At 40.1% G+C, this 72,089-nt stretch overlaps 1 protein-coding gene across 1 annotated transcript; it reads left to right on the top strand.

The window, feature by feature from the left end:
* Positions 1-22,054: 22,054 nt before the first annotated feature.
* Positions 22,055-62,037, top strand: LOC149273211 (sodium/hydrogen exchanger 3-like). The gene is made up of 16 exons (XM_089506589.1): positions 22,055-22,211; positions 33,358-33,660; positions 37,902-38,062; positions 40,563-40,641; positions 40,989-41,166; positions 41,670-41,890; positions 43,234-43,436; positions 45,464-45,553; positions 45,918-45,988; positions 46,334-46,463; positions 48,586-48,701; positions 49,518-49,647; positions 50,741-50,914; positions 57,820-57,909; positions 59,485-59,590; positions 61,805-62,037. The coding sequence occupies exons 1-16, from the start codon at positions 22,055-22,057 to the stop codon at positions 62,035-62,037; spliced, it is 2,442 nt and encodes an 813-aa protein (XP_089362715.1).
* Positions 62,038-72,089: the final 10,052 nt, after the last annotated feature.

Below are 72,089 nucleotides of genomic sequence, written 5' to 3'. Positions count from 1 at the left end.
TCCTGTTCTCCTGCTGCTAATAGCTGAGACGCTGCTCGCGACCAAAGCCCGGTAAGCAGCCTGGCCCCAGCAGAATGAGGTCTGATTAGAAGACGACCTCGATTATAAAACGAGGGGTATTTTTTCTGGAAAAAACCTCGTCTTATAATTGAGAAAATACGGTATATAATGTTAGGATGTGTGAGTTTGAATAATACAAAGAAATCTTGGTTGGTTTGCATAAATGATCAGGAAATTGCCCCCCAGGCCGCCCGAAATATAATCTAAACGGCCGCTGGGTGCTGATGCCGCCGGCCGGCGCAACTTTAATACTTTTTTTTAAAAATTTAATATGGCAAGCCGGATCGGCTATTAAATGAAAAAAAAATAGTATTAAAGCAGCACCGGCAGGCGGCGTCAGCACCCAGCGGCCGTATGCGATGGCCGCCAAGTGATGGGAGCAGTGTGAGGGGTGAAAGCTCCGCCCCCTCGCACTCACCTTTCACCCCTCACGCTGCTCCCATCACTATGCGGCCATCAGATTGTTGGAAATCGAATCTAAACGGCCGCTGGGTGCTGATGCTGCCGGCCGGCGCTACTTTAATACTTTCTTTATTTTTAATATGGCAAGCTGATCCGGCATATTAAATAAATAAAAAAAAGGATTAAAGTACCTCCGGCCGGTGGTATCAGCACCCAGCAGCCGTTTAGATAAGTTTTCCAGCAGTCTGATGGCCGCATAGTGATGGGAGCAGCGTGAGGGGTGAAAGGTGAGTGTGAGGGGGCGGAGCCACTTCACTTGACTTGCCCCCCAGGCCTTAGGCTGCCAGCCCTCCCCTGTAAATGATATCAGTTAAAAAAATATAAAGGCAATTTACACAACTTAATAATATTGACAAATGTTTCAGAAAGCATTTATGAGCTGCTAAGATAACATATAGATAACATGTGTTAGAAGTAACTGTAATGTGTAGTTATGCCCCCATTTGTATGCCCCCACATTTCTGTCTAATGCTAACTTAAAATGAAAATATTAATTCCAGTCTTTTTTGTCCTGAGAAGTAATGGGAAATGCAGTATTGCATGTATTAGTGAGGCAGATCAGGCCATCTTACTAGAAGTAATAACAAGTCTGAAAATAAAGTTTTTTAGAACGAAAGATAAGTCATGATATCTGGACATGTTTAATGAAATTGTTACTTTATTGGCAATGGTGTGATTGTATTGGTTATACCTTCATCACTGTTTCTAATATATTACAGTTATGTTTTCAGGTTTTAATTTTGTTTTGCACTAGTGCAATAACCCCACACACCACTCTGTTCCAGTTATTTCATCCCTCATCGTTTTGCATACCTCCTCTATGATTGCATTCTCAAATAATGCGAGCAAGAGTGCAAGTGTATCATTTTACCAATTAATCAAGGATGGTCAGCACACCATTAATGGTATATTATACACAATACAAACTGTATACTTAAGTAGCATGTAAGCACAGTAGCAATACTCAGCACAATATAAAGCAAAGGCACTACCCGTGAGATCAGTATCAGCTATCAGTATTGTATTTTTCAGGTTGTCTGGCTTACGAGAAGATCTCACAGCCCACTCCCTAAACTAGCTACCTGCGACTCTCTGGTCTTTTCAAGGTACAAGTCTGTAATTTTCCATTCTAGCTCCAAAGTAGCAATTAAAATTAATTAGTGTCTGTAGTGTGCATATATCATTAGATGTACTAATATGTATGTTAGGGCCTTACCTCTGGTACCTGGGTCCCCTATTTCAAGTTACCAGGCTGCATCTTGTACTGTTTTTGGGTTCATATGCCCGGGGCTGCCATCAGAAATCTTAATGGCTGAATGCTTGGGTCCCCATGCCTTGCCCATCAGCTCACCCCACATCTGTTCTATTGTCCTACCCATTGCTCCATCCATCACTCCCCCTTATAATCCCTGCATAAGTGCACTGTATTAGAGATGGGGGTCTCTAGAACTGTACGCAATACTCAAGGTGAGGGCTGACCAGAGATCTGGAAGAAATAGCCATATATCCAGCATGGAAATGCCAAGCAACTCAACTATTCACAAAAATACAGAAAAATGGCGGCAGGTGCTCTTGACTGATGAGTCAAAATTTGAAATATTGGGTTGTGTCAGAATGAAGGCAAAAGAAATGTTTGCAGGCAACAGAATAGCATGACTGAGGTTCATTGTGCATTTCTACAAATGTAGTTGGGAATTTGGTCAGAGTTAATGGTTTCCACAATGGTGAAAAGAACAGGCAGATACTTATCGATCATTCAATACCATCAGTCAGGCAATTGATTGGCCCCAAATTCTGTAGCATAACAATGACCCCAAACAGCCAATGTCAGCCAAGAACTATCTTCAGTGTAAGGAAGAAAAAGGAGTCCTGAAAGTACTGGTATGGTCCCACAGAGCCCTGATCTTAACATCATTGAGTATGTTTGGCATTACCTTAAGAGAGAGAACAACAGAACAACATTTGGAATAATCTACCTGCCAAGTGCCTCAAAAACTGTGTGCAAGTCAACCTAGAAGAATTTATGCTGTTTTGAAAGCAAAGGGTGGTCACACGAAATATCGATTTGATTTTTCTTTTGTTCACTCACTCAATTATGAACCACTGACATCGGCGGGCAGAGGATTCTGGTCTTGAACCGGAGAAGCAGTGCTTTACCCGGCAATCTCCGGGTCAAACCCGGAGAGTTCCCAAGTATGGTCATGAAGGGTACAAAAAATAAAATCAACCATTGTCACGATATTATATCAGATGGATCAGAAATACAGTATAGTTATTGCTAATGTTGTAAATGAGTATTTTAGCTGGAAATGGCTGATTTTTCAAGGAATATCTCCACAAGCGTAGAGTAGGGTGATCACATCCGCCATGTTTTCCGGGACACATAATTTTTTACATACTAGTGACCAGCCCAGATAAAATGCTGCCCTGCAGTATGGGATAAGCATAACTGACTAATTTGTTCCCTTCCATGCAGAGCCGTAGCTAGCTCCTTTTGCGCCTGAGGCAGGAACACAAAATTGCGCCCCCTCTTTATTTTTACAAAGGTTTTTTTGAGGAAAGTAGATAAAAAATAAGGACATTTATAATACTATTAGGCAGATTTATAAAGATATGTAACTTAGCATGAGCAATTTATTGCATGAACAAATTACAGTCCTCACAATTTGCATACAAAATAACGTAAGGTATTGAAAAAAATCTAATTTACACAAAAATAAAGTGCTCGCAGTCTTAATCGTATTAATTAGAGAGAAAAACAAAGGATAGTGCAATAATGTTGGGTAAATTAGGATTTATAACATTCACTCACATTTTAAGTGAGCAATAAGGGTTCACAGAGGGTTATCTCTCTTATGAGAACACTATATGGACACCTGACCATTACACCAACAGGGACTTTTATGACATTGCATTCTAAATACATAGACATTAATATAACACGAAAGAATCCTGCAACACCTCTCATATACAATATCATCACATAAACTTATTGGTGTATAAAAGGATCATATGTTGAGTATAGGGAAACTCATAATAAATTGTATACCAAGAGAAAAAGAGTTCCAAACAAACCCTTCTGTTATAAAATATATATTACTTTATTATACAAAAATATAAAAACACATACAGCATCTCAAAAGTTGGACAAAAAAGTCTGTTGAAAACAGATCCGAGCATGTGGAGGAACTATAATTACATATATAAAGTGGCTTATATGCATATGGACAATGATATAAATAAATAAGAATAAGATGCTATAACATCAATTGCTCACTATGGAGTGCGCCTATATCCATTATAACATATTGTGCCTATGCAGAATCGCAAACATACACAGATAATCAAATGATTATTATCGATCAGAAATACGTCCATAAAGTGCTCTAATGCTTACCCATTAGATAAATATGACCTCCACTTCCCCTACGCCGTTTCGGTTCTCCTTTTTCAAGGGGTCGCTGTTATTTCCCTAATGTGTAGATATATACCTCTCCCACCGGAAGTTACGTGTTGAAGACAAATTGGCGCCGGCACCACGTCTCCGCCCAGTCATACACTGCACCGCATCCGATGTCTTTTCCATAGTGCGCAGGCTCGAGAAAACATTCATCGAGCATGCGCACATAGGTCAAAACGCCAGGCAAAGACAGGACCTCCGGGTGGATTCAACATGGAATTAATCCTACGTCTGTTTCTATAAATCCTAGTCAACGAACCATTATACCAAAATAAATAAATAAATAGACATTTAAAGTGTATAAAGTGCTGAGCTGGAGACTTGATTAAAGTGCATAGTATGTAAATCTAAATTATCTATATGACAATTTTTCTTTAATAGATGTGTAAATGCATATTTATATATAAATGACTGTGCATAACAATATCAGTGTCAATGATCAATTATTCATGTATATAAATAAAAGCTTTGTGTAAAAACTAAATTGATGAATAGGTGAAAAATATAAATGCAAAAAGGGCCAAAATGATAAAATAATCCAAAAAATGTCATGATCACAAATTATAGTAACCGTGCTAAACAATATCAGTGTCAATACCCAATAATTCATAATTGAATACAGTATTTTGTTTTTTGTATACATTGTACAGCCAACACACTGTATTTGCAGCATGCTCACACTGTTTGGTAGGCCTCATATTATACATTTGTATTATTTGAGCCTGAGACTAGCTTAGCGCACCGACATTTTTTCTTTTCCCTGTTTGCACATATTTGAGGTTGTTGGCTCCTCATTAGTCTGGTTGCAGCTTGCTGTCCAGGGGTTAAATGGGAGGAGGTTTAATTGCACCTCCCCCAACACATTAATTTGGTTTTGGTAGCAGTATAAACTGCTTTGTGTGCCCACTATGTAGGAGGTGAGAGTAGGTTCTCACCCTATTGAGAGTGTGCCTTGACGTGGCGGGTGAGCTTAATTATGCTTTGGCCAATTCATATAACCAAAACCTCTCATTTATATTATGTTTATATATTTGTTGCCAACTTTATTAGGGTGAGAAGCGCAGACAGTATTTTGTTTTTTTACATAATTGAATACATACTATATGATGAAAAATAATACATGAATAAAAAATCTATAAATACGGCAATCAAAAAGTACATAAAATAAAATATTATAGTGATAAAGTGCCAATTGTCTCATCTTATCATATTCACTCAACTATTTGTGAAAAAAAAATAAAAAAAAAAAATTTATTGCTGGCTTCTGTTGTCGTTGGTTTACATTATTACTCTTTTCTTCATATGTAGATCTTCCATGATTTTTGGTGGGGGCATTCATAGATTGTTAAGCCTGTATTGCGTATAGGTATATAAACTACAATAAAGGAATAAAAACAAAAGTTAAAATCACCAATAGAAAGATATTATAAGAATGCAGAAAAGGACAATTGCTCGTTTAAGCCAACAGGTGTCATGATACCTAATTGGACAATCCACCTACACTCTTTTGGGGCTAGAATCTTTTTAACATTACCTCCTCGTACTCTTGTGTTGATCCTTTCAATTCCCTTCACTTGTAGACTCGATGGATCGCAGTTATGTGTAGTTTTGAAGTGTCGTGGTATTGTTTTTAGTATTGTCCAATCTGATGCATTTTTGGCCGCCAAGATGTCTCGTACATGTTCTCGGGCACGGATTCGCAGTTCCCTTGATGTTAATCCTATATATATTTTAGGACATCCACAGGTTGCATAGTAAATTACATTTCTGGTGCTACAGGATATGTACTGGCGGATAGAGTATTCACGAGACCAGAGCCGGCCTTAGGTGTTGTGGCGCCCTGTGCGGACTACTCCTCTGGCGCCCCCCCCTCACTACCCCCCCTCTCTGCACCTTCAAGCTACACCCCCCCTCTGCCCCTTCAAACTACACCCCCCATGCCCCTTCAAACTACACCCCCCCTATGCCCCTTCAAACTACACCCCCCCTTCTGCCCCTTCAAACTACACCCCCCCTTCTGCCCCTTCAAACTCAAGATCTCAACATGAGAGTCCCGGGCAGGGGCCCCTGCTACCATGGCGCCCTGTGCGGTCGCACACCCCTAAGGCCGGCCCTGCACGAGACCCATCTGCTGATTTAAACGTGTTGGCCCGAATTTTATTTTTGCACGCTACACAATCACCACACGGATAGCATCCTAACCGTGGGTTTGTTATTCCAAACAGTTGTTGATTTTTTGCTACATAGTGGTTTCTAACTAGCAGGTCCTTTAAATTGTTACCTCTTCTTGCAGTAAAGGAAACCCCTTCTGGGATCACAGACGCCAAAATCGGATCTGTTTTAAGGACTCCCCAATGTTTTCTTACGGCTTCTTGCATATATTCCCACTGACGATTATATGTCGATATGAATCTGGCTGTGTTATCGTGTTTATCCTTATTCCTCTTCTTTTGTTGATTTTGTAAAAGATTTTGCCTCAATTCTCTTTTTGCTCTTTTATACCCTTGCTTGATGCATCTCCTACTATAGATACACGTTCAATAAATCTTCTTGTTAGATCTGTACTTTGATTTTCAAATTTATTTTCTGTTGAGCAGATTCTCCTCATCCAGAGAAATTGACCCACTGGTATGGCTCTAACTGTGGACCTAATATGAGCAGAATAAGCATGCAATAATGAATTAGTAGATGTGGCCTTTCGGAAAACATCTGTCTCAAGACTACCATCTTGTTGTATTTCTATTTTAAGATCCAAATAATCTTCCTGTTGATAACTGTAGACGTAGGTTAATTTTACATTGATGTCGTTAGTGTTGAGGACTGTCATGAAGGATTCCAAATCAGACACCGATCCCTGCCAAATAAATAAAATATCTTTCAATGTATCTAAGCCAGCACTGTACATGGTTCACGTACTGCGCACCACCACACTGCAAAATCCCCCTCTCCCAGAAACCTAGGAAGAGGTTTGCGTATGATGGGGCGCAGGCCGTGCCCATGGCAGTGCCTCGTTTCTGGAGATAAAATCCATCTTTAAATGTAAAAAAATTATGGCTCAAGATGAATTGTAGCAATTGTACTATCAACTGGTTGAGGTCTGTGTCCAAATTACTACTCTCTAAGTAGAATTGGACTGCTCTAAGTCCATCTGCATGTTTAATGCAGGTATAAAGCGATTCTACTTCTGCCGTTACCAGTAACATGTCTTGCTCCAAAGAGATCCCATCAATCCTCCCAAGCACGTCTGTCGTGTCTTTCACATAGGATGGTAGAGTTTCAACTAGTGATTTAACCCCTTGATGACAATTGCCGGTCCGGGCACGTCACGGAAATTCAAGTCGATAACGACAAATGACGTGCCAGGAACGGCACGTCATTAAACGGGTGCAGAGACCTCGAGGCATTCAGCAACGCCATTATCGGCACAAAGGGGCCATCTCTGGCCCCTCCCCGGGGTGTCAACATCCGCCATACTTTGCATGGCGGCGGACGCCCGTTTTAAAAGCATTTAGGAGGCGATCAACGATCTGCAAGATGGCGGTGGTCCGGGAAAATTCAATAAAGAAAAACAATAAAGTCTAAAAAGTTCGCTAGACGGTCTCCAGACCCTCTAGAGAACTCTGGCTCCACTTGCAGGTTAAATATAGGTACTGCATTCAACCATGCAAGTCAATGGAGCTCAGCTTTCTAATCACAGTGTGATTAGAAAAAATAAATTAAAAATAAAATAAAATTAATAATAATTAGAAAAAAAATAGTAAAAAAACAGTAAAATTTAAAAATTATTTCCCACTGATGTCACTATCAGGGGAACCTTCAAGTTGAAAAAAAATGTTAAAAAAATAAAAAAGGCAAAAAAAAAATATATATATATAAAAAATATATTTTTGTGAGCAAGTCCTAAAATTAGCATATTAGCTTAAAACAATTCTCGCATGGAAAGAGTTAAAATACTGGCATATTAAATGCCCATGGGGTGTCTACTTTTAAAAAATATATGATTTGATGGGGTAAATTGAATTGGCCGGGTTCAACAAGGTCCCAATTAACACGGGGGGAAGGATGGCCACACATCTAATTTCCAATTAGAAAAATGCACACGTACCAAATCTGGCCTTTTAGTTCCCCCCAAAAATGACAAACCCATGCATGTGGGGTATCACTGTACTCAGGAGATGTTGCTGAACACATATTGGGGTGTCGTGTGACAGCGGCATATACCAGGAGCTGTAAATTCATACATAAAGTAGGTGTGTGTGGGAAAAATACACACACAAAAATACTACTGCAAACTTTGAAAAAATGCTGGTGGTAAAATGTGTGCATGCAAAGAGTTAAAATACCAGCATTTAAAATACCCTGGGGTGTCTAGTTTTCAAAAATATATGGTTTTGTTGGGCACACTGAAATGGCCCGGCTCAAAGATGTACCAAATAGGGCACGGGCAGTGGATCCCCAAATGCCAAAGTTCAACATTGAAAAATGTGCATGCCCCAAATGTGGCCCTTTTGCCCCCGAACAGCCAGGCAAAATCATTCATGTGGGGTATCACTGCGCTCAGGAGATGTTGCTAAACACATATTGGGGTGTTTTGTGATAGTGACATATATGAGAACTTTTTAATTCATACCTGAAGTAAAATGTGTGTGACAAAACAAATGGAAAAAATGGCTATCACAAAGTTTGACAAAGACTGGTGGTAGATATGGTGCATGGAAAGAGTTAAAATACTAGCATTTGAAATACCCTGGGGTGTCTAGTTTTCAAAAATATATAGCTTTATTGGGCACACTGAAATGGCCCGGCTCAAAGATGTACCAAATAGGGCATGGGCAGTGGATCCCCAAATGCCAAAGTTCAACATTGAAAAATGTGCATGCCCCAAATGTGGCCCTTTTGCCCCCAAACAGCCAGGCAAAATCATTCATGTGAGGTATCGCTGTACTCAGGAGATGTTGCTAAACACATATTGGGGTGTTTTTTGATAGTGACATATACCAGAACCTGTTTATTTATACCTAAAGTAAAATGTGTGTGAAAAAACAAATGCAAAAAAATTACTACCATAAAGTTTGACAAAGGCTGATGGTAGAATAAGTGCTTGGAAAGGGTTAAAATACCAGCATTTGGAATACCCTGGGCTGTCTAGTTTTCAAAAATATATGATTTGATGGGGTAAATTTGGCCGGCTTCAAAGATACCCGAAATGGCACATAGTAGAATCTATTTAGCAGGTTTTTTTATTACCTTTTATAGATGAGTAAAAGATTTTTCAACTAAAAGTTAGAAAAAAATTTTCTAAATTTTTCACCATATTTTATACTTTTTTTTAATAGTAAATAATATGATACAATCAAAACAATGTCATCTAAAGAAAGCCCTTCTTGTCCTGAAAAAAACAATATCTAATGTGTGTGGGTTCAGTAAACGGGAAAGAAGAAAATTACAGCTAAACACGAGCAGCGCAGAAATGTTAAAACGGCCATTGTCACGAAGGGTACAAAAAGTAAAATCAGCCTTTGTCACGAAGGGGTTAAGATAAATATCTAAAAATTTACATATTGGGTCACATATACCATCAATACCAGACACAATGGGACGTCCTGGAGGATTGAGGGGGTCTTTGTGTACTTTTGGAATTAAATAAAAAGTTGGAATTTGTGGATATTGTTTGGTCAAGCCCTCTCTTATTTTTTTGGATATTATTCCCTTCTCTTCTGCCTGTTCCAAAATTGTCGCTAATTCTATAGCATATGATGTTACAGGGTTAAATGTCAATTTTTCATATGTTGACTTATCTTTAAGTTGACGAAATGCCTCTTTCTCATACATTGTATTTGGCCAAATAACTATATTTTTTGGAGTTCATTTAAAGCCTTTCTCTGTGTTTGAGTTAAATTATCTTTAGATCTTTTAATTGAGATCTTCCGAAACTCTTCTGTTACTAACCGAGTAAAAATATCGATAGCCGGGCAGATAGAGAGAGGGGGAAAAGTTTTTGACTTAGGTAAAATACACTCCACCAATTTACCAGGATTATCTGGTTGTTGTTCTTTCCATAATTCCTCAATGTTTCCCTTTCCACCTCATTAAAATTCATGATCTCCGGTCTAATGTGTAACTTTCTTAATAGCATTTTGCGTGAAAATAAGTGGAGGTCTTTTAACGCTGTAAAAAATTAAAGTGGGAGAAAAACCCAATTCCAAAACTTCATGTTGTGTTCTAGTCCGAGCATGATGTGACAGGTTAATTACCTCCATATTATTTTTAGCCCGTTTATCCTATTGTCTTGGAGGTGTCCGCCTCCTCTTATTCCTATACTGGGATTCTCGGGGAGTTTTCATTTGAGGTGATAAGTCCCAAGATACATTTTTGTTCTTTCCCTCATTTGAATCAGAGTATTCTTCTCTGGAGGTATTGGATGAGAAAGAGGTAGATCTTTCACAGAGGTAGATCTTTCACAGCTGCTAGACTCAGCTAAGGACATTATCATTTTTAAAACAATAATACTGCCCCTGGGTTAAACGTGTGTTACAGGGAATCATTCTCTTCCCTTTAAGTACCACAGGCCTGCCCTTACACACATATACACGACCCATGCACACACACACATACACTGCTCTTACTCATGCTTGCCCACAAACACACACACTGCACTTGCCTGCACATATACACATATGCACTACTCTTATACATGCCTGTCCAAACACACACACAAGTCTCCCTATAAACATAAATATACACACATTATACACAGACACATAAACATTGCCCATACACACATATACACAATGCTTTTATACACACCTACCCTACACACACACACACATATGCCTGCCCTTAAACACACATAAACATTGTCCATATAGATGCCTCACTATATCTATATGCACAAATAATGGTTTACATGTAGGCTTGAAGCACCCCCTTCCTCCTCATAATCTACCACCCTTCTTTCTCCCCATCAGATACCTATACCACACTTTCTCCCCATCTCTTACCTTTCTTCTTTTCTTCCTTTCTGCTTTCTCCTTCTTCTCTCCTCTTGTCTTGACGTGCAAGACTGCAGTGGGCTGGGATATAAACGTCATATCCCGCTGCCCAGCGTCTATAGCCGGGGCCCGGCACCCAGTGAAGAGGAGCACGCTTAATGTTAGGTTGGCTAGGGTGATCCGTGATCTCCCCAACCAGTCCTGGAGGCTGCAGCTGCTAATCGGGAGGCTGTGCGCCCCCTCGCAGCTACGCCCCCCTCTGAACTGCGGCCAAGGCGAGTGCCTCAGCCGCCTCACCCTTCCTACGACCCTGCTTCCATGAATCTATACATTCCACATACTGCAGGGCAGCACTTTATCTGGGCTGGTCAGCAATATATAAAAATTATACGTGTTCTGGAAAACATGGCCAATGTGGTCACCCTAGTGTATAGAGGCCCTTTATCATCATCCATGACCCCTAAATTTTGATGGCACCTTCTGTTAGCTAATCCAAGTTTAAGTTTAAAAGGCTAATTGATCGTTAGAAAACCCATTTGCAATAATGTAAGCACATCTGGAAATCTCCTTGTTTCTGTATATAAATATAGTAGCTTAATAATAAATGCTGGGGGCCCTCCTGTGAGATGGCAAACCTGCAGTCAAAGGGGGGGCCTGACCCTGTATCCTGATAGCAGTCCTGCATATGCTTTATTAGTGTATTCCCAATTGTGTTTTCCTAAAAACCATTTATACATACGCTTATGCAGACTTTGTGTTATTACTATGCATCGCTTTACGTGTGGCCCAACTTGTTGAGGAATCATGCATTTGTGACTAAGCAATTATTTAAGACTTACATGGGCTTATCTTCTCATCTGTCTAGTGACCAAGTTTTGGTCATCCTGGCCATGTAGACAGGGGCGTTACTAGAACCCATGGGGCCCTGGTGCGAAAAATTGCCCAACTTCAACAGCTGGTCTATACCTTCATTGCCTCCACACAACTGGTCTGTTCCTTCTTTGCCCCTTGCCCCCTTAAAACATACAACATATGTTACACACTTACACAAATTACACACACTTACTCATACTCACTAACACACACTCCATCTTATCCCACTTACACAATTACACATCCATGCTCTCACACACATACACAATTACACATCCATGCTCACACACAATTACACAGTCAAGCTCACACAGAAGTTCACATCCATGCTCAAACACACACACAGAAGTACACATGCATGCTCACACATATGCACACAAGTACTGATGCATGCTCACACACAAGTACTCGTGCATGCTGACACACACAATTACACATGATTTAAACCATCTATCAGGATAATTACTGCAGAGAAAAAGCCTTACTTGGCCATCCCTCCGTCTTGGTGGCATGTGCTTTCAAAATCAATTCAGGTCCCCTTTCTCACATAGATATAGATTTTTTTGAGCATACATGTTCCACTTTTTAACCTAAAAGACAAACATTGACCTTGCATGCTGATTTACTCACCCAAGATTGTTTGAGGTTTGCAAAATATTTTAATGATAGCAAGGACCAAATAAAAAAAGGCCTTTGTGACAGTAAAGGCAATAAAATCTATTTGTGTTCCAGAAACATAGAAATAGTAAAACCATAGGTATACATTGTATTGTTATATATAATTAAACTTGTTTTCTCTTTATTGTTATTTCATAATTATGGAAATTCCCATAATTGGATAAAGATATATCTCAATATTCAACCTTGTTCAGAGCAATATACAAAGCATTCCCATAAGGTATATGAGACTTACAAACTAAGAGTACTTACAAACTAAGGTTACATGTATAAAAAGACATTTAGGTAAATTTCATAATCATTAACATCAAGAAATCAGATGTCACTCAATGTTACTCAACTCAGTCTATTATTAACCTGAAGACTTAGTTCAACCTTTTTTTTAAATGCTAGTTAAGGGCATAAAAGGGCGTGTTTCAGAAAAAGATAATCATCAGGGATAAATGTGCGTAGATATATTTTATATCACTATATTTTTTGTTTTCAAGTTAGCTACAGCTACACTCACTATAACAGCTTTTATTGTCAATCAGTTCATCAGATGGAAACTGAGATCTGTTTCTTGGAGTCGCAGGGCCAGCATTATCAAATCAATTTCCTCTTCATTCCCCTCACCCATCCTTACAATAGATACCTGGACCAATCAACAACAATTAACAACTTAACAATAGGACAGAGATAAGATAATTGATTGAATAATCATGCAGATCTCGAGAAAGGAAGTTAAGATACCATTTCTGATGGTATACGCATAAGGTGGGCTTTTATGGCATACATATTGTTTATTTAAGTTTGTAAGGACCCTTTCATTGTTTCTGGTGTGTAGAACGTTAAAATGTAGGGCAATGGAAAAGTTACTGGTCTGCTTTATTTTAGTTCTATTACTTTAGTACAGCTTATTGTTTATTTGTAAACTAGCATATGTTGCATGCTGTAAATAGAATAGATGCAACCTAAATAAATCTGGTGACCCTAAAAGATCGAATGCATAGGAACAAAGGAAAGTGTTCCCTTTACAACATTTTTATACCACTCTCTGCACCACTCTTTGCATTTCTGTAATATAGATTACCTCTTCATGGTAGCAGTAGTTTTCAGCCCCATGTACACCTAGGTTTTTTTTATGTTTTATATAGCACTGTTCAATGAGTAGACAGTTCATAACAAGAACAAGTAGTATATAACATAACAAGCTGACCTACAGAGAAGGGCCCTGCTCAAACAAATTTACAATCTACAGATGCATCTAATATATGTATATATATATATATATATATATATATATATATACATACAGAGCCGGCCTTAGGTGGTCTGGCGCCCTGTGCGGACTACTCCTCTGGCGCCCCCCCCATCCCAAAAAAAGAAAGGAATAAAATCTTGTAACAAAACCCCAATCACTATATACTACGCCAAACATTGATGTGGTGTAGGCCTACCACTTCATTGTCTGGCTTAGTAGTAGGGATGCACCGAAACAAATTCTGGACTGAAGCCGAAAGTGCATCATTTACCTGGCCAAAACTGAATATGACCCCCCCCCCCCACACCATAAAAAAATCTAACATTTTTATTTAAAGTAAGTAACACACCAAAATAGGACAAAACAATTAAATAACAATATTATATATATATATATATATATATATATATATATGATTAACAGCAATCACATTCCTATCATGCCCAGGCATACCCAGATTCCAGGATGTACTCGCAGACTTGGCATGATAGGAGTATGATTGCCCTATCTACCCCTTCTCACTCTCTTCTGCCCTATCTACCCCTTCTCACTCCCTTCTCCCCTATCTACCCCTTCTCACTCCCTACTCCCTATCTACCCCCTTTCCCCTGTCTCACTCCCTTCTCCCTATCTACCCCCTCCTAACTATCTACCCTTTCCCGCTTTGAAGTTCACTTACCTTTCAGGAGTCCTGCGGTGGGGGTGCAAGGCCTCTGCCTCCCAGCTCTGCCACTGTATGGAACAGTATAGAATGATGGGAGTTATGATGTACTTTTAGCTTAATTAGATCATGAAAAAGACATTGGAAATGGTACAGCATAACACCCATCACTCTCACACACTTACCAATCCACACATATACTAATCCACACATATACCAATCAACACGTATACCAATCCACACGTATACCAATCCACACGCATACCAATCCACACGCATACCAATCCACACGCATACCAATCCACACGCATACCAATCCACACGTATACCAATCCACACGCATACCAATCCACACGCATACCAATCAACACGTATACCAATCCACACGTATACCAATCCACACGTATACCAATCCACACGCATACCAATCCACACGTATACCAATCCACACGCATACCAATCTACACACATACCAATCCACACACATACCAATCCACACACATACCAATCCACACGTATACCAATCCACACGTATACCAATCCACACATATACACTAATCCACACATATATACCAATCCACACATATACACCAATCCACACGTATACCAATCCACACGTATACCAATCCACACGCATACCAATCCACACGTATACCAATCCAAACATATACACTAATCCACACATATATACCAATCCACACTTACCAATCCACACATATACACTAATCCACACATATATACCAATCCACACTTACCAATCCACACACATACCAATCCACACATACTAATCCACACACATACCAATCCACACACATACCAATCCACACATATACCAATCCACACATATACCAATCCACACATATACCAATCCACACATACACCAATCCACACATACACCAATCCACACACATACTAATCCACACATACACTAATCCACACATACACCAATCCACACATATACCAATCAGTAGCGTACCTGGCGGGGGGGGGCGGTCCACACCGGGTGCCGCTCATCAGGGCGGTTTAAAATCACTCAAGGGAGCCGGAGGTCTGTTAAAGACCTCCGATACCGCTCCCTCGCGATCCACGCGGCAACTGCTGCTGTGGGCCGGGGTTTGTTGTCAGATCCCGGCACACAACACTGAAGCCGCGCCAACCGCCGTCCTTGCCCTCTGAACCGGAAGAAGACAGAAGAAGAGGAGCGAAGAGGAAGAAAAGGAGCTGACTGCTGTAAGAAGAAAAGAGGAAAGGTAGGAAATCATTCAGTGAGAGTGGATTGGTATGTGTGGAATCTGTGGATTGGTATGCGTGGAATCTGTGGATTGGTAAGTGTGGATTGGTAAATGTGGATTGATAAATGTGGAATCTGTGGATTGGTATGTGTGGAATCTGTGGATTGGTATGTGTGGATTGGTAAGTGTGGATAGGTAAATGTGTGAGAGTGATGGGTGTTATGCTGTACCATTTCCAATGTCTTTTTCATTATATAATTATGCTCTAAAGTACATCATAACTCCCATCACTCTATACTGTTCCATACAGTGGCAGAGCTGGGAGACAGAGGCCTTGCACCCCCACCGCAGGACTCTTGAAAGGTAAGTGAACTTCAAAGGGGGGAGAGGGTATATAGTTAGGAGGGGGTAGATAGGGAGAAGGGAGTGAGACGGGGGGATAGGGGGTAGATTGGGAGAAGGGAGTGAGAATGGGTAGATAGGGAGAAAGGAGGGTAGCAAGAATATTGAAATAAAGAGTCAGAATGAGAGAGCGAAAATGAATGGATTAATGTGTGGATGAATTGTGTGAATGAGTGAGAGAATTAATGAATTTGTGAGAATGCATCAATGAATATGTGTAAATAATTTGTGTGAAAGAATAAATGATTGTGTGAATGAAAGTGAATTAGTGAGTTACTGTAAAAGTGTTTGTGTTAATCATAGATGTATAGTTGATTTGTCAAAAAGGCAAAGATGGTATAAGCAGGGAGTTTATGGGACAAAAATGGCACAGGCAGGGTGTTTATGGGACAAAGATGGCACAGGTAGCGTGTTTATGGGACAAAGATGGCGTACACTCATGCTGGGCTGTTTGGGGGCAAAGATGGCACGTCCTATGTGTGTGTAATTTGGGTGCTGGTCAGGTTCTATGTGGGCAATGTGGACGCTGTTTTTTTTGGAGGGTTATTAAGAGAAAGCACTATTATATGTTCAGTAAATTTTATTTAAACGTATTTATTTTACTTATAAGTTATTAATTTATTTTTCAGATTTCTTGTTGTTTACAGTTGACATACAGTTTACAAATTGGTGCAATAAATATTCTTAACATAATTTTGTAGATGTCTTTATATTTGGTGGGGGGGGTGCCACTTACAGGATCCGTCCCGGGTGCCAAATACTCTAGGTACGCCCCTGATACCAATCCACTCTCACTCTCACTGAATGCTTTCCTACCTTTCCTCTTTTCTCCTTACAGCTCCTTTTCCTTCTCTTCGCTCCTCTTCTTCAGTTCTTCTGTCTTCTTCCGGGTCAGAGGGCACGGACAGCGGTGGGCGCGGCTTCAGTGTTGTGCGCCAGGATCTGACAACAAACCTCGGCGCACAGCAGCTGTTCCCGCACAGATCACAACGGGAGCGGTATCGGAGGTCTTTAACAGACCTCCAGCTCCCTTGAGTGATTTTAAGCCGGGTTCAAGGGAGATCCTCCGATACTGCTCCCTTGCGAGCCTGCTCCTCCAGCGGCGGACATTACTGTCCGTCTCTGGAGGGGTGCCGGGTGCCCCCCTGATGAGCGGCACCCGGTGCGGACCGCCCCCCCCCCTGCTAGGTACGCTGCTGGCGGCAGCGGTACGCTACGGTGGTGTCGGACCCCGCGGCGGCGGCGGACCCCGTGGCGGCGCCCCCTGGAGTGTGGCGCCCTGTGCACAGGTCGCACACCCCAAAGGTCGGCCCTAAAATTTGCTCGATTATAAGACGACCCCCCAAAATCAAAATATTAATTTAGGAAAAAAAACAGAAAGCCTGAATATAAGACAACCCTATAGGAAAAAAGTTTTACCAGTAAATATTAATTCATGTAAACTAATTTTCATATTTAATAAAAGCTATGATTGAGAAAAATATAATTATTTTTTTTTTTATTTATATATATATTTTTTTATTTCCTTTTATTTGCCAACCTGCCCCCCCAGTTATGCACATCTGCCCCCAGGCTTGCCTTATACCCCCCTATTTGCCACTCTGCCCCATGATGTGCCTTTTAACCCTCTATATGCCACTCTGCTCCCAGAAATGTCTTATACCCTCCTATATGCCACTGTGCCCCATGATATGCCACTCATGGGGCTGAGTGGCATATAGGGGGTTAAAATGCATTTCTGGAGGTATATATATATATAAAACTGCTAACAGCAATCACACTCCTATCAACCCAAGGCAGCCAGTACATGCTGGAACCTGGGGATGATAGTAGTGGGATTGCAGCCTCCCTATGCCATGCTACCACCACCACCCCCCTTACACATCCATGCTATCATACACACACTCATTCACAAACATTTAAATACTCATTCATTCCATTAATCACACATACTTCACACATTAATCACAAAAAACCTCCCCCACCCCCTTACCTGAACTGCAGACCCCCCACTCGCAGACTTCTGCAGGGGCCCGGCTGTGGGAGCAACTTCTCTGGCCCCGCCCCCAGAGGAAGGAGGGGGGATGTGAGGATGCTGCTAGCTTCCTGTTCTCCTGCTGCTAATAGCTGAGACGCTGCTCGCGACCAAAGCCGGGTAAGCAGCCTGGCCCCAGCAGAATGAGGTCTGATTAGAAGACGACCTCGATTATAAGACGAGGGGTATTTTTCAGAGCATGTGCTCTGGAAAAAACCTCGTCTTATAATCGAGCAAATACGGTGTATATATATATATATATATAAGTCCAAAATCAACAATTGCACACCAATCACCACTTTTTTAGCCCGGTGCCAAGTAGCTGCAACAGCAAATCATATAACATCCAAAAATAGTTACCGGGACTTCTATAAATAATCACTCCAGAAACTGCAGTTTCCTAATCAACGTTTCAGTCTGTTTATTAGACTTTCATCAGGACATCAAATATATATAGAACTAGGGGTGCCAATCTCCAGGCCATGATCCTGCAAGAACATATAGAATCTCTAGTCTTTAAAAGATTAACGCTGTGGAACTACTGTCCAGGATTTATCTATGCAGCATACCTTCCAGCTGATCAGTCTCTATCTGAAATTCAAGAAATTATTGTTTGCATGTATCCCTTTGTTTTAAATATACAATATATATTCTAGCCCCTTCTCAACAAAGGGGTTTTTCCCTTAATTTTAATCATGTTCATTTACCCATAATTTTCATGTTTAATGTGCCTATACTAAGTTTTTCCAAGGACAGAAAAGGCTTTTTTTGGATACCTATGTTAGTCTTTCATTTTGCCCTTCCCGGTGGTGCACCTGCCCATTGAGGATTCTAACAGCGTGCCTGGTGGCTGCCCCAGGCCTGATGAGCAAAATACCCAAGTACAGTAATCCTCAGCACTCATAGGTATTTTGTGTTTTGGACCAAAAAGGAGTTGGGATATAGATGGGTTTTTTGCTATTATTTTGTATTTCTAGTGGATTTTTTTTCATTTTACATTATTTTAGATTTTAAATAGTGATTTTTTTTTTTTTTTTACTTCTTACAACTTTTCTTTGTGCTCTTTATAGACATTGAGGATCTCTCGTGTAACCAGATTACACCCCTTGATGATGTCATAATGACTGCATATAATTTTTACTACTACTTTTTATGTTTTAAAAAAAATAAAAACAAATGTCATTACTTTTTTTGTCAAACACTCAACAGTCTCTTCTGCAGATGGAATCTGAAACCCTTGGCAACCTATAACATTGACCCCCCCCCCCCTTCTACATGCACTGGCTTGTGCCCCAGATGAGCTAAGTGTCTTAGGCAACCTGGTCAATACACACCTGAGAACAGGCAGGTCAGTGCCACTTTCGTAAGTGGGGGGGGCAGCGATTTGTATTTCTTCAAACAACGACATGGAAAGGTGTTATTTTGTAACACTGGCCTCTTCTGCTCTTTATATTACAAAACTTACACGGACAGACGTTAATTTCCTGAATGGTGTTTTTATGTAACAAATGTGAAGCTGGCTGGAGTATAGTATCGGCTTCATGCACGTAAACAGCCGTGTAGTTCCTGTAAGCATAACAGAAGTGTTACCCGATGACACTTCTAAATCCTGATTAGGTCTCCAAATTGGATTTATCCAATTTACCACACACACACTGCAATTCAATGCTAAAAAGCACTAAAGTTAGCAAAAGTGAAAGCAAAGTAGAAGCAGTTTCGGAGGGCGGGAGTGTAAAATAAGAAAATCGGTGCATTCTTATGTATTATCATTTATTGCAACCAATCTACAAAACTAAATAGGAAAGATAACAATCTCAGCATTTTTACACAGAAATAAGGCGCGACAACTGTTCTATATTATATGTGTTTGCTTTAGTCTGCATGGAATGCTACTTATCGCATCTTTACTTTAATATTTATGAATTTCCTGTTTATAAAAAGCAGACACGTTTGTGAACATATTGGTGCCCCGATAACAACACACACAATAGCTTCTCAGATCAGTATTTCGTCAGTGTAAGGGCAGTTTGCCAAGGTTTATGTTTCATTGAGACCAAGTAATAATATATATTACCCAAATAAAACACACTGTTGGTTCCACCTCAGGGAGAGGGCTGGAGCAGCCGAGGTGCAATATCGAGTTTTGTACAATTATACCTTCCTGTTATCGGCATTATATCTGCTAAGACGTGAGTCACATAAAGCTGGAAGATACAGCAAAAACTAGAGTCACCCACCTGAAAGGTCATCAGTGCCTTAAAACATGAAAGCGCGTCTTAAAGCGGACTCAAATAACCGCAATGTCTGGCGCACTTCTATATATATATATATATATATATACATATACATATATATATATATATATATATATATATATATATATATATATATATATATAATCTCTGTAGGAGTGTGGAGACGGTCCAGTACTAAGAGGTAATATTAGGCTGCTGTCGCCAGGAAAGTTGTTTGAGGTGTTACGCCTGGATTTACCACAGGTGAGAAAAGATACAAAATCTTTTAAAATAAATTGTTACAGGGAATTTGGTTATTAACAAAGACAAAAGAAACCATTGGAACGTTATTTCAATACATTTGCAAAAACAACACAAGAACATACAATATCTACAAAATAACATGCGACAAAACCACTGTTAAGCGTGTGACCACCAAAACGTGTCAATGAAGCAAATGTCATCTATGCAATTGATGACACACTCAAATGTAGTGGTTAATATATCGAAGATACATAATATCGGCTTTCTTGCCAAGTATTTATTTCTCTCTAAACTTGTGAAGTGATAGCAGATCAGTTCTCTTCCATCACTGTTTATTCTAACATTATACCGATTTTTTTTTTATTTTAAACCGATAACGCTGGATCTTATGTCTCGATTCTGCAGCAGCACCATCCACTTTTTTCAGTTTGCCACCTTTTAGCTTAACCAGGACTGGAACTTGGTAGTTGGATGAAAACTATGTTTTTGGAACGCAACTCACGAAAATCAATACATATACAACGTTTGTGATGATTAAACGTACTTTTTGATTTGTTGACGAAAACTAATGTGCCAAATTCATCGGTAGGTTATTTTAACCTGTTCGTATTTCGTGCCGCATTAGCTCATCAAACTGAAATATTTTAATCTGGGTTTAAGTCTTAGATTTCCAAAATTGCCAACTGCAAAAGGGTTTATTTGTTTTCAAGCTTGCCTACTCAGGTGTCCTATTCTGTACGCTAAGATGTTTGCTCTGTACATATGTGGGAGGGAATGGAAAAGCAAAGTGTAAAGAAAAGGTGATTTAACTTATTCTGTAGATGTATATATATATATGTATGTGTATATGTGTGTGATCGGAACTCGGTCCACGAAGTGAGCACAGAAAACCAATAAATGGAATTATCATTTCTGTATACATACCTTTTGTGTTACAGGAGGAGATCAGTTTATATATATATATATATATATATAGATAGATAGATAGATAGATAGATAGATAGATATATCTATAGAAAAGTTGTAGTTCCTCAATAACTTTAGAACGAATGCAGCAGCTTCTTGCTACGGTATCCAAAGTAGGTGGGTTTACAACAGAACCCCTCCCATTTTGTCCAATAAAAGGCGTAGCTGGCGGGACGTGCCAGTATCATTTGGAGCATCCTTAGGGGTTTTTTTAGGTGACTGTTCAAAAGCAGCGGTAAAGAAGGAAGTAAGTCAGGAATGATAAAGGAGGATTATCTCTACTTTAATATAACAAATCGACTGGATATGACTCAATATTAACCATCAAGAGACCAGTCAGTGCAGATCACACATAGTGGTACCAATAATCGAACGGATTGTTCATTAGCAAAATAATTAGCAAGCCAACCTGGCATAGAAGACATGATGACTGCGCGTACCTTTCACCGGTATGTGGCAACATTTTTGGTCAGTTTTTTGTTTTCTCAAGCAATGGGAGAAGTGAAAAGCGGACCTCATAGCGAAGACGGAGGAGGTCATGGGGAAGAATCACCTACTAGTCTACAAATTGTCACTTTTAAATGGCACCATGTGCAGGACCCTTACATAATTGCTTTGTGGATTCTTGTGGCAAGCTTAGCCAAAATTGGTAAGTTACCTATTTGTAATGAATAACGCTTACATCTACTCAATCTATCTAATCTATATATCCATCTATCTATCACCTATCTATCATATGATTTGCTTTTCTCAGTGAAAGTCAGTCTTGGTAAAATCATATATATTTAGGGCATTCTGTCTGTGAAAAGGTATACCCAAATATCTGACTGATATTTCAGAATAATTTCTCTTATTTTTTTTAATAGAATATATTTATGGTACATTATTTTATTTCCTTATATAAGGTGTTCTGACACAGTGGTTTATATTGCATTGTAAATGTTTACCTGTTCCTTTGCTTAAACTCTTTCAAGTCGATTACCATCTTCTTCCTTCTCTGCTGATTTATTATTTTTTTTTTAACCTAAGGCTGCCCTCCTTAGTTTGGATGGCACTATGTAGCCAGCCAAGTATAATTGGGTCAGTTGGAATATGTAAAGTCTCTAATAAGTGGATTTTGCTTCCTTAGAAATAGGTTAATTAACATTTGGGTTTTTTTCAACTAATTATGAAGTTTTCATTTTACACTGAATTGAAATATGTAATGATCTTTCCATAATTTATTTGCAAAATTCTCTAAAACACATATAAATGGACAAACTGATTTAATAAAAGTGGGATTTATTTATTGTAGAACCTGTGAAATGATTGTTCATGTACAACATTATATATTATATATTTCAGTATATCACTGGGTTTGGTCAATGGGTAGATATTAAAATTGAACCCCTTAAAGACCAGGGCTTCTTTACTCCACAGCACCAGAGCAATAGTTATGTTTTTATTATGTCTCTGTTCAACAGTAATTTCCCTCTTTTTCAAATAGTGAACACACACAAATTATATATTGTTTTTTCAATGAAAAAAATGCATTGTTTCACAGTTTTACTTCTATATAAATTGGGCACGAGTACTGCAAAGTGGGTAAAGAGCAGGGAGCCTGGACCCTGGGCTGTTTGTGTGTATGTTAGTAAATGTGTGTAAGTATGTTAGTGTAAGTATGTTACTGTGGCTGTGTAAGTATGATACTGTGTGTAGGTATGTTACTGTATGTTAGTGTGTATATTTTAATATGTGTGTAAGCATGTTACTTTGTGTAAGATCATGTGTGTGTTAGTGTGTAAGTATGGTAGTATGTTAGTGTGTGTGAAAATATGTTACTGTGTGTGTAAGTACACGTTAGTTTGTGAGTGTAAGTTTGTTAGTGTGTGTAAGCATTTTATTGTGTGTGTAAGTATGTTAGTAGGTATATAAGTATGTTACTGTGTGTGTAGAAGGAGCATGAGGGTTCCAACCTTACACCTTGCAAGGAGACACCAGCATTTTTTGTTAAGCCACTTAACAGAGAGGAAGCAGTGCGTACATGTGTATATATGTGTACTGTACTGTTGTGTTAGAGTCAGAGTGTGTATTTTATTTATAATATACACACTAACACTATACATACTGTATAGGAGCATAAGAAAGAATGTGTTTGTATGTAAGTGTACAGTGGCAGGGTGGGTGTTAAAGTGAGTTTACGTGTTAGTATGTATGCGTGTTAGTTATAGGGGGCCTTGAATAAATACCGCACCCATACACCACTAACACTAGGCTTGCCTCTGTCTCATAAATATAGAGGATGTTAAGGTGGGGTGATGGGTGGACCGAAGTGTAGGGCAATGGGATGGACATGGGTGGGCTGATGGGAGGAGCATTGGGGCCCAAACAGTAAGCTTGTACTGGGCCCCAGAATTTGGGTCGGCCCTACTCCTTAAAAGTATATGTCTAAGAAATAGTAGACAACCCAGGCTTTTCAGCTAGGGTTGTTTTGATACTTTTCATGTAGCAATTTCATCACAAATCTCTTCCAAAATTTGTGGTACTCTTTTTGTGTTTTTTTTCACACATACATTGCGATATTGCATTAGATTCCTTGTACGGAATATGTACAACTGCAAAAAAACAACAAGTTGCGTTCATCAACATCTCCTGAATACAGCACTGCACCATATGCATAGGTCTGGCATGTTTTCTGGAAGTCACAAGGACATATGCAGACCCGGTATGCATTCTCCAGTGTCCCAGATATTGTGCATAGTGAGGAAGGGGGTATCTGATGGGGAGATAGGTGAGTATCAGATGAGGAGAAAAGGCGGTAGATGATGGGGAGAAAGGGGGTAGATATGGGAAGAAAGGGGTACTGTAAGCAACCAGCCAGTATGTATGGGGAGGCGTGTATATGGGCATTGTACATGTGTGTGTATGGATAGGCATGTGGAAGTGTGGAATATGTGTGTGTAAATGGACAGGTGTGTATATGTGTATATGATCAGTGCATATGGTATGTGGGCATTCATTTGTAAGGTTGCTTATGTTTATGGGCAGGTTGCCATTGTTTATGTGCAGGTGTGTGTGAGGGCAGTGTTTATGGGCAGACATGTAAGAGCAGTATATGTGTGTTTATGGGCAGGTGTGTGTAAAGGCAGTGTGCATGCACAGTCGTGTGTTAGGGCAGTAAGGGCAGTTTATATGCATATGTGTGTTTATGGCCATGTATATAGTGGGGGGCACAATTTTCCTTCCTTGCCTTGCGCACAAAGGGAGATAGCTATGGCTCTGAATGACCTATTCGCTGATGCTTTTGACACTGCAGACCACCCTCTTCTCCTAAAAATGCTTCATAATCTCGGTTTCTGTAACCATGTCTCCCTCTCCAGTAACACTTCCCCTCTACCTTTCCTCTCAGTCCGGTTACCCCAAAGCTCAGTTCCAGGAACCCTTCTGTTCTCCACACTACCTCACTTGGCTAACTAACTCAACCTTTGGCTTTCAATACCACCTGTATGCTGATGACACCAAGATTTACCTATCCTCTCCTGATCTCTCTCCATCTGTCTTAGATTATGTAACTGACTGCCTAGCCTCTGTCTCTAGCTGGATGTCTGCACGTTTCCTAAAACTCAATCTCTCTAAAACCAAACTGCTCATCTTCCCTCCCTCCAATGCTAACATTTCCTCATCAGTCTCCTTTAAATGTCAATGGTGCAATCATCTCCCTGCCCCCTTACGCTCATTGCCTTGATGTCACCCTTGACTCTGATCCCTCTTTCACCCCCGACATTCCATCTGTCTCAAAACACTGCCATCTCCATCTTAAAAACATTGCCCGCATTTGTCCCTTCCTAACTCAACATGCCATTAAGAGTCTTGTCCATACTCTCATTATCTTCCGCCTTAACTATTGTAACTCTGTCTTAGCTGGTCTCTCTCATACCCGTCTTACCCCTCCCACTCCTGGAGCGCTTTAACAAAAAGCAGAGCCTCATCCTCTCTCTTGATTACATAAGTACACCAAGAGACCAGACTAATGTAGACCAATCCACAGAGAAAGAGATGTGTAGAAATGCTTTGTTTTCTCCACGTATCCGCCTTTACTTCCACAACAGGGCGGAGCCTCGGTACACCCTCTCCCCGATTGGAGCAATGGAGGAAAGACTACAGCTGCTGCGGAAGTAATATATCAGGCCAGAATAATGTAGATGGATCAGCGTTGAAAGGGAGAAATTGAGGTGTTTCTGCACCATGAATCCGTCTGCTTTATTCTGGCCTCTTGGGGTACTTCTGCAAAAGGTCGAAGCCGCACATGGACAGCCTTTCCTCCATTCCTTCAATCAGGTAAGAGGGTGTGCGGTAAAGGAGACAGGCATCCTGTTCTTTACCTAAGTCTTTGAAGGGTATTTCTGTCCAGGTCCCCCAAATTAAACCCCTGAAATGACTTTTTTTTTTTTAAGATAGACATACTAGGGTAAGTTAGTAATAGCATTTATAGTGTGATTTTAAATCACCAATTTTTTTAAACTTTGGTTGCAGAAAACTATTGCTCTGCATTATGTAGAAGTCTAATATATATACTGTAGAGAGAGAGAGAGTTGTGCAAATGGACCAAAAATGATTCAGACAAATTTCATTTTCAGTTTGGACAAAATTTGGAGGGCTTTTTTTTGTACGCCCAAATTCATTCTTTCATGCTTTTTCACACTCTTTCTCACTCTCTCACTCACTATCTCACACTATCATTTACTCTCTCTAACGCTTTCTGAATGTCTTCTTACCGTCTCCACCCATAGCTTCCATGTCCTTGTCTCATTGCCCCTCAGTGCAGCTTTTTCTTGATCTTCTGTCTTCTCTCTTCATCCACTGCTCCTCCTGTACCCTTTGTACCCTTTATAAAATTAAATTGAATGGAAAATATGTCAAATATCACCTCTGCCTTTAACAGCAATCTGTAAGTTTGCCAATACAGAGCCCAGGTTGATTAGTGCAATTAGACAACCTCTGATGCTGCTCGCCATTTCCACCGGGGCTTCTATGTTAGTGCTTCATCATAGAAGCCCCGCAGCAGCGGAAGTTGTCTGCATTGCGCAGATGTCCACAGTCTGCCACAAAGGTGGATCCAGGTCCCTTGCCGCACTGCGGGGGATCTGGGTTATAACCCTGCTGCTTGCCCGCAGCAGGGCTAAATGAAAAAGGAATAAAAAACACCTCCCCATCACCCGGAACTGTATGTCTTGGGCGTTGGGCGATATGAATTGCGGATCCCTGCGCTAAACCCCAATTATAGGCCACCCCCACTTTAAAGACTTAAAGTGTGGGGGGGGGGTGCGGCCTATAAACGTGTCAATACAGTAATCAGAGCAGATACTTTCAGGGCAACTTTCTCATCCCAGGTCTTGGTTTTTCTTGTTATGGGGTATGGCAGCAAAAGCTGATCCACACGCCATATGCCTGTTAAAGGCCTTAATGCATACTAGCTTCCTTTGCAGCTGCATGTTGCCTCTGAAACAAGTGGACACAGTGCTGTGATCATGGCTGGTAGTGAGTATGTACACGTTATTCTTGTCCCTAAATTTAACCACCAATAGCTCCTCTTGGAGCAAAGCAAGGGGCTCTCACCATTTTAGCTGAGTATTTGCAATTTGTTTGGGGAAACCTTTGTGGCTTGGCTTTACTGTGCCATAAGCCTCAAGGTACACTAGAATAGAAATTGCCCACAAATAAGGGGGATTCTTTGTTCAATAAAGGGTTTAGTAGGTCCCACACAATATTAGTACTTTTTCCAGATAGTTTAGGCAACCTGGTAAGTCAAGGTGGCAGTGTTTTCCTTCATATACGCTGATGGCGTATGTATACCCCACTGACACTTTCACATAATTGAAACATTTTACTCCGTACCGGAAGTGTTTGGAGGGGATATACTGCTTTAACCCCAACCTCCCCTGTATTTCATGTGAGATTTGTCTATCCATATTTCCTTCGTGTGAAAGTGACTAATTAGAAGGCAAATTTTATATAACCTGTCATAATAGCGATCAGATTTGGACAGACATTGGTTATTATCACTACCATATAGGAACTTAAATTGGTGGCAAAACATTGGGCTGCATATAGACCTCTATGAACAACCCCATAACTTGAACTGGGGTAACATTAGTGACATCCACATAAATTCCTGACATTTTTGCTAAAAGGGGAAATTTCAGGAAAGGATCCAACTGGAGGTTCCTACCTCGCATAAGGGTCAGTTTCTTTTTAACAGGGGGCCCAGCAGTGTCAGGGGCTGTGCGGGATGTGTAAATTGACTCAAAAATCAAAATATGTCAGTGGCATAAGAATATGATGCCAAAATAGTATATGCCTCTTCCGAACTATATAACGTGCAAACACTGAACAAGCAGTGTAAAAGAACAAAAAGGTTTTTTTTTAAACTCTTTATTTTCAGGAAGCATTATTTTTAAATTAATGCAGTGAAACACTTTATAACACTCATCTTCCTCTCTCAAACTCAAAGTGAGAAGGAGAGAGGCAGGAATACTGGGCAAGGCAATGTTTACAAACATTGGCTTTGTCATTTAACGTTACTCATGCCTGTGATTCGATATAGAAGAGATCACATGCATGGAAATGCACTAAATTAACTGTAGACTGACTGCTCGGGTCATGGAGAGGTCAGCCACAGCCGTCCTCCCGCGATCATGACATAGGTTATAAGTCCTTTGGTCCTCAAGGACCAGATTTTTGTGACACCCCCAACATCCTTGGTCGCTAAGGGGTTAATAAAGCAGTTGGGCACTAGTTAGTAAATACGACTACTTGGGATAGTGAAATACTATTAAAGTAAGTTGGTGGTTGTAGCTTGCTAAGCATTATGGTAACACAAAGGTTTTTTGGTGATTGAACACTACCAACAGAAATACATAAATAGAAGCGGCAGAATAACAAATACATATTGAGCCACCCTGCCAACATTGTTGAATACTGTCCTTCATGATGAATGTTACAAAATGGAAAAAAAAACTTAATTAGTGCAATAGTCAAAAATTTGCAAGGACAGTCCCAGCAGCTTTGGCTGCACTTGCGATGTCATGATTCCAACAACATATGAATGGTACTTAACATGACAATGTATGCTCCACAATATACACAATGTTTTGCCTTAGGCTGATGCTTAACACTGGTTCCATTAGGTAACTATTTAAACTAACCACTTCCAAAACAATTACGCTGATTGACAAACAAAAGGCCGTTCGTAGCTTCAATAACTGAATTTAATGATAATAAAAGATGTAATGAGCCCAATGAATTATTATGTAAATCAAAAAATAATAAAGAATTTCGACTGTCCTGTCACTGATATTCTGCACCACATGTTGTATGACAACCAAACATAATCTTTTATGGTTGAATATGCAGTCCCCCAGAATCTAGGCGGGCACTAATGGAGTCCTGTAGATTTCTCTTAACAGAAGAAAAATCTGCAATATTTTTGTTGCACTTTTGAAAAAGGGCAGATCCATGAGAACAGCCTCTGCTCCTCCAGTGGGGGGAGAGAGTGTGCCCAGAAGCTCAGCTCTTTTGCAGAAGTGCAACAAGAACAGTGGCGTACCTAGGGTCTCCCTAGGCGCAGCTTATCAGGGGAGTGCTGACCCCATTACAGCCTATGCCCCTTATGTCTTTATAGTAGAGGGCATTGGGTTGAAAACTCAACATCAAGGACAGATGAGAGGGTGGTGGGATGAAGTGTTTGTGTGGGAAGGCAGGTAGCCAGTGAGCTGTGCTTTGTATGAGGTCAACATAACTATACTGTGTCTCTATTGTTCCCTCACTGTTCCTTGTGGATCCACTTTCTACTGTAATTATGTAATCCTATTTAAGTGCTGCACTAAGATTGCCTTAATAAATCAGATGTTTGAAGGTAAACTGAACACTTGAACTTACCGACTTCACTATATATGTGAGAGAGAGAGAGAGATTTAATTTTACAATGAAGCCTCTTTATTTAAGAGAAGCCTGCTGTTCATTATAAACAGGTAAGATAAAATGTTAAAACTTACCTGCAAGTTCCTATTTGAGTTACCTTTGTTGAGGGACACATACATTACACATGTTGCTGGCAGGGCATATATATATATATATATATATATATATATATATATATATATATATATATATATATATATATATATATATATATATATTCCTCAAAGAATGGCCAATATGACAAATCTATTTCACTGATAGACTTATGGAGCATAACTAATGAACTAATGGCTCCATTTTTATTTGTATTCTTCATGCAATATGCTTTGTTAGGAATGTTTTCCTCAAACAAAACTGTGTTGGTTTTTTTTACCCTTGGTAGATATAAAATGATGTATTTAAGTCTCACTACTTATTGCAATCTGTATCTAACTGGCGTAATAGAAAACACTATTTCTCTCTGGGGATTCCATATAGAACAAGGGAGTACAAATTGCTTGAAAATATAAACACAAAAAATAAAATAGATATATTCCAATATAAAAGTATCACCCTATAAAATTCTGTAGATTTTACACATACTCTTTTAGGAGGAAAATACTGCTTTATTTCACAGGTTGTCAGTGAGGGTAGTGGATGCTCACTGAAACTACTTATGTTCTCCTTGGGATCTCAGGCAGATTAGAAGAATAATCACTAGGTTCACTGTGAAGAAAGAAATCGCCTCTGTGCAAGAGCAACCAATAGTCCAATATCCAATGCCATTCCCAAGGTTCCAAATGCTAAATATTAGTAAGAGTTTAAAAATATATAAATAAATGCTGTTTCTTACAGCTTTTCTTTATATTTATATTTGTATTTATTGTGAACTACAAGAGAAGATATTAACTCCACAATTATTGACAAAGTGTAGTGTTAACAGTGCAAATTAGGTAATATTTATGGATGCCTTATGGGGCAGGGGTATTTCAATGACATTACTGCTAATGCCATTATTGCTGTCTAAACATGTTGTTTATAATGGATATTAGATTCTAGCTACAAATTCATGTAATTGGAGTACTTAATGTTCATTGTTGCGGAAATAACCTCACCACTTTGCAGGTTTACAATTACTTTAGTGCTTTCTATTGTGCTACAGCATACCTACATCTTTATACAAATCAATTATTGAGTCACATTTCTTTGGTTTTCCCATATAGTTGAAATAAACATACCATTAATTCATCATAGATTGACATTACTATTATTGATAAACAGTACTCCATGAAAAATAAAAAATAAGACTGAACATAAATGACAGAATCAGTCTAGAAAGTATAATATTGTAAACACTGGTTTATGAGATGTAGTAATTCTAAAAGTCTGTTAACTTGTTTCAAATTTTATCGCATTTCTGGGCAGTCTGTTGAGGTTTCAACTACTGGACTTCAATATACATTATTAAGGAACAACCTCTGTGAGCTTCTGCTGCAAGAAAAACCTGTCTGGCCCTGTATAATGCACTGTTAAATTGATATGATTTCTTTAAATTATCCTTTAAATTACCCAATTTTAGTCCTTCTTTCAGGAGCTGAATTGAAGAGAGGTACAAGTACTGAAACTGCAGAAAACCCTAAATAACTTATGATATGTATATTTTATTTCAGTATATTTAATTTTATATTGTGTTGTTATAATACATATTTTTTTACATTTTTATTTTGACTATGTTCTGTAATGGTATGGAGCAATAACTAAAGTCACTGAATAAATCAAGACAATTTAGTTAAAATTTAGTTTAATGAACCCATTAAAGTTGTGTGCCCATTTAAAGTGCTAATTACCAACTGATGAGTCCTTGTAAAGCTGGATAAAACCAAACCAAAACCAGTTCATTTTAAGACCCAATAAATCTAGTTTGTAAAGTGACTACATATATAATACTCTTGTAATGATAAAAATGTACTCATTTTCCAGTCAAGGTTAATTGTCTTGACATGCCATTAAAACTATAAGTGGTTTAGTAAAAACCACAAGTTAGCATTAACCCCCTTATGAACAGTAGATAAAAGTAAGTGAAAAGCAAGAAGTTGCTCAAGTGGTCATCTCACTCAAATGGTTCCTGGGAGTGGGGGCTCCTGTCATATCACTATGTCCACAATAAGCATGTATTGAATAGATTTGACTGCAAGCTGACAAGCTGATCTAGTCAGCATGTGGTAACTTGTATTTATTTTTTGGCACCACGGAAACCAGCAGCTGAATTAGGCTGCCTTTGCCATGCACCAGTGCCTGTTTGCAAACTGTGTGGTCACTGACCAACGACCGGTTGATGACGTTTTACATTCTGTGTAGAATCCTAAAATTACTGTATGACAAATCAAATCATTAATGTGGTTCAGAATATGTCATTTGGAGATGCATGTATCTAAATGTGTTTTTCTTAACTGTTTATTTCTGTGATATTTTCCATCTTTCCAGTCACCTAATATTTCCCATTACTAACACCCAGCATACGTATAGATGTGCTTATTCCTTGTTGTTGTAAATGATGCACATGATGGCATGACAGCACAAGTGCACACAACCAAAATGCACAGCTTCCTAAATATTAAATGCATGTATATAAAATGTACCCCCCAGTAATGAATGTATGCTTCTGTGGCATGTGAACTTATATTCCTGAGTTTGATGTTTTCTTTTTGGCTTAGGCATTTTCCTTAATTGATGCAGGGCATATATTAAGTCATAGGGACAATTTGCACCTCCAAAAAGCCTAAATGTAGTTAGGCCACATAGAAAGCATGATCTAAACCTCAGGTTGATTGACTCCACTCCTAATGTGTCCGATGCATAGCATAGAGCTTGCACATGCTCTTCATTTGTACTGGACCATCAAATGGTATTATGCATTTCTATGTACACTATCAATTCTTATTAATGAGACTAGTAATGGTAGCTGTGGAAGAATACACCATTCTATTCTTAAGCAGTTAATGTGAAATATCATCTAATTCAAAGAAGCAGCTTACTAATTTCATCTATGCGCATTTGTTCACTAATGTTTATTAAACAGTATGTTTGTATAGAGGACAATAGCTGTTAAAAGCACTTGAAACAGTTTAGTTTGCCCAGCTTTGAAAATGCATAGTTACTGTAATTGCATTAGTTTGTAACTTTTCAAAAACAATGAAACTCAACTTTCTAAACACATATACTTGCCTTTGTGTGAACCACGAAGACATTAACCATACAATATATTCCCAGTTACATTATATGACCAAAAGTTTGTGGACACTTGACCAGAACACCTGTATTAAAGTGAACCAGGGCTAATCTTGCGGGGCAGAAATCCCACAGACTGACTTTAGGGCAAAGGCAGCATCCTATGATGTGCCATGTTTAAAATCACTAAACTCTTCAGTACAAATTTGTTTTGCCTTTAATAAGATATAACCCAAAAATTCATGTGTATCTTCTTGTAGATATTGGTTTGCATTCTCTTATTTAAAAATGATGTAATACTTTATATATAATATGGGGCTATATTTGTCATGACAAAACTGGGTGAAAAAGTGTTATCTTGAAAGCTGAAGCTTGAATTATGCAGTAAACATCTTCTGAACATGATACATTTATTTCATAGACATTTGTTCCATCTGCATTTTCTTACCCAAGCCTCTCATGAACCAAACCCCCTCTACAAAAAAAACCCCATTATATTAGTTTGGCATATATCAACAAATGTGAAGAAGGAAAAAAACAGGCTGTCTGGTTTCTGACCTTTATATGAATGTATTTTATATAACTGAAAAAAAAAACAATATATATCTATTTTTTTCTTTTCATTCCAGTGTTTCATATATCCCACAAAGTGACCACTGTTGTTCCAGAAAGCTGTCTTCTTATCGTACTTGGCCTGTTCCTGGGAGGAATTGTGTGGGCTGCGGACCATATTGCTTCTTTTACATTAACTCCAACAGTCTTCTTCTTCTACTTACTGCCACCTATTGTTCTCGATGCTGGCTACTTTATGCCAAATAGATTATTTTTTGGGAACCTTGGAACCATTCTTCTCTATGCAGTGGTTGGAACAGTATGGAATGCTGCCACAACTGGTCTTTCTCTTTATGGCGTTTACCTTACTGGAATAATGGGTAAGAAAACATTTTGTTAATCTCTCTTTATGCATGGCAGTCTCTGAAAGTATTGTTATTTTTTGCAATTGTGAAAATGGAGATAGGTTTCCAGTAAATTACAATTAAATGCAAGATGTAACTGCTAATTATTGTGCCTTTACAAACAGAAAAATGTTTTATTAAGTCACGCTTGAAATCACAATAGCATAGACTTAAAAAATCTATCTACTTTCTATTTATTTTCGTATGCAAAATTGTTGTGTTTAAGACAAAGTGTCTTGTAAATGGAAGGCAATACCTAAACTAACACAATTTTCTAATTTATCTATGTTAAAATTTTATACTTTTTTTATAATAGACTACACCTCCTTCTATCCTCCTATCCTGTTGAAAATGTATAACTTGTTCTTAGAAATTAATCATGTTTGACTAAAATAAGATAAAATAACAAAAAATGAAATATGTTTGCTACAATAAAATAGATCCTACCCTTAAAGGAGAGGATCCATCACTTTTCCACAATATTACAGGTTAAGCTGCCCCAGTGTCGGAGACAGATGAAAAGCTTGTGTACTGGCAGGAAGGGTAAGGGGCTGAGGGGAGCTTCCCTATCTTGTTTCCCTACATGTAAAGTTCTCCCGTTCCCATACCTTCCAACTTCTACCCCTGGCAAAACAGGAAGCTGAGGGGCGCAACTTCGGTGGTAGAGTGTCACTCAAACTGGCAGTCGCTACTGTGTATGTGCACAATTCTGCACATGGGCAGTATGCATTCTCCAGTGTCCCAGATACTCAGGGGCGGGCTGGACCGGGGCAGGCTGCCCTCATTTTAAGTTAAACGGCCGTGCGTCCACATGCTGAAGCGGCCAATTCGGCCGTGCCAGCACCGTCTGTAATGCGTGGCAAAAGCCTGCAGCACCATGTGGGCTCACACGGAACAGCTGCTCATGACAGGGAGAAGAGCGCATTGGAGGAGGGCGGTGTGCAGGGAAGGAAGGGAGCAAAAAAGTAAGTATTAAAAAAATAAATAAAAATAGTTGGCATGATAGGTGGAAGAGGACCCATCTTCAAAGGGGGGGGCTGCCTTGGGACAACAGTTAAATACAAAAAGGGGGTGGTCGGGGGCTATAAGTACACAACAGGGTGGTTGGGGCATTGCATAAATCAATACACAAAGTTGGTGCATGGCTGGGGGCAATACACAAGGGTACATTAACAGTAAAAAAGGGGGCATCAATACACAAGGGAGGGAGGCTGGGGACATCACATAAATCAATACACAATGGAGTTGGGGCATAAATGCACAAAGGGGGCTGGCTGGGGGCATAAATGCACATGGGGCAATACACAAGGGTGTGGGGGGATACATTAAAACCAAAGGGGGGGCCTGGCTGGGGCATCAATACACAAGGGGGGAAACACACAAAAAACAAACCAGTATGGAAAGCATTTTTTATGCTTTGTGCAGATTAACCCATACTGATGCGGGTGTCCGTGTGGCAGAACCTGTCCTGGTGTGTGTGTGTTTAGGTGTCAGTATGGCAGTATGGCAGCATAAAAGAGTGGCAAAATTGGGACTGTCTCATGCAAAGCAGGACAGTTAGCAAGCATGCATTCCCTTTGATGGACCTTGATCCATGATCAAATTTACACAGGTGTCTGGCCTGCATCCTGCAATAATAAAACAGTGGCACTCCAGAATGTGTTAAAGGTACATTACTTCAGGAGCCAATTGTAAGCAACTGTAAACTTTTTAGGGCCTAGGATTCATATATACCATGACCCATGTCAGGAAAATCTGAACCTCAAACATGTGGGGGGTCATGCTTTGTCACTTATAGTACATGAGATATCCCTATATAACTGTGGAAGCCATGGCGTGGTTGGGATTTTTGTTTATTTTCACTTACTATCCGCTTACATATGGAGGGGAACAGCATACATTATTTATACACAGTGGGACACACTGTGATCCATTTACCCATAGATCTATTTTAAAAAGTGGGGGTGCAGATCCATCCATTCACGCACAGAGAAGCACAAAGCTGAATTGGCTATAACTATTCATGGAGGGTCACAATGCATACTCCCTCAAACATAACATAGGGGCATAATATGCTTCACTTTCGTGCTGCATATATTTTTACACTCAAGTGGCAGTTGCTCTAATTACACATGCAGGGTGTGAGAAATATATATTTTCTTTATATACTGCTCTAGCTGAAAGAATTATTCATCTGATGTTAATATCAGCTGGTCTGAGTAACTATAACTGTAGCAGTAAGTGTATAAGTGTTTTTCTACAAAGAAACAATAATAGAAGAAAGAATGAATATAAACACCTCAAGGGTATAAAAAATAAATGTTATCAATGCAACATGTTTACTGTAAGTAGATATAACAACAATAGAAAACAATGAGTCTGATTTTGCCAATATGCATAATACTTTTTTCTTTTAGGTTATTCTTTTTAAGTAAATCAATACATTCATCTATTTATTTCATTCCTGGTTAATCCGTTTTTGGGAGGTAGTCTTGTCATAAGAATGTTGATTCAAAGACCACTCTGCACTTGAAACATAATCAGAGAAATACTGTCTACTATTCGAGTTACAAGTCGGTTTCTAATGTGCGTGGCACGTCATTGGTCTTTAAAGGGTTAACAAAGCTATTCTACTGTTTACCACAGGCATTATTATAAGGAAACCATGTGTTTGCCTAGTAGATTGGAGTAACACAGCTAGAACACAAACACATGACAATTATACAACTGTCTGAAAATATTGTATTAACTAAAAAAAAACACATTAATTCGTACAGGGTCGGTGCTTCCTATAGCCTAAGATAGGGGTCAGGCTAGAGCTAACCCACTAACTGGTGGAGCTCCAGAACCAGGGCTGCCCCTTACAAGTCATCGATGGATTCCGTAGAGATAAAGATATAAGTCCTGACATCTGGACCTACCTCTTTATCTCTTTACTTTTCTGTAGGAGACAGGGTCAAGCAGGGTTAAGCAGCCTCACTGGGTGACCCCGCGGAAGCTGCAGTAAGCGCCTGCTGAGGCACCTCAGTCAGTAACAAGAAACCATGGGGTCCTGGTGCAAACAATTGCCTGGGTCCCCTAACTTCAACAACTGGTCTTTGCCCCTCCTTCTTCCAACATTAACATATGTAAACACACTTTCACAAATGACAAACACTCTTACTCACTAACGCACACGCTATCTCACCCCACTTACATAATCACACACATACACATCCATGCTCATACACAATTACACATGCATGCTCACACACACACACACACACATACAAGTACACATGCATATATATATATATATATATATATATATATGCAAACACATATAGATATATCCTACCCCCGCTTACCTCTCACCGATCCTGCAGCTTTCCCTCTGGCTGCTCGGCGTACACTGTGCATGCAGCTTCGGCTTCATCACAGGGTTATGTGACATAAGTTCCTGTCTCCCCATGCCAGTTCAAAATAGTCTAAAAAGGGCCCTTCCCACCTGGATCAATGCGGTCCAGGTCAGAAGGGCCCTTTCTAAACAATTTTAAACTGGTACAAGGAGACAGGGGTCGCACTGGGCCCCCTAGAGGCAGCTGCAACCTCCGCGACCCTTGTAGTTACGCCAGTGTTAGTGTCTGGGCATGTTAGTGTCATCTGAGTGGGTATGTTGTCAGAGTGGGTATGTTAGTGTTTGAGTTGTGTTGATCATTAGAAAATCCTTTTGTAGTTATGTTAGCATAGCTTGTTTCCATTAAAACAGCTAAGTGACCCCAAACAAATATATTTCTTCATTCAGGGACAAAGCTGCTTTAAAATCTGTTTATTCAAACACTGCTGTGTCCCAGCCATACCAACAAACAATGCTAAGTATTAAAAAAAATATATATAATGAAGCTGCTTGAAGGTGCACTTTGTGTGCATGTGCATGGAGGTCTTATTATTCCTCCTGGAAGTCTTTTGTGAGCAACCATTGGAGCAGGGGGCTGGGAAAAAGGCAAATGGAGAATCCTTCAATGAATTTGTAAGGGACGACTCAGCTATTATATGCATTAAAGTGCATATGGTTTCATGGTCTGAATGATTATCTAAAATGTCTTACACTTCCTTACAATACAACATTTATTACAATGCACACATACTCATTTGTAAAGTCTCCTTAGCTCCGAATTTATTTTCCATTTAATCAGATAAATTGTAAACTAACCTGTAAACAACATCAATTTTTTCAGGAGATCTGAATATAAGTGTGGTGGAGTTTCTTCTGTTTGGAAGCTTAATTGCTGCAGTGGATCCTGTGGCTGTTCTTGCTGTGTTTGAGGAGGTTCACGTCAATGATGTCCTATTTATTATTGTTTTTGGAGAGTCTCTTCTAAATGATGCTGTCACAGTGGTAAGAAATGTTGTGTAGTCTACTGATTAATGTAACATCTTATCACACTGGGTCCCTGTTTACTCCCAATGCTTCATGTCCTTACTCAAAGTTTATTTTATTTTGCATTAGTCATTACTATACATTTTGAGCTTTTTGTTTCATTGTTTTCACATGCTGTACTTTGATGTCTGGGCCACTCCAAAAGGTGGATTTCCTTTTATTTGAAACTATTCTATAGTATATTTGCTTTGATGTTTAGGGTCATTCTCCTGCTGCATTACAAAACTGGAGTCATCTTGGCTGGGCACCCACTTCTTGGGAGAGTTGCCACAGTACTAATCTGTCTCCATTCTAACTGTATTCTTGATTGTAGCTCTCCTGAGATTTCTTTTTTGTGAGGAATGGATCACATCAACTGATGCTTCTTGAGAATAGCAAACTCAAAATGTCTGAGTGTTTTTTAAATGTCAAAGCAGCTCTAAAACACACATACATCCATTTAGCTTTCCTTGGAGTGATTAGCCTAGTGGTTTACATACCTTTTCCAGCCCACACTGTGAATGGTTGAATGATGTATTCAATATAGACAAGAATAATCATTTTTGTGTTAGTAGTTAATACAGATTGTTTGTTCAGTATTGTAAGTTAGATGAAGATCATATTTTAAGACAAATTTATACACATTTATTTATAATACACTTATTATTTATATAAAAGCATCAAAACTGGATGGTAATTTAATGATTGTATTATTATAACTGGAGTTATTTGACCTTTCATTTTTTTACTTATTGAAGCAGTGTTTTGCTGAATTCACAAAGCTCACAATTTGTTCTTGGCACCTAAGAATTACTTAATCAGTCATTATACAATGTGTATTGTGCTCATATCCCAATAATTACAGTAATTTCTGCATATAGTAAATATGGTCATTTCCTTTAAAATTGCACCAAACTCGGGTACAACATTCCTAGATTATGGATCTCTAAAATCCACAAAATGATGAGACAAGTTGATAAAATCGTATTAGCCCAGTACACATATAACATAAAAATAACACAGAAAGTATGATGTAGAATTCTATGCAAATTATTAGATAAAAGTATGTTGGCATTTTTTATGTGCAAATTATACATTTTTCCATAAAAACACATCACTCTCATTTATTCAAAAATGCATGTTCATTTTAGTGATAAAGGAGTTGGTATTGAACTTAATGTTAACTTGAAAATCTTATACTTTGTAAAAAGTATGTAAAGTTAGTGAAATCATATCTAATGTTAATTATATTATTTGTAATAAAAAAAACATTTGCGATATTCATGAGCTTAACCTATAATATATCAGTTTTTAACATCATTCAGTAGCACTGCTGTCTATCACAATATGTATCTAACACATATTTGCTAGAAGAAACTAAATAGAAAGTCAAAATAAGCAGAACGGGAAGGATACCTTTATTGTGCCAATGCTGCCTTTTAACTCTGATAACCCTCACTGCTGGCCGATCGCACACATTGTGACCAGCAATGCTATGAAGCCCTGCTTCTTGATTGGAGTTTGATCTTCAATCAAAGAATAAATAAATAAATCATAAATAAAAAACAAACAATAAAACTATAAAAATGTACCCCAATACCCAATACCCCACTGCAAGTAAAAAATGATTTGAAAAATAAAATTAACAAAAAACATTCACTACACTTAAATACAGAAGATTACTGTAATCAGGGAATGTTGCTGAATATAAATTAGGTTATTGTTCCTCAGTGGCACATACCCTGTAGAAGAAATTCTAGGCCAAGTTGCACAAAATTTGTTTTTTTCTCCATTTTAGCATGTTTTTTTTACATATTAGCAACAATAATTATTGTATGTATGTCACGGTTACCATACTGGCCGGTGGTGAGACTTCTTCTTTTTGGATTATGGCATGTTAGGCAGTCATGAGCAGAGCAGTCTGAGGTTCCAGAGAAGCTAAGCTAGTTTATGTAAGATAGTAAGGGACACATAGGGCCTCTGGGGATTTATACTTATACCAGAGGAAATGGGGATACTGGATTGGTTTAGTACTAAATAAAGATTCTAGTTGTCTAAATTTTTGCTCAAATTTTGGCCACAGTCTGCCGATTTTCTTGGTGTAAAGACTAGGTTTATGCCTATCCGTGCATATTCAAATTAAAATTAGTCTTCTCATTTTCCTCTTCCTCTTTGCAGCCGTCAATCATACTTATACTAGGAAAACATCAGTGCAGATCAGCATACATGTGATTGGTTGCCGCTACTTCCATTCATTTCAATGGGATATTCATAATTTATAAACCAAAATTGCAACCATTGTTTTATCGCCAGTTTAACTAGGACAATACATATTAACAATTAACAACACAAAATAAGACATTCTCCTAATGAATTGATTTTCTATTCACATAATTTAATTTTATAAATTGAGATTGATTAAATCATTCATGACACAAATCATTTTATTTTAAGCTTTACATTTCTGTTTTTATTTTAGGTGTTGTACAATGTATTTGATGCATTTGTTGCTATTGGAGGTGAAAATGTGACAGGTGTGGAATGTGTAAAAGGAGTTGGTATGTATATTTTATATAAAGAGATATAAGCATATAAAACAAACCTCTGGTTTTCTACTGCTTGGTTTCTAAAGCATGGCAAACGTGTCAATAAATTAATATACAGTTGCATTTATTGTCACAGTTGTTTTGTTACAAATATTGATGAGAATACTGCCATGTAATAAAAAAAAATAAATATATATATATATATATATATATATAAAACAAAAATACATAAAACCAAGGAATATTTTATTTTTTCTTGAACTGCATAATTGTTTATGTAAATCAACAGGTTTTGCAGCCACACTGTTGTTTATTTAAATGTTTATGTTTATTAATATTTATTTTCATTTCTTTTTCAGTGTCTTTCTTTGTGGTTAGTTTAGGAGGAACATTAGTTGGAATCATTTTCGCCTTCATTCTCAGCTTTGTTACTCGATTTACTAAACATGTTCGGATTATTGAACCTGGATTTGTTTTTGTTATTTCATATCTGTCTTATCTTACATCAGAAATGCTTTCTTTGTCTGCAATCCTTGCGTAAGTATATCTTAGTATACTATATAGTTAGTATAACTATAAAGTATCATTTTTATTAAAAAAAACCCCAAGTATTTCAATATAGATATTTAGTCTAATTCATGTTTGGCTTTTAGACTGTGTTTCCTATACGCTAAAAATGGGTCTGTCAATCTTTCCAAATCGAGTGGTGTCTCCTATAATTGTATTTAGGGGGGTCACAAACAAAAATAAAGAGCTGTTTTCAAAGCAAGGATGGCACCGATGGGTTGCATTGGGTTTATACCTGAACACAGCCAGAGGTGGGAAAAACACTACATTTGTTCTAGGGTAAAAATTAATAAAATTAGGTTATGAGTGCTTTGGGTACTGGCATGGTAATTGCTGCTCATTTGCTTCTTTTTTAAAGGCATACAAATACTTAAATTGAGTAACTTAATAGCTTGAGTAAGATATTTTTGTGATGTACCTTTTATATAACTTGTATTTCTTATTATTATAATAATAATTATTTCTTTTTTCAGTATTACATTTTGTGGAATTTTCTGTCAAAAATATGTAAAAGCGAATATTTCAGAACAATCAGCAACTACTGTGAGATACACAATGAAAATGCTGGCAAGTGGCGCGGAAACAATTGTATTCATGTTTTTGGGAATATCAGCAGTGGATCCAAATATTTGGACATGGAACACTGCTTTCATACTTTTAACATTGCTCTTTATCTCTGTTTACAGAGTAATTGGTAAGTGACAACATAGAAACTTGCAGAAAACCTTTGTGTCTTATCACAACTAGTTAATAACTAACTATGGATTGTTAACACATCATGCAGAGTTTTATTAGAAGGTGACTAACAAGAGCTAATGCTTCACCTGTAAGGATGTAACATAATGAAAGAATTGTAGACCATACTAGTTGGGGTATGATACAATGGCAGTTGATTAAGAGTTAACAATTTCATTTTCTGGGCCCTAATCCAGGGATGTGGATTATCTGGCCTTCCAAAAAATCAGGGTGATGTGATGGTGGCAGGAGTGGGGAAGGGAAAGTAGAGAACAGCAGTTTTATAAATCAATGAAAGATTAACTGTCAATGTGTGGTTTGTTTATTACTGTCTATGTAACAAAAAAGTCAAATAAAGTAAAACATGAGATGACATGGTATTTATATAAACTTAGTCACATGGACTATTATCTCTGTGTAGGTTTTACGCCAAGTCAAACAGTAGCAGGCACCCATTTTAATATAATTTGTTCAATGTCACACATAACAGAGGTTATAACAGTATTTACAAACCAATTTTCCCTTTTATTTGACTTTTTAATGTAGTCCTTACTTCAATGCAATCATTACTGTTGGTTTGAACCACCAACATAAGTAAACATGAACAGAATGTTGGGTCAAATTTTCCTATTTCCTGTAAGAAGAAACAAAATAGAAACAAGAAATAATGAAACTCTCCCATAACAGAATTGGTTTGACAAAGCCAAAAGAAATAAACTTGAACATTTACATAATGACATAAGATTTTGAGAGCCCTATAGAGTTTATGGTGCAAAATGTGCCCTTTGAATAACAACATCTGCTGCTAATGAGGTATTGGTAAGGTTTTTTTATCATATCGCTATCTTATAAACATGTTATAAAATGTTCAGAGCTGCTGCACTGCTCAAAACGTGTGCAGGGGGCCCTAACTAGGCCTCAAGTCATCACGAGACAGACATCTTTACACATATCTTTACCGCAGCTCATGTGCGGATGCAAACTATGAAAGTGTGAAAGCACAGCATGCGGTCATGTGTACAAATCATTTATCAGCCTTTGGCCTTAAAGTCCCACCCTGGCATTGACAGGAATGCCAATTCAATTGTGAATTTATATCTTACAAAAACAACTCTTGGCACCAACTTTAGGAGTTTAGTTGACTAATCCATAAATATTAGTCAATATCTGTCACTTGAAAGTTAGCAGCATGAAAAAAATGTGCATATAAAATGTACCAAAACTTTCTTGATCAGCTTTTTGATTATATCAGAGATTAGCACTGCCTAATGATATAAACTTACATTTCTGTATTCCTTCAAGGTGTGGTTGTTCAAACATGGATTCTAAACCGCTACAGAATGGTTCAGTTGGAAATAATTGATCAGGTTGTGATGTCCTATGGAGGACTACGTGGTGCTGTTGCGTTTGCTTTAGTCGCTTTGCTGGATGAAAACAAAGTGAAAGAAAAAAACCTGTTTGTCAGCACAACTATAATTGTTGTGTATTTTACAGTCATATTTCAGGTAACCCAATGAACTGTGACTACATATGAAAATAACTACTTTTTAAGCAATGCTATATACACATATACAAAAATGTGTACAAAATGAATAATCGTATGCTGGTAAAATGTCAATACAACTAGCTAGAGGCTAGCAATCTGTGATGTGCAACTAGTAACTTTGTTTTGGTACATTGCATACATTTTCTAGATTAAAAAGCAAGCTTCACAAATGTCCCCATTGTTTGTAAGCCATAACGTTCAGTTAGTAAGACAATTCAGAATTTTACTATAGTTATGTTTTTTTTACTACCTTAGTAACCTTTTTTGTTAAATGTAGTTAAAAAAACAGCTGAATATAGGCATTAAATAGTGCCTATAGTCTGGAGCCTTATCTTAAGGAAATGTACCGTATTTGCTCGATTATAAGATGGCCCTGATTATAAGATGACCCCCCCAAATCTGAATATTAATTTAGGAAAAAAAGAAAAAGCCTGAATATAAGACGACCCTATAGGAAAAAAGTTTTACCAGTAAATGTTAATTCATCTAAACAATTTTTTTTAATAAAAGCTATGATTGAGAAAAATATTTTGCTTTTATTTCCTTCTATTTTCCAACCTGCCCCCCAGTTATGCACATCTGCCCCAGAAATGCCTTATACCCCCTGTATGCCACTGTGCCCCATGATATGCCTTTTAACCCTCTAAATGCCACTGTGTCCCATGATATGCCTTTTAACCCTGTATGCCACTGTGCCCCATGATATGCCTTTTGACCCCCTATGTGCCACTCTGCCTCCAGAAATGCCTTATACCCCTATATGCCACTCTGGCATTTAGAGGGTTAAAAGGCATATTATGGGGAAGAGTGGCATATAGGGAGGTTTAAGGCATTCAGGAGGCAGAGTGGCGTATAGAGGTTTAAAAAGGCATTTCTGGAGGCAGAGTGGCATTAAGGGGGTTAAAATGCATTTCACAGAGCACTCTGTCTCCAGAAATGCCTTATGCCCCCCATTTAACACCCCCCCCCCAAACTTACCGTGCTTCTGACTTCCCTGTCATGTAGCCGGGGCAGCGTGTAGATACCACACACTTACGCTGCAGCCGGAAGGAGGCGTGGCTAGCAGCGGGGGTTGTCTGCGTCCATCGCGCAGACCTTCCCCGACTGTCAGAGATCAGAGTTCCCCGCACCGGCACAGGAGGACAGGAGGATCCAGGTCCCCTGCAGCTGCGGGGGATCTGGATCTTAGGCGTCTCATAGTCAGACCTATTTGAGGTCTGATTATAAGACGACCCCGATTATAAGACATTTGCTCTGGAAAAAAAAGCATTTGCTCTGAAAAAAACCTTGTCTTATAATCGAGCAAATACGGTAATTGAAATATGCTAGATAAAATTTAGATGCTACATATTTCAATTAAAAAACACCGAACAAACTTTAAAAATGTTGGGAAAGAAAACAAACTGCTTAACTATTAAGAATGCAAGCTAATGCAACATAAAGCTAATTAAAAGGAGGATTTAATAAATAATGATGAACAGAATGGTCTATTAATTAGAGAACCAGTCACAACGTCTGTATAAATTATGGGTAATTTAATGTGTTCTTTTAATGTGGAATTTTATCAGTTAAATTTATTTATCTGAATAGCCAAGCACATTTTAATGTTAGAAAAGCCAAAAAATCTAGTTTTAAAGAATCACCCCAGTGCATAATCGAATTCCTGATCATTTGATAAAAGGTATATCCTTTATGCGTGTGTTACAGCGTATCATAATTTGAAAAAAATATATTTTCTCTCCTTATATGCCCCCTATGTGCAAAATCAACAAAAAATGGCACATACATTTACCATCTTCCCCCAGACATAAGCCTCTTGCCATAGTGTATGACTTGACATTAAACTGTCTTCAGCAACCTCACCTTGTTAGTGAGTTCGGCTGTTCCTCAACCAGTTTTATTCCACCTACACAGCCGTTTCTTTTTTGTTAATGATTTTCAGCATTCTCATACCATATATAATGATTACATTTCTGTCCATTTTAGGGATTAACAATTAAGCCCTTAGTGCAGTGGCTGAAAGTGAAAAGAAGTGAGCATCGAGAAATAAAGCTGAATGAGAAACTTCATGGCAGGGTAAGTCTTTTCTATGTCTATTTTCCATAATAATATAGTTGTCATATGATATGTATGACATATAAGGTTACAGACTTAAGAGTGTTACTTTTTGACCAGGGTAGCCAACAGGTAGCTCTTCAGCTACAATTCTAATCATGCCCATTGTAACGCATGAATATAAACAGGCCTGGACTGGTAATCTGGCTCACTGGGCAAATGTCCTCAGACTGAGAGAGACAACAAGATACACCAAAAGCATAAAAACCACAGGAAATATTTTATGACTTGCTTAAGAATTTCCATAACTTAGCATTTGTGGCTGGCATAAACTGTAGACAATGTATTTATAATCGGTAATTTGTATGATCTGTTTTTCCGTAAGGCATTTGATCACATTTGCTCTGCTATTGAAGATATTTCAGGACAAATTGGACACAATTATATGAGGGACAAGTAAGTTTATATCTATATAAACAAAGAAAAATCAAATGTTTCTGTCTTCACAGCATAGGCTAAAATAAGAAAAAACATATATTGCTAATATATTATACTGATGTTCAACTTTCATGGTGGCCATTATTTTGAGTACCCATTCATATTTTTTATGAATATTATATTCATATATATTTCTCTTTATAAATAGTACATAGTACATAGTACATAGTTCATAAGGTTGAAAAAAGACCAAAGTCCATCAAGTTCAACCTATATACATATTGTGTCCCTACTGTTTTGACAGAAATGACTTTAAATGTAACTAACGTTATTCAGGTGATGTGTTGTTGTATTCATTTTTAGGATTGCAAAGTTTGATGCCAAATACCTCAGCAAACTTTTTATGAGAAAGTCGGCTCAAAAAACACAAGATCGAATTCTTAATGTTTTCCATGAATTGAATATGAAGGATGCTATAAACTACGTTGCAGAAGTATGTTCCATCATTTTGTTTCTTCTAGTTACATAGTATAACTGTATCTTGTAACAGTAATATTGGAACCAATATTGGAGATTCTTTGTTTTATTCACTTCATAAAATTGTAGGGAATGATTAATAAGATGTTGCATTGCAACATTCTTAATAAAGTGTAATGCGCGATTTATAGGTAAAACGTCTTTCTCTTGTACCGATGGAAGAGATGTGAGTTATTTCTTTCTTTCTTTTGCTAACTAGTACCCTAGAACATTTAACATTTTTGGTTAAAGATTCTTGTCTTAAAGGTGAACAGGCTTATCTGATTTTAACTTCCTCAACTTTTACATAATTCAGGGACAAGTATTTTATTTTTACAATTGTTCTTAGTGGTTGGCTCTTTTATATATCATACAATAACATCTGGTTATATTACACTTGGCACTAATATAGGGGGTGCTTTAACCACAATTCTATCTAAAAAAGACAGCATTGACATATGTTAAAAAAATACAAACAATAAAATTTCACCAAAAAACATGTTTAATCTTACAAGAATCGTGTTGACAGTGTGACAGAGAAATAAACCAAAACAAATCAAAATAGAACTTGGGACTTTTACAAACAATAGTATTTTACGAATACATATGTAAGATACTGCTGGCACATATTAAATATGTTGTGTTGTATCACAACAACATTAAATATCTTTTTCCTTTTGGAAATTATTTTTAATTAATCTAATCCAGATTTACTCAGAAAATCAGCATTAGGTATCACCAAAAGATGCGGCTTGTAACATTTTGTTGACAATTGTGTTGGCAATGTTAAACGTACATATTCTGTTGTTTGTGGAGAATACATTATTAAGATATGTATTTGGCTACAAATAATCTATGATATATCATATGGTGCACTTAATTTTAACATCCCCTGCATGTGTGTCTGTTCCATGTATAAATGTAAGAACAATTTCCCAGTCACCACCACAAACCAAAAACCAAAATAAAAAGGCAAAGAGAAATAAACCCAAGCAAATCAAAATAGACCATGTGACCTTTACAAACTATAGAATATGTATGTACATTGTACATGGCACATTATATATGTTGTGTCACAACTACATTAAATATATTTTCTTTTTTGAACATTTGTAATTAATTTAATCCAGATTTACTATTATAATGGGGTCAGGTGAGGAAACCAGTACACAGGGATAGGGGTGATGTGTATAGCCTAATATAGGCAAAGTCCAACAACAGGTACCAGAACGAGAGCAGCCAGGTAGCAAGCGAGGTTTGGCAACAGGTATCAAGTCCCGAGTATCCAGGTATCAGGCAGGATACGGCAACAGGTATCAAGTAAGCGTAGTCAGGAATCAAGCAAGGTTCGGCAACAGGTATCAGGTAAGAGTAATCAGGTAACAAGCAGGGTCCAGCAACAGGTATCAGGTAAGCGTAGTCAGGTAGCAAGCAAGGTTCGGCAACAGGTATCAGGTAAGAGTAATCAGGTAACAAGCAGGGTCCGGCAACAGGTATCAGGTAAGCGTAGTCAGGTAGCAAGCAAGGTTCGGCAACAGGTATCAGGTAAGAGTAATCAGGTAACAACCAGGGTATGGCAACAGGTATCAGGTAGTAAGTAATCATCAAGGACAAGGTAACACAGGGAGCTCAACTGTTAAAACAACCGAGCACTGAATGAGTGTCAGTGCTCGGATTTTAAATGTGCCGCTTCCCCAGACCCCGCCCCCTGCAGTGCCGGTGTCCAATGGACATTCTGGCATCTCCATGGAGGAATGAGAGAGGAAGGGGGGCGTGCCGTGCAGCACCATGCACGTCCTTCTTTCTGTGGCGGTTCGTTGTTACGAACCGCCGTGCTCGGACACCGTGAGGCATCGGTGCCGTAGCGATCCGGCTCGTCAGGGGGATCGAGGACGTAGGAGGGCCGAGGAGGTAAGTGCCGGGTACCCGCTAGTTGCGGGTACTCGGGAGACATGCTGCGCACGAGGCCGTGACATTTACTCATTAGGTATCACTAAAAGTTGTGGTTTGTAGCATCTTCAGATCCCATCAGGGGCTAGGTTTCAAAGATCTTGTTTTAATGTGTTGCCAATCTTCAATTACTCAATCCTCTTTCCTAGGGTGAACGTAGAGGCTCCTTAGCATTTATTCGCTCCCCAAGCATGGAGAATATGGTCAATATTGATTTTAGCAGCCCCCGTCCATCTCTCGTTGAGCCATCTGTTTCCTATCTCTTGTAAGTTTGACTTTTTAAGTTTTGTTTGTTTAAAACATTATTCTGTGAGTAGTTGGTTGCATATATTTCTGCCCTTTACCAAAACATTTTGTTAAGTCCAGTACCTTGCTTAAGACCACCTTTACATTGATAATAATTCTATAATTAGACTTTGCTTTACTAAATAGTTCAGTTGACATAAGCAAATTCCACAATAAATTCCACAATATATTTTTAGCCTAACTTAAAACAAATCTACAAGAACATTCATATTATATTTGGAAAATGTCCCTTGTAAGTAATTTGTTTAATGTAAAAAGACAAACAACTATTTTTTATGACAAAAATGTTTAACAATCATCCCTATTGGTTGCAATTCTGAAAACATTTAAAATCTACTTAGTAAAATGTTTTCATATGGAAATGTAAAGTAAGCTATTTTGCAGGTGAGGTAAATAAGGTATTTTGGCAATACAGTCTTAAATTTCTAACACCCCTTTATCTTAAAAAAAGAACCTACTAAGTAAAGGTGGATCTTTGTAGCGAGTGAAAAACTAACTATTAGCTATCATTAGCTCAAGACGTCACAAACAAATTATTTCAATAAAACCAAGGGGAAAACAGCTACAATCCCACCATTTCCTTACCTCTCCTATAAAAATTCAATAAGATTCAGCATGGATGTAACCCAACCAGTTCCTAAACCCGGAAAAAAGAGTCGGTGTGATACCTTTATTGGCTAATCGAATAGAATTAGAGTGCAACATTTCAAGTCAATGTTTCTTCTTCTGGATAATCTGTTAAATTTACTGAAAAAAATGCCACTTTCTGTTTCAGAAGAGAAAATGCCAGTGCTGTTTGCCTAGATATGCAGGCACTAGAACAAAGGAGAAAAAGCATTAAAGATGTAGAAGATATTTTGAGTCACCATACCCTACAGCAATATTTATATAAACCAAGACGACAGGTAAGCAGAACAAATCATACTTGGCAGAGCTTCTAGGTATATTCTATCCAATGTTGTATAAAAGAAAAGCATTAATAGCAGAAAGAGGTGATATAATACATTAAAGATCACTGTTTAGACTTCAACTATTGTCAATGGCAGGCCCAAGATGGCAATGCCCCATTGGGTTATAGCTAGACGACTGGGTCAGAGTGTCTCCAAAAGTGCAGCTCTTGCGGGGTGTTCCCGGTCTGCAGTGGACAGTACATATCAAAAGGTGTCCAAGAGGGAAAAACTGGGACAGGGTCATGGGCGGCCAAGGCTCATTGATACATGTGGGGAGAGAAGGCTGACCCATATGGTCAAATGCAACAGATGAGCTCCTGTAGCTCAAACTGCTGGAAATATTAACGCTGGTTCTCATAGAAAGCTGTCAGGACACACAGTGCATCACAGTTTGTTGTATATGGGGCAGCATAGTCGCAGACCAATCAGGGTGCCTATGCTGACCCTGTCCAATACTGAAAGTGCCTACAATGGTCACGTGAACATAAGAACTGGACCACAGAGCAATGGAAGAAGGTGGTCTGGTCTGATGAATCACGTGGATAGTTGGGTGCGTGTGCATTGCTGACCTGGCACCATGATGCATTGGTTAATCACAGCGATGGGGTCCAGGAACTCTGAACCAAGGAAACACAGGGTGTGGTGAGTATAACACTCACTGCCTGTTTAACCGCTTCACAAGTTAACTTGTCATAAGGTTGCAAATGACACATGCTTTTTACGGTAGTGTAAATAAATGCAAAGTTTGTCACAAATAGATCCTCATAGTATCTGTTGTGTTCAACATAACAAATAACAATATGTTTACATATGGGCCCCTGGGGTGGTTCCCCAATGTGGTGGTATCAAAGCCTTGGCAGGTGTTTAATCACCGATTTTTTTATACGCCCCAGTCGGGATGGGTGTGTGGTGGAGTAGGCAATCAGCCAGACGGAACGGCGGCAGGCGATCCGTACATTTCCGAAATGTGACATTTCTATAGTAGAAAATTCTATATTAGTTATTATACTGTGCATTCAGACATTGTTCTTCTTGTTTTAACTCAAAGCAAAAGCACCTTTACAGTCGTCATGAAGTTACTTTAGATGATGATGAAAAACAAACAAAGGAGATATTTCAAAGAACGATGAAGAAACGTTTAGAGTCATTCAAGTCAACAAAGTTTGGTCGAAAACAAGCAAAAAAGATTAATAAAAATTACAAACGAGATCGAGGTCAAAGAGTGAGTAAAAATCAAGTTGTGTTATTTGCATTCCTTGTTTTAATTATTAATTTGTGATTTTGATGGATATCAAGCGAAATAGCAATATACACTAATGTAAACCAATTACTATGTCAACAAAGGTGGCAGAAAAAAAGGGCCTAGCCCTTAGATCCTATTGCTGTCCTTTCTGAAGGGATTCACAGATATAACACAAAAATAGTATAAACATCCCAGGTGCAATTAGCAGAGGACAGTAAATCCTCAAAATCAATGCAGAAGAGATGTGTGTATAATATATATATATATATATATATATATATATATATGTCCTGAGGAAAGTCAGTAATGACTGAAACGTCGACTTTGAATAAAGAGAAATTGTTAATTTAAAGACCTGGAGTTCTGACCATATTTTAAAGGTGCTTTATATATATATATATATATATATACATATATATATATATATATATATATATTGTCACGCACAGCGTAAGGTAGAACCTGTAATCAGGTAGAACAGCGTGTGCAAGTCCCAAAGACAGAACACCAGAGTCCAGTATAGAATAACCAATGAGCAAGCCAGGGTCAGGAAGCCAGAAGTCAGGATCGTTGCAGGGTAAGCCGAGGTCAGGAAGCCAGAAGTCAGAATAGTCGTAATGTAAGCCGGAGTCAGATGCCAGGAATCAAATAACAGGAACGCGTACTGGGATGACACTATACAAATAGGTACAACCATCAGAAGGCAAGGTGAATGGTTTCTGAGGCTCTTAAATAGAAAGAGGAAGTGCAGACTTCAATTAGCATTCTCCCGCCATAAATTCAAAATGCCGTTACGTCACTTCCGGTCCGCGGCCATCTTGGGGTTGGCGAGACCTCAAATTACGAAAAGGACCGGTAGTACCGGCTGGCGCCACTAGGTGGCGTGCGGAAGAGCGCGTACGCGCGGCAGGACCAGACCAGGATTCAGAAGGCGGCGGCTGCCGTGTGGAGTTGCGGGGTCTTCCCCGTCCTCGCGGCGGCAGAAGCTGTCTTGCGGAGGAGGGGGGTCTTCCTCTCCTCCGCGGCGGTTGAAGCTGCTGTGGTAGGGCGGGGGGTCTCCCCCTTCTCCTCGGCAGCTGTGGCTGTTGCGGTAAGGTGGGGGGTCTCCCCCTCCTCCGTGGCGGCTGAGGTTGCTGCGGCAAGGTGGGGGGTCTCCCCCTCTTCCGTGGCGGCTGATGCTGCTGCGGCAAGGTGGGGGGTCTCCCCCTCTTCCGTGGCGGCTGAAGATCCGCGGACCCGGAGGGACCGGCAGCCAGGTACGTTACAGTACCCCCCCTCGAAGGGGTGACCACCGGGCGACCCCTGGCAAGACCCACACGTCTCCTAGCAAGGAAGGCACGTACCAGACGGGGAACGTTGAGACGAGCAGCGGGAACCCAGGAACGACTCTCCGGACCAAGTCCTCTCCAGTGAATCAAATATTGTACACTCCCTTGTTGTCTGCGCGTAGCCAAAATCATTTGAGGACAACGTCGAAGGGAATCTGCGACAGAGGTGCCCGCCGGTGGTGGTCTTCTGGTAGTAAAACGATTGCACACCAAAGGCTTCAGAAGAGAGACGTGGAAAACTCGAGGAATTCGGAGTGTTCGGGGTAACAGGAGTTCATAGGCCACCGGATTGATCCGGCGGATTATAGGAAAGGGACCAATGAAACGTGGAGCCAACTTCATAGATGGCACCCTCAGCTTGAGATATCTGGTGGATAACCACACCCTGTCTCCAGGCAAATACGCAGGGGCGTGAGAACGTTTCCTATTGGCTTGACGTTCCTGTCGCCTGCCCGCGAGTCGTAGCATCTCCTGTACAGACGACCAAGTAGCCCGGATGGCAACCAGCCCTTCTTGTAGGGCCGGAACCGTAGAGACGGGAAATGCCCCAGGGAAAGGCTGAGGGTGTAAACCGTAGAGACAGTAGAAGGAAGAGACCCCTGTGGACTCTTGCACGGAGTTGTTACGGGCAAATTCAGCAAAGGGTAGTAGATCAACCCAGTTGTCTTGGTGGTTATTAATGAACAGGCGTAGGTACTGTTCCAGATGCTGGTTAGCCCTTTCAGCTGCCCCGTTAGATTGGGGATGGTACGCGGACGAGAAGGCCAGAGTAATGCCCAAGGCTTTGGTGAATTCACGCCAGAAGCGTGCTATGAACTGTGAGCCTCGGTCGGAAACAATCTCGGTAGGTAGTCCATGGAGCCGGACGATCTCGCGTATGAAGACATCAGCTAGTGTAGCAGCAGAAGGTAACTTCCTCAACGGAATCATGTGAGCCATTTTGGAAAAACGATCCACCACCATGAGTATGACTGTATGCCCTCTGGAGTTAGGTAAGTCAACAATGAAATCCATAGAAATGTGAGTCCATGGTGTGGAGGGAAGTGGCAAAGGGTGGAGCAACCCGGCAGGCGCCCTCCTGGAGGACTTGTTGGCTGCACACTTAGTACAGGATCGGACAAACAAAACCACATCCTCTGCCCAACCTGGCCACCAAAAAGTCCTGGAAACGAGATCCCTCGTGCGGGTAACCCCCGGGTGACCTGCCGTTCTGGAGCCATGGGACAAACGGAGAACCCGGGACCTGAAACGGACTGGAACGAACAGCTTGCCCGTAGGTAGAGATCCTGGAGCCTGAGACTGCAACCTGGCAATACGATCCACGAGGGGAGTGAGACAGGTGAGGTGAGTAGCAGCTAAGACCTTTGCTGTTGGCACAATATTCTCGGGTTCGTGATTCTCCTCATCAGGAAAGGTGTGCATCCGCGAGAGAGCATCGGCCTTGGCATTCTTGGACCCCGGACGGTAGGTCAATACGAAGGGAAACCGGGACAGGAACAGGGACCATCTGGCTTGTCGAGGGTTCAGACATTTCGCGGACTCAATATATTGCAAGTTCTTATGGTCCGTCAGGATCAAGGTTGGAACTTGTACACCCTCCAGAAGGTGTCGCCACTCCTCTAAGGCCAAAATGACAGCCAAAAGTTCTTTGTTGCCGATATCATAATTTCTCTCCGCCGGAGAAAATCTTCTAGAGAAATAGCCGCAAGGGTGTAGTGGACCGCTGTAGGAGGCTCGTTGGGAGAGGATCGCCCCCACTCCAGTCTCAGACGCATCTACCTCCAGGACAAAAGGTAGTAGGGGATCCGGGTGTCGGAGTACAGGAGCTGTGGTAAACTTCTCCCTCAATTGAGTGAACGCGGAGACAGCGGCCATCGGCCATACCATCGTGTCGGCCCCTCTCTTAGTGAGAGCCGTTAGGGGCGCCGCGATCTTAGAATAGTCTCTGATAAAACGTCTGTAGTAGTTGGCAAATCCCAAAAAGCGTTGTAGTGGTTTCAGACCCACAGGTTGCGGCCAATCCCTGATAGCACGAACTTTAGCAGGGTCCATCTCAAACCCCTCTGGGGTAATGACGTATCCTAAGAATAGCACCTTGCGAACCTCGAATTCGCACTTCTCCAACTTGGCGTAGAGCCCGTGTTGCCGCAAACGATCTAGTACTTGAGCAACCTGTGTGCGATGGGTGGAAAGGTCTGAGGAGTAAATCAAGATGTCGTCGAGATATACTACGACGAACTGTTGCAGAAAATCCCTGAGGCAATCGTTAATGAACTCCTGGAAGACAGCTGGAGCATTGCATAGCCCGAACGGCATAACCGTATATTCGTAATGTCCCGATCGTGTGTTAAATGCCGTCTTCCATTCATCGTCCTCGCGAATTCGAACAAGGTTATAAGCACCCCGCAGATCCAGCTTAGTATAGATTGTAGCTCCGCGCAGTCTGTCGAAGAGCTCGGAAATCAACGGAATGGGGTACGTGTTGCGTCTGGTGATTCTGTTCAATCCTCTGTAATCGATGCAAGGGCGAAGTCCCCCATCCTTCTTTTTAACAAAGAAAAACCCTGCTCCAGCGGGTGACGTGGAGCGGCGAATAAATCCCCGATGAAGATTCTCCTCAATATACTCCTCCATAGCTTTAGTCTCTGGAACCGAAAGCGGATAGGTCCGACCCCTGGGTGGCATGGTACCAGGGAGCAGGTCAATGGGGCAGTCATACGGTCGGTGTGGGGGTAACTTCTCCGCCTCCTTCTTGTTGAACACATCCGCAAAACAACGATACTGATCTGGCAGCTTTGAGGTTTCAATGGAGCTTAGTGTCACAGGAACAGTCTTTATAGGTGAGAGGCAGTGGTCCATACAAGTGCTGCTCCAAGCCGTAATCTGGTTCGTAAACCAATCAATCGTAGGGTTGTGATTGCGCAACCATGGATACCCCAAAATGATCGGCACCGAGGGGGAGTTGATGACCAATAACTGTACTGATTCACTGTGAACCACTCCCACCAAGAGGGTAAGAGGTGATGTGTGAAGAGTGATGTGCTCCTGAAGGAGCGGTCTCCCATCGATAGCCTCCACAGATAACGGGTCGGGCAAGGGAAGGGTGGGAACCAGGAACCGGTTACAAAATTCGGAGTCAATAAAGTTGCCGGCGGCGCCGGAATCCAGGAAAGCCACGGTATCCACGGAGCCCTTAGCCCAGACTATTCGAACTGGAACTGTCATACGGGTGATTTTGGTCTCAGGGGATGGTCGAATCACACCTACAGTAGGTCCCCTCAGCCTACCTAGGTGCGAGCGTTTCCCGGCCTCTTTGAACAGTTCTTCAGGAAATGCCCCGAAAGGCCACAGTACAGGCATAGCCCCTCCCTTCTTCTCCTGCTCTTCTCCTTTTCAGTGAGTCTAGCTGCCCCCAGCTGCATGGGTTCCTCCGTGGAATCAGGCATAGTGGATGGGGACGGAACTTGAAAAAACTGATGCACGGTGTCCCTCGCTCCTCTCTCCTGTCGTCTTAATCTTTCTCGTTGGGTTTGTCTTTCGCGAAGACGCAAATCCACCTGGGAGACATACTGAATTACCGCGTCCAGATCCGTAGGAAGGTCTCTAGCCGCAATCTCATCCTTCAGAGATTCGGATAGTCCATTAAGGAATGCAGCGACTAGTGCCTCGTTAGTCCAGTCAACTTCTGCCATCAGGGTACGACATTCAATAGAATACTCCTGGAGAGAACGAGAACCTTGACGGATGGAGAACAGTGATGCGGATGCCGTACTCCTCCTCCCAGGAACGTCAAATACTGAGCGCAGTGTCGAGACAAACTCCGAGTAGGACCGAACCGGAGGAGCATTTCTCTCCCATAGTGGAGAGGCCCATGCCAGAGCCTTGTCGGTGAGCAAGGAAATCACATAGCCCACCTTAGCCCGTTCAGTAGGAAAGGCGTAAGGTGAAAGTTCAAAATGAATCTCACATTGATTCAGGAATCCTCTGCATGCTGCAGGCTCACCACCGTAACGTTGAGGAGGAGGTAGATGAGCAGGTACAGAATGAACAGTTGCAGATGGAGGTGGATGGACCGCAATTGACGGAGGACCTTGTAGCGCTGGGTCGGTGCGTTGCAATAACGTCTGGAGAGCTTGGGCAAACTGATCCAGACGGTGATCCATCCCATCCAAACGATCCTCCGTGGAGCTCTGCTGTCCTACCGATGCAGGTCTCATGGTGGCCTTCTGATTCTGTCACGCACAGCGTAAGGTAGAACCTGTAATCAGGTAGAACAGCGTGTGCAAGTCCCAAAGACAGAACACCAGAGTCCAGTATAGAATAACCAATGAGCAAGCCAGGGTCAGGAAGCCAGAAGTCAGGATCGTTGCAGGGTAAGCCGAGGTCAGGAAGCCAGAAGTCAGAATAGTCGTAATGTAAGCCGGAGTCAGATGCCAGGAATCAAATAACAGGAACGCGTACTGGGATGACACTATACAAATAGGTACAACCATCAGAAGGCAAGGTGAATGGTTTCTGAGGCTCTTAAATAGAAAGAGGAAGTGCAGACTTCAATTAGCATTCTCCCGCCATAAATTCAAAATGCCGTTACGTCACTTCCGGTCCGCGGCCATCTTGGGGTTGGCGAGACCTCAAATTACGAAAAGGACCGGTAGTACCGGCTGGCGCCACTAGGTGGCGTGCGGAAGAGCGCGTACGCGCGGCAGGACCAGACCAGGATTCAGAAGGCGGCGGCTGCCGTGTGGAGTTGCGGGGTCTTCCCCGTCCTCGCGGCGGCAGAAGCTGTCTTGCGGAGGAGGGGGGTCTTCCTCTCCTCCGCGGCGGTTGAAGCTGCTGTGGTAGGGCGGGGGGTCTCCCCCTTCTCCTCGGCAGCTGTGGCTGTTGCGGTAAGGTGGGGGGTCTCCCCCTCCTCCGTGGCGGCTGAGGTTGCTGCGGCAAGGTGGGGGGTCTCCCCCTCTTCCGTGGCGGCTGATGCTGCTGCGGCAAGGTGGGGGGTCTCCCCCTCTTCCGTGGCGGCTGAAGATCCGCGGACCCGGAGGGACCGGCAGCCAGGTACGTTACATATATATATATATATATTGGTATTGGATTATCATAATTTCTGTAAAACCCTGATGAAGAGCCAATCTTCCAATCTTTTAATAGGGTTTAAATATTGATATCTATATAGAATAAAAAAAATATTTTGATTATTAACATACACGTTTTTTTAAATTTACTGCTATTGGTCATAGCATTTCTCTTTTTTGTCATTATCTACAATTGTTTTAAATTTCAATTGAACCCAATGACAACTTCTCTTAGCTGCAACTGAATGCACGCTTCATTCATTTGCACTAAGACTTGACTTGAGACAATTGAACGTTATCGTCTAATTGGTTACAATTACAAGTGTGAATTAAAAAATAAAGTGCAAATTTGATTTATTGTTTAGGTTTAGGTAAAAAAAATTAATGTATAAATATGCAAATGTAAATATGTTACTTTTGATTAACTATTTGATATAGCATGTATCTGTTGGGGAAGTGTGGGTTATTGTTTCTTGTTCTTTTGCAGAGAAACAGTAGTATGACTATGCTACCAAATGGAAACTTTCCACATGAAAACAAAGTGCAAGGTAAATTGATGAAATGCTCATCTGTATTTGTTGAATGTCTACATTGCTCCTTTAACTAATGAAGAGAAACACCATGCAGTTATGTTTATAAAAAATAGTTTTGCCTTCCAAATGTGTGTGTGTTATTTGCGTATGAATAAAGTCAATAATCAGTTAACATTTTGTGAGACATGTGACTGTATTTAATATGATAACTTGCTAACTAAAAATGCAATGTGTAAAAACCTAAAGCAAATTGTCCATGGTAAAGCTGTGTTTCACTATCTATGTGATATTATGTAGGATTTTAGGGTATACAGTGGAATGCTCTCTTTTTGGAATATATGATATGGTCCAGCCTAGGTAAAGATAGCGGTTTTGAATGTGGTTAACAGTTCATGCATTGATATTGTTTTAATATGAAAATGAATAACTATATACAATATATTTTTTTTTTACTTTCATTACAATGTTATTGTACATAAACAGCTAAGGAAAGTTTCCACAACCAAGTATGTGGAAAACATTATTTTTCTATTTCTTGGGGAAGCTATAAACAAAAAGATACAGACATGGCTATTTGATTAGCCTGCTGTTGTTTAGAGACCCAAAACAGCAGTGATATGGAATTATGCACATTTTTGGAGGTGAATACCAGGAAATATTGTCAGCGTACACTATCCAATACTTTACTGTGCGGAACACTCACTGTGCACTAACCTGTGCAAAAAGGATTTAGTTAACAATTACAGTCTAAAACCATTGTTACTGTAGACAGTTCCGTACACTATATTAGCAACTGTTTACAAACACCTTAAGTAATTATTTAGTTTAGGGGTTTCTACCACACTCATTGGTAACACCAGGTATACAAGAAACCACATAGGCATGCTATCTCCACAGGCAAACATTGGCATTAGAATGGATCATACTGAAGAGCTCAGTGACTTTAAATATGGTACTGGTCAAAGGATGTCAACGGTGCTGCAAGTCAGTTTGCAAAATTACTGTGCTGCTATATCTGCCCCAATCCACTGTTAGAGCTATTATTGGGATGTAGAACAATTTAGGAATAACAGCCTAGTCACAGGTTTGGTGTGGAGGAACTCGAGTGGCCTGCACAGAGACCTGACCTCAACCCCATTAAACATTAATTGTGAGCCAGGCCTCCTTGTCCAGCATTACTGTCTGACCTCATAAATGCTCTTTTAGCTGAATGCACAGATTCAGAAAAAAGACACACAAAATATTGAATGGCTATAACAGCCTCCTAGAAGAGTTGAGACTGTTATAGGTTACTAGTGTCACAACGCATATTAACCAACTAAATGTTAATCGTAAAAAGTGATAAATCATATGCAGTCTCCTTGCATATATAACATTGCATGTTAACATTCCTATTAGACTTGCAGATTTACTAATCCAACTCGCATTTTAAGCTCATAGGTTAATGCTTATTGGCTTTAGTGAAACACTTATTTTTATTTAGTGAACAGATCTCCTTGATTCAACAGCAGTTATGGAATAGGGTAAAAAAGATAATAATTATGTGAATGCGTAAAAATCGAATGTTTTTTATATGTTGATATGTTATAAATTTACGTTTGTATTTTTCAGAAACAGAGTTCTCTGATCAAGAAGACACTGTTGAATATGACATGCAAATGGATGGCTGCATTACATTTTTAGCTTCTTTGACCAACAACAAAGACTTGACTAATACAGCGTTTGGTAAGTATCATAAGCACATGTATATAAAAAGTACTGTCAGTTAAAACTATTTAAACTTTTGCATAGAATATGACAAAAGGCTAAAAATGACAATAATAATATAGTATTTTTTATGCTCACATGTTTGATCTATATTTATTGTCATCTATGGGTGCTTCATTAAAAGACACACCAGAAGAACAAAAGTGTGTGTACCATGTACCATACATGGATTGACATTTGCAATCCTTATCTCCACAGCTATCAGCAAAGTATCTTTAGCTAGAATAACTTTACTGTATGTTGAGAGAATATTAATTTTCTGTTACCAAACATTTATGCTTGCAGATATAAAAGAACATATTAATGTTATGCAGGGGCGTACCTAGAGTATTTGGCACCCGGGGCGGATCCTGTAAATGGCACCCCCCCACCACCAAATGTAAAGACATCTACAAAATTATGTTAAGAATATTTATTGCACCAATTTGTAAACTGTATGTCAACTGTAAACAACAAGAAATCTGAAAAAATAAATTAATAACTTATAAGTAAAATAAATAAGTTTAAATAACATTTACTGAACATATAATAGTGCTTTCTTTAATAACTCCAAAAAAACAGCATCCACATTGCCCACATAGAACCTGACCAGCACCCAAATTACACACACATAGGACGTGCCATCTTTGCCCCCAAACAGCCCAGCATGAGTCAGCATTGTTCCCAAACAGCCGAGTGTACGCCATCTTTGTCCCATGAACACGCTACCTGTGCCATCTTTGTGCCATGAACACGCTACCTGTGCCATCTTTGTCCCATAAACACCCTGCCTGTGCCATTTTTGTCCCATAAACACCCTGCTTATACCATCTTTGCCTTTTTGACCAATCAACTATACACCTATGATTAACACAAACACTTTTACAGTCACTCACTAATTCACTTTCATTCACACAATTCATTCACACAATCATTTATTCTTTCACACAAATTATTTACATATTCATTGATGCATTCTCACGAATTCATTAATTCTCTCACTCATTCAAACAATTCATCCACACATTAATTCATTCATTTTCGCTCTCTTATTCTGACTCTTTATTTGACTCTTGCTACCCTCCTTTCTCCCTATCTACCCATTCTCACCCCCTTCTGCCCTATCTACCCCTTCTCACTCCCTTCTCCCTATCTACCCCCTCCTAACTATCTACCCTCTCCCCCCTTTGAAGTTCACTTACCTTTCAGGAGTCCTGCGGTGGGGGTGCAAGGCCTCTGTCTCCAAGCTCTGCCACTGTATGGAACAGTATAGAGTGATGGGAGTTATGATGTACTTTAGAGCATAATTATATAATGAAAAAGACATTGGAAATGGTACAGCATAACACCCATCACTCTCACACATTTACCAATCCACAGATTCCACACATACCAATCCACATTTACCAATCCACATTTACCAATCCACAGATTCCACACATACCAATCCACATTTACCAATCCACAGATTCCACATTTACCAATCCACACATACCAATCCACAGATTCCACACATACCAATCCACAGATTTCACACATACCAATCCACACTTACCAATCCACAGATTCTACACATACCAATCCACAGATTCCACACATACCAATCCACTCTCACTGTCACTCTCACTGAATAATTTCCTACCTTTCCTCTTTTCTTCTTACAGCAGTCAGCTCCTTATCTTCCTCTTCGCTCCTCTTCTTCTGTCTTCTTCGCTCCTCTTCTTCTGTCTTCTTCCGGTTCAGAGGGCACGGACGGCGGTGGGCGCGGCTTCAGTGTTGTGCGCCGGGATCTGACAACAAACACCGGCGCACAGCAGCAGTTGCTGCGTGGATCGCGAGGGAGCGGTATCGGAGGTCTTTAACAGACCTCCGGCTCCCTTGAGTTATTTTAAGCCGGTTCAAGGGATACCGCTCCCTTGCGAGCCTTCTCCAGCGGCGGACATTACTCTGGAGGGGTGCCGAGTGCCGGCAGGTTGGCACCCCCCTGATCAGCGGCACCCGGTGCGGACCGCCCCCCCCCCCGCCCCCCGCTAGGTACACTACTGATGTTATGTATTGCCTCTAAAAAAAGATTAAAACATGCACCATTTTAAATATTTTACCTAATCATTATAGTGTTTAACCGGAACATAGAATGCTAAATTATTTTTGATGCATCTTGTTATTAATGAAATTTGTAAATCCCAATTTTAGGAATTGATAACCCAGTATTTTCAGCTGATGAGGAACAAAATATCTGTCCATTTGCACCCTGGTCATCCAATGAAGATGCAGTAGTTCCATCACAAAGAGCCCGTGTACAGATTCCATATACTCCGAACAACTTTCGAAGGCTTACCCCATTGCGCATCAGCAATAGATCAGTAGATTCCTTTTTGATAGCGGATGGTTCTGAGGAGCGACCCAGATCTTTTCTACCAGAATGAAATATGTAATATATGGATTGGAAATTGTTTATTACCAATAATCTTGTAATCTTGCTCGGCCTGCTTCTCAATGTATGCTTTCCACACCTATTCATAAATTTTTTTCTTCTATGATTTTATTTAATAATAATAATTCTAAGATGAAAAACTTACCAGCAAGTCAGTAATTACCTTACAGCATTTTGTCAATAAATACAAAATCACTTTTGATTGGCTGCAGAGTTCTTTGAACATGTCTAAAACATAAATCACATATTCTGTCTAATGTCTCAATTTATGAATATTTTTGTTTCCTTCTCTTGAACATCTTTATTAAATAAAAGTTTTATAGCAAGTTCATGCTTGGTTATATGCAATTGTTACTATAGCATTTCTAAGAGTTCAAAGCAAAAGCATAGGCCTTGTTTTGAGATTCAATACTAGTAATATAATTACACATACCTTTGTAAAACACCTCTTCAAATGCCCTTATTTGATATATTTTATTATTAGCATAGTTATATTGTCAGTAAAATATTTTAGTAAACAATATACTCATAATTAATATCTTATTCCTATATTTAGGTGATTGTGACACTAGTGGCCAACAGGCATATGAATGCTCCACAAAGAATCCCCCACCTTGGTCATTTCACAAGACAAACAGAATTGCTGTGCCTCCATTAGAAGGAACATTAAAGATTGTGCCTTCTTGTCTTCAGTGGCTTTGTACTCCAGGTTACTCGTCACTAGAGTCCAGAGGAATAAGCAATCTGCCTTCTACCATATTGGAATACATGAAAAGCGACCAAAACCAGCCGTCATCTCAGTGTGAAACAATTTCAGATGTAAATGAAATAGGTCTTATGAAATCTGGATATTGGACAGGGCATATTGATCAACTGATGGATAGACACCTGGACATTTATCTAATAAAAAATGATTCTGAAGACTCTAATCCCAAAGAGGATTATGAACACAAACCACTGTTAAAGAAAAATATATCACTGAGATCAGCCACGCCAAGGCAAACTCACTGTTCTTTTCATTCGCTGAATAATTTTGCATATCTTCCTCAGCTGCAAAAACTACATTCTCGCACTCCTCCACATTTTCTAGATCAAGAAGAAACACAACTTTAAGATATTAAAATAATATACTAGACTTGCTCTACAGCAGGTAACACTTCATTAAACAAAATGAAAACCATCCATTTGAATCTTTAATGCTATAGAAGTAAGGGATTAATTAGCGTTGAAAGGGCTAATTAACAACAATCACAATTTAAAGGAAAACATTACGGTACCTACTTTTATTATAAATATGTTCATTTATTTAAGCAATACCATGTATTTTGGTTTTGCAGTGATTGTAACTGATGTTTTTGTTTTTCAGTCATAATTGCTTTGGAGATATTTAAAGCAAGAGACCTCATTGATGTTTATGTTTTTGCAAAAATGTGGCAAAACTATCATATTATTTTCCTTTTCTAAAATTATCTCCCCCTGTCATTGTAAATGGAAGCAGTAGTTTATCAAGAAGGGGAAAATAAATTAATACAGAGAAAAAAACCCATGCAACTCAAGAGAATAGGAATTGAAGATGGCTGTTCTACCTGTGTACACAATACTTATGTATTGTTTTTAATCTTTAGACACCATTACACAGCTTTATGTAGTATGTATGTGCCAAACTTTCATTTTTTATTGTATACAGTACACTGACCAAACAAAAAAATATACTTAAAGTGTTTATGAATTGTGTATGGGCTTTTCTGAGATGTATCTAAAATCAGGGAATGTGATAATTTTCAAAATGAGCCTAAATATACTGTGATCTTTCCTAAATCACTAGAATGCCAAATTATATATTAACTTAATACTATTTTAGTAGTCCATTAAATTGTGTTCAAATACATATATGTATATAATATCCAGAAAAAATATATGAAAGAAAAAACTAAATAACATATATAAAAGCATCTTTTGTGTATTATTATATTTGTATAGGTGTACCATATTTTATATACTCTAATAGCAATAAAAATTTGTGATTGCAATGTTTTTTCATTTGTGTTTTAACCTCTTCAGTCCCAGGGGTTTTTGGTACCCGGAGCGAATTTGCCATTTTTGTGGTATGTCAGTTCAGCGATTATTCTCCTTTCCTGCGAATAGTGTACCCACGCGTACCATTTCTTTTGATGCCATAGTTAGATAATTAGCTGAAAATAAAACCTTTTTTTATATATTTTCTCTCTGAATCCTTACAAAATTAGGTAAAGTGATGGAAAATCCCCTCCAAGTTTATCAATTCAGGTGTCCTGATTTCAGAAATACCTAATTTATATAGAATCTCCATACTTTCCCAGCACTTATAGGCAGGCCCGGACTGGGACAAAAAAATAGGCCCGGGCATTTAAGAATGAGCAGCCCATTTTTATTTTTTTATTTATTTATTGTTAAACCAAATTCTGACAAATTGCTTATTAGTTATAATCAATTAGCATTACATAAATATATAATAAATGAATCATAATGTCATGCAATTTATAAAGCACTATATATCTTTAATGAAAGATTCAAAACAGTAACTAATATTTGACCATTTAGTTGGTACTTAGAAAAAAAAAAAATAGTGGCAGTGTGGTTTTGGTCCAGAATTTTCATTTTGGTGCATCCCTAGAATAAATAGAACTACTTAATTTTTAATTATCCTGAATCCTGAATTTTTAGTCACAAAACTTTCTAGGCCCAGAAATCAGTGAGAGGAAAAGCATATCTTATTAAAGGCCATATTTTCTCACAGTGAAAAATGAGTGCGGCCCGCCCACGTATACAATTCTGATGAAGTGGCCCACTGCAGAAAAAACGTGGACACCCCTGCCTTAGCCGGTTTGCCTTTTTCCTATAGTGCCTCCCGGTGCCATGTGTTCTTCAGGTCAGAGATGTAAACGCAGCTGGCCATCCACATGATGTAAAAGTCACTTTCAGCAGCGGACAGGTGTAAGCATAGGCACCGTGACTTAACTGCAATGCACTGTGTCTCCTGATACCTTTCTATCAAACCCAGCATTACCTTTTTTCCCGCAACTTGAGCTACAATAGCTCCTCTGTTGGATTTGACCACATAGACCAGCCTTTACCCCCACGTGCATCAATGAGCTTTGGCCGCCCATGACACAGTTTCACCACACTCCTTCCATGGACCAAATTTGATAGGTACTGACCGCTGCAGATTAGGAAAACCTAACAAGAGTTGCAGTTTTGAAGATGCTCTCATCTAGCCACTACAATTTGCCCATTGTCAAAGTTGCTCAGATCCTTATACTTGCCTATTTTCCCTGCTTCAAACACATTGACTTTCAGGACAAAATGTTCAATTGCTGCCTAATATATCTCACCCACTGACAGGTGCCGTGATAATAAGATTATCAGTGTTATTCACTTCAGTGATCATAATGTTATGGCTGATCAGTGTATGTTAAGATCCTGGAATCTTTCCTGGTAAGTTTTATCCCGTACTACATGAACAAGTTTAGAAGCCCTTCTCTGAACTTTCACTGAAGTAGCTATATCTTTCTGGAGATACGCTTTTGCAGTAGAAAACCCCAAATAATTCCAAAAAACGATAATAATAAAGGAAAAGTATACAGAAATAAATTTATTTTCGGCATCCACATAAATGAAAAAACAAAACAGTACCAAAAAAAATGTCTGTTTAGGTAAAATCATAGTTACATAGTTACATAGGCTGAAAAAAGACATGCGTCCATCAAGTTCAGCCTTTCCTATATCTGTTAATTTGTTGCTGTTGATCCAAAAGAAGGCAAAAAAAAAGCAGTTTGTCTCTTTCCAATTTTGCACTAACCAGGGAATCAATAAGATGGATCCCGATAATTAAAGATTATATCCCCAAATATTATGTTTTTCCAATTATCCATCCAGTTGCTGTTTAAACGTCTGTACAGACTCCGATAAAACTACCTCCGCAGGCAGAGAATTCCACATCCTTATTGTCCTTACTGTAAAAAACCCTTTCCTCTGCTTTAGACTAAATCTCCTTTCTTCCAGTCTAAATGCATGACCACGTGTCCTATGCATAGTCCTGTTTATGAACAGATTTCCACACAATGGTTTGTACTGCCCCCGAATATATTTATATAATGCTAACATATCCCCTCTGAGGTGCCGTTTTTCTAAACTAAACAGATTTAAATTTGTTAACCTTTCTTCATAACTATAGTGCTCCATTCCTTTTATTAATTTTGTAGCCCGCCTCTGCACCCTTTCTAGTGCTATGATATCCTTCTTTAGAATAGGTGCCCAAAATTGCACAGCATATTCAAGGTGTGGCCCCTTTTTATACATGACAATACCTTACTGGCCTTAGCAACTGCTGACTGACATTGCACATTGTTGCCTAGTTTGTTGTCTAACAATTCCCAAATCTTTCTCATTTGTCGTTACCCCTAATTCACTACCGTTTAGGGTGTAGGTTGCTTGTGCATTCCCTACCCCGAAGTGCATAACTTTACATGTATCTACATTGAATTTCATCTGCCATTTGTGTGCCCAGTCCCCCAGTCTATCTAGATCCCTCTGCAGCACAGTAATATCCTGCTTGCACTGTATTACTTTACCTAGTTTAGTGTCATCTGCAAACACAGAAACATGACTTTCAACGCCTATTGCCAGGTCATTTATAAATATGTTGAATAAAATTGGTCCCAGAACAGAACCCTGAGGGACACCACTTACCACTTTTGACCAGCTTGAAAATTTACCATTTATAACAACTCTCTGTACTCTATCGCTAAGCCAGTGTTCTACCCAAGTATTTGCATCTAGACCAATTTCCTTCAGTTTGAATACTAACCTATTGTGTGGAACCGTGTCAAACGCCTTGGCAAAATACAAGTAGATTACATCCACTGCAACACCCTGATCTACACTTCTACTTACTTCTTCGTAGAATGCAATTAAATTAGTTTGACAGGACCTATGTTTCATAAAACTGTTCTTCCCAATGAATTCCTGGATATTATCCCTTAATAAGCCTTCAAATACTTTTCCAACCACAGACGTTAAGCTCACAGGTTTATAATTTCTGGGCACAGAGTTTGAACCTTTTTTGAATATAGGAACCACATCTGCCTTCCTCCAATCCTCTGGTACAATTCCTGAAAGAAAAGAATGCCGAAAGATTAGAAACAGAGGTACACTTATTTCCTGACTCAGCTCCTTAAGTACCCTGTTTCCCCGAAAATAAGACATACCCATAAAATAAGCCGTAGCAGGATTTCTAAGCATTTGCGCAATATAAGCCATACCCCGAAAATAAGACATAGTGATAGGCGTGGCTATGCAGTGTACCGGCGCGGAGCGGTAAAGAAGACTGGCAGCCCTTCTCATCTGCCCCATCGTGACAGCTGCTATCTCGGAGGTGACTGGAGAGGTGCGGGCAGCCTCATCAACAAGGTCGGCTCCCCCTGTCAGGTCTATATTTGAATAATACTTGTACCATACTTAAACTACTTGTACCATAATAAAAATAAGACATCCCCTAAAATAAACCATAGTGTGTCTTCTTTAGGAAAAAAAATATAAGACAGTGTCTTATTTTCGGGGAAACACTGTAGTGGGTGAATACCGTCAGGCCCCGGAGCTTTGTTGACATTAACTTCCTTTAGTTGCTGTAGCACCTTGTCCTGGGTCATCCAATCACAGTTTGATTGCAGTCATATGTCATATGTATATCCATTGCCATAGGTTCCTCCTTAATATATACTGAGGAAAAATAGTTATTTAAAGTTTCTGCTTTTTCCTTGTCCTCCTTAACCAACACTCCCATCTCACCTACATTTTCATTTTCAAAATGTTTTTTTTTTAGAATTTATGTAGTTAAAGAATTGTTTGGGGTTAGTTTTGCTCTCTTTGGCTATCACTCTCTCATCTTCTAGTTTAGCCCATCTAATGAGCTTTTTGCATGCTTTATTGGCTTCCTTATATCTAATATAGGATGCCTCTGATTCGTCTGATTTAAATGCTGTAAAAGCCATTTTCTTATTTTTAATTTTCTGCTTAACGTCCCCACTAAGGCACATGGTTTCAATTTGTTTCTTTTATATTTATTTCCTAGTGGTACATACTGAGACGTGTACCCTGCTAATATTTGTTTGAAAATACTCAATTTTTCCTCTGAGTTTTTTTCTTTTTTTTTTTTCAATTCACCGTTTATTGCAAAGAAAGAATATGACATAGCACAAAATCACAATAACAGCACTATACAGTCAGAGTGTACTTGAAACAGGATAAACGGCAAGGAACAGAATAACCCTTGCCCGATCGTACATGAGAGTGCGATCCCTCCGACATATACAAACACGTGTCATGGGGAACCCTCAAACATATGTGCTACAAAAAACGGTCGCATCTGGTAAACAACGAGTAAAAGCAGAATGTTACTAATAACAATAACACAACAAAAGTACCTGGAGGATCCATACAGGTGGAGGGTAATAAGAAGCCTGGCCACGAAACCGGACTGCTCTAAGCTCCAGGTAAATCAGGAACAAGAACATTTCGCGTAGTAACGCGTATATCACGAATATGAAGAACATAGAAAATAAAACAAAATGAAATGATAAGGAATGGACTGACAGTGGAAACCCCACGTCAGTGGGAAAGGCAAACAGTAGCTCAAGGCCCCAAAGAGTCAGGGCTATCGGTTAGGGAGGAGACATATGTACGCCAGGGATACCATAGGAGCCCAACCGAGTGTTCTTGGCCCCTAGCAGCCCCCGTGAGGATCTCCATTTGATAGATAAATTCAACCCGGCGAAACCAGGCAGACAGAGGGAGGGCTGGCAGACTTCCAGGATCTGGGAAGGGTAGTGAGAGCCGCATTAATTAAGTGAAATTTGATGGAACCTTTGTAGGATTTGTACGGGACAGTGTTATGGTGTAAAAGCACGGAAGCTGGGCCCGTGTCCGGGTCCGCCACAGCACGGATGACTGAGGATACCTTATCCCAGAAAGGCTGTATCGCCGAGCATGACCACCAGATGTGGTAGAGAGAGCCTGGGGAGGTATGGCATCGCCAGCACGTGGGGGGGATTTGGAGAAGGAACCTATGAAGGTCAATGGGGACTTTATACCATCGGGTAATGAGTTTAAAGGGGGTTTCCTGCACTCTGCTAGAGACTGTCCCCTTGTGGGCAATCGGGAGCATCCGCTCCCACTCCTCGAGGGAAAGGGAGATCCCGAGATCCCCCTCCCAAAGGCTAAAATAATAGGGCTTAGTGTGGACCACCGGCGCAAGCTGGATGGCATAGAGGGCAGAAAGGAGGTGCGAAGAGGAAGTGAGGAAGTGCTTGATCTGGTGGTATAGGAAAACAACCTGAAAAGGGTTGGTCGCAAGGCCCGTCAATTCCACCAATGGCCGAAAGGTGGAGCCCTGAGATACATGGCATACTCTAAGAGTGGAGACAGAAGGTGGGCGGAGGGACGACACTCGACCAGCATCCCCTCCTGGCATAAAATCCGAGATAGGGAATAGAGGAGAAGGAGCTGACGAGATGCCACCCAGCCGCACAGCTCCCTTGAATAATTTCAGGGTGGGCGTAATTAATGGATGAGGCGCCAGAGAGACACATCGCTGTGGGTCTGCAATCCAGGGGAGAACCTCGAGGGGACACGAAAGAGCCGCAGCCTCCACCTGAAGCCAGTGCCGACTGGAGCCGACAGTCCACTCGACCACGCGACGGAGATGAGCAGCCCTCCAATATAATTCCAGGTCGGGAAGACCCATGCCCCCAGATGTCTTGGGCCGCGTCAGGTAAGAGAAGGAAAGCCGGGCAGGCTTGCCCCTCCAAATATAGCGGAGGAAGGCACTGTGGCATTTACAAAAATAGGAGCGGGGAAGGAAGATGGGCAGCGTCTGAAAAAGATAGAGGAAACGAGGGAGGACGTTCATTTTAAGGACACTCACCCTGCCGAACCAGGATACATGGGGGAATACCCACTTAGGTCGGCGCGAAGTGTTGCCAAAAGGGGGTCGAAATTCAGGGCCTTAATTTTATGCAAGTCCGAAGGAATAAGGACGCCAAGATATTTGATAGTATAATCCTCCTTCCAACGAAAGGGCATTCTATTGCGGATATGAAGGGGGACGTCCGGCGGGAGGTGGAACCCCATTACCTCGGACTTAGACAGGTTGATCTTATAATTGGAAAGGCAGTGGAACTGCTCAAGAAGGGACAGCAGCGCAGGGAGGGATCGGATTGGATCAGAGAGCGTCACAAGGACGTCGTCCGCAAACAGCGAGATCACATGGGAGCGACCCGCAATGTCAATGCCCTTAATCTCCGGGTGGGAGCGCACCGCCTCAGCAAAGGGTTTGACCGCCAGGAGGAACAGGAGAGGGGACAGCGGACAGCCTTGGCGCGTCCCGTTAGACAGGGTCAACCCCCTGGACCGAACACCATTAACAGTAACGCGGGCCATGGGGGAGGTGTACAGGGCTCGAATACAGGTCAGAAAATGCATACCTAGACCGATCCCCTCCAGGACCTTAAAAAGGAAGGACCAGGAGACTCGGTCAAATGCCTTTTCGGCGTCCATAGAGGCAAGGACCATTGGGGTTCGGAAGTGCTGGGCATGCGCAATAATATCTATAACCTTAATGGTATTGTCCCGCGCCTCCCTCCCCGGGACAAAACCCACCTGATCCGGATGAATCAGCCCCGGCAAGAGGGGGCGAAGGCGATTAGCCAGTGCTTTAGCAAAAAGTTTGATGTCAACATTTATTAACGAGATCGGCCTATAACTACTGCAAAGGTCCAGGTTTTTGTCAGGCTTGGGGATGACCACAATACTGGCATCGAGGGCTCGAGGATCGAAGGGCTCTCCCCTAGCTATAGTATTAAAATGAGAGACCAAACGGGGTCCAGGAGGGAAAGGAATTTCTTGTAATAGGCGGCAGAGAAACCATCAGGACCGGGGCTCTTGCCTGAGGGTGTGCCTCTGACCGCCGATTCTATCTCGGAAAGCGTAAACGGGGTCTCAAGTACCTTACTGTCCTCCGAGGAGAGTACTCTCCGGAGGTGTGCATCTAGGAATTCAGTAGTAGCTCGAGAGACATCTGTCGAGGGATCTGAGCTAGGGGGGAGATTGTAAAGAGAGGAATAATATTGCCAAAAACATTCAGCAATCTTGTGGGAGTGGAAGTGCAACCTATTGTGCCTATCGCGGATCCTGAGCAAGTAGCCCTGGGCCCTCTTAGCCCTCAAGGCCTTAGCCAACAATTTTCCCGGCTTGTCCCCGAATTCGTAAAATTTATGGCGCGTCAGCAAGAAATTGCGCTTAATACGTGAATCTAGTAGAGATGCCAGTCGCGCCCGGAGTGTGGTAAGTTGAAGTTGCAGGGACAGGCGAAGCGTCAATTTATGCCTAACCTCCAGCTGTGATATCTGCCTGGTAAGTGACAAGATGGATTCTAACCGCAAGCGCTTCGCAGCGGCCCCCATTCCAATCAGATGACCCCTCACTACTGCCTTGTGGACTTCCCAAACAACCGTCTCCGAGACATACGGGGTGGAGTTCTCCGCAAAATATGCAGAAATATGGGAAGACAAAGTGGAAACATTATGAGGGTCATCCAGTAGGGACTCTTTAAGTCTCCAACTCCACTGAGGCGTGGGGAGTGCGGACATAGAAAGCGACAGAGACACAGGAGCGTGGTCGCTTATAGTGGAAGGGCCTATCTCAGCAGAGTGCAGGGAGGGAAGATGAAAATGGGATACAAAAAAGGTGTCAATCCTGGAGTAAACAACGTGAGGCGATGAAAAATGAGTATAGTCCCTGCCATCCGGGTGTAAGACCGCCATGCATCAATGAGTTGATTCAGTTTAAGATGTTTGAGGACTTTACGGATCATTGAGTACGGAATATGGGACCTGCCCGAGGACATGTCACATATAGGATCAAAAACCATGAAGTCCCCACCCAGAACAGCGATCCCCTCCTGGAAGTCCGCCAGCTTAGTAAGGATAGAAATGAGAAATCTACCCTGCA

This window comes from Sceloporus occidentalis, unplaced genomic scaffold (assembly GCF_023333645.1).
Source record: "Sceloporus occidentalis isolate IW3139 unplaced genomic scaffold, rSceOcc1.0.p SCAF_396, whole genome shotgun sequence".
In the NCBI taxonomy this organism is placed as follows: domain Eukaryota; kingdom Metazoa; phylum Chordata; class Lepidosauria; order Squamata; family Phrynosomatidae; genus Sceloporus; species Sceloporus occidentalis.
This window is presented reverse-complemented; position numbering and strand designations above follow the sequence as displayed.

Excerpts from the sequence above, each read along its gene's own strand:
- LOC149273211 (XM_089506589.1), top strand. The coding sequence starts at position 22,055 with ATGGGAGAAGTGAAAAGCGGACCTCATAGCGAAGACGGAGGAGGTCAT. Across the intron at positions 41,891-43,233 it reads CTCTGTTTACAGAGTAATTG|GTGTGGTTGTTCAAACATGG; the intron begins GTAAGTGACAAC and ends TATTCCTTCAAG. Across the intron at positions 48,702-49,517 it reads CCATCTGTTTCCTATCTCTT|AAGAGAAAATGCCAGTGCTG; the intron begins GTAAGTTTGACT and ends TTTCTGTTTCAG.